Here is a 60,948-nt window from a genome sequence, read left to right as displayed (position 1 = left end):
CGTATACTTCACCTACTCAAGTAATATCTTACCCCCTATTCTCCTTATTCTCATGAACACATTGCTGAGATCCACATGATAAATTAAAAATACTGCGCTAACAAATGCAATTCATGATCACTCATGCTTTAAATTTTAATTTAATAACGCATGAAATTTTCACAAACAATAAACTGATCACAACTGATCATTAATTCACCAAATACTAGTAAGCGAAATATGTTTTAATCCTTAACATAGAGATATATTACTAGTATATCTCTATGCTCCCAACTTTTTATTTCCTTTCCTTTGCTCCAATACGGTATGCGGATTATTCCCGGAATATTAGGCCAATCAGCGTTCGTAAAACTGGGGGAACTACCTACATTACATGTACCTGTATTTTTATACGTATATACGGTTGGGCTTGCGCTTGCTACGCTCACACAGTCGCAGAGTAAGCTATATGGACTGGCAAAGGATCAATGTAAGTAAAATTGTGTCTACGTCTGTATTTACTTTGATGTATGAAAATCGAAAAATGAGTTCTTCTCTGGGATGTGTGTTTGAAATGCCAAATATAATTGTTTTTTCTTGTGGTAGTCCATATCGATGAGTTTCCCGGAACTTCAATCATTCGACACAGGCAGGCGACAGTGTGCCCCACATGATGAGTTTAATGTAACGTTGTCGTTGGACCAAAAGCTTCGGAAGTTCGGTCTCTGTAATATTTTGGCTGTTCCGCTGAACTCCGTTGGCCTTTGGCTCCACTCACCTAATACAGAGACCGAAGTTGTAGCTCGATCTGTACAGGGGACTCAATGCCAATTGAATGACCATATGTTTATAAGTTCGGATTAAACAGAGAAGTAAAGTTGCGCGACAGCCGAAGTATACTATCATGACTATAGACTATAGTGAGTGATTGTTTTACACTCTTACCACTCATTCAATGAACAAGGTTATAATATAACCTTGTTCTCAGTTATATTTCCATGTGTGGTAAAATAATTAAGGGTGGCAATGTTTGGCTTATTTTCTCTTTTTCTTTGGGGCAAATGCTTGATTTTTTACACTGACAGTTTCCATTACACCTATTATTCATAAAACTTGGCTCTTACCGTAAGTAACGGTGTATTAACCGCACCCGTGTATTAACCGCACCCCCAACTTTGGACAAAAAAAAAAAAAAAAAAAAAAAAAAAATTCTCACATTTACATGCATATTTGAGGTACATGTACGAAGAAACAAAATCTAAGTTTTTAAGATTTCAAAGTATCCAAAGAGATTACCGGTATGCGGAAATATGCTGTTCTTGATCAATTCATCTACAAATGTTAGAAAGAACGGTCCCGGCCGACAATATTGGCAACTTATACACTCACTCACCTCACAGTCACAGTGTACACACACAGCACTGCCATTACATTGCAAACTACGATACAGTACCAGTCATGCCAGTACATCTTATCAAATTATGATCTGTGTCTTTCCCAGCGTAGGAGGAAGAAACATTCACATTTCTTGCATCACAATCTCACAATCACTTTCAGAAATTTGATGTCTTAGCATGAATTTTGGATACGGGATTACAGGAAGGTTCAAGAAACAAAGAAATTGACATTTTTTCCAGTTGTTTTTTACGGCTTCGTGCCGTCTCTCTCGTGCGTGGTTTACATGGTATCTTATGAAAAGCAAACAGGAAGGAAAAAAACAAGCTGGCGCGAAAAGGGACTTTGAATAGCGCCAGCTTAAGTCGCACTACAACCACATTACAACGCAATAATTAAGCTCACTCAACTCTCGCTCAGCAGTGACAAAATATTACCGAGTATGCTTGGCGTCTCTTTTAAATTAGCCAGGGAACTTCACTACTTTGAATCAAGAATAAAGTCAAAATTAGTGTCATGAAGGTGGGTGCGTTTGTTATGGACAATATTTGATTAAGATCATAATAATTGCTTCCCATTACCCTCGGCTCATACCCCTCTAAACAACATTGCCTGGGCGGCTACGCCCGGCCACTCGATGTGTTGTGATCTGGCAGACATCGTACATGTACGGGAGGGGTTACGGCGGGCTGGCTCAGACCCGTCACCGTGTATAAACCGCACCCGGACTTTTGCTTCTATCCCGCCGAGAAAAAGGTGCGGTTAATACACCGTTACTTACGGTATTTAAATTTGATTCTTTAAATCATTTTTTTCTTAATTAAAAATAGAGATCAAAAAATGAAAATTTTCTTGCCATATTTCCACCAATAGAGGGCGTACACAAAAATATGCCCAAAATTCAAGTTTTTGAGCGCTCTGGTGAATACAAAAATTATTCCCAAGTTACTAATGAAAAGTAAATTGCAACTGTGTGGAAATTAGTAATTTTGGTCATGAAAGTGATATTTTAATGATTTTTTAAAGTGTGTGCTCTGTACAACATTGGCATGCCATAGTCCTACCTGTATATTCACCACTGCACAGGCAGGGTGGTAGCAGTGAACAAGTGCGTATTACCGAACGGGCGCATGGTACGCGTCAGAAAATAATTTCATACGCTCAAACTTATGCTCAAGAGACGATAAAAAATGGCCAAAAACACATTTTCAAAGTCTTGATGTTCTAAAAATAATAAAATATGGTCAGAATAGCTCATCGGTGATTTTGTTGTTTTCTCTATTTTCCCATATAAAAAACACACGTTCGGTATTACGATTCCTTTTTCAAGTGACTAAAATATTTCAGATGCGAAGAGGGGTCCGATTGGAAGCTACATGTAATATCGTAAAAAATAAAATCGATTTTGGCAAAATTTTTACATATTCATATTTTGTAGATAATTGTTTATTTATGGTGAAAGTTTGATGAATTTTATGAGAATAATGTGTTTGATATGATTGAATTCATGAAAAGTGTTCGGTAATACGATCCACTACCATAAGTCACTGTTTTTTTTCCCTTTTAAGTTTATTTTTTCCCGTGTTGGTGAGTTTCAGGCCAAAGCAGAATAATAATATTGGCTATATTTTAATTTGGTACAGTTTGTTTGATTTTTTTTCAAGTAAAGACAAAAATTGATGAGCCTTGTCGAGGGGAGGGGGGGTTGATTTTGCATTGTTAACCCTCTAATGGTGGCTGCACGATAGCGAGCCGTCTGTGTACGAGGAGAAATTTAAAATGTTAAAAAACTCCTCGAAACAGACGGATGCCAGCTGTCTAAGTTTAATGTAACTAGACCAAAAGCTTTGGCAGGGCTCCACACTAACCCATTTTTTCTACTGGTCCAACCTATTCATGTCGGACCAGTAGATACCCAGTTTTTCAAATTTTTACTGGTCCGAACCTAAAATCTACTGGTCCCAAAAAATAAAGAAAACATTAAGAAAAGGCGCAAGTTTATTTTTCTAGCCTTTCGTTACCCTCCCCCCCCAAAAAAATGAAGGAAATGGAGGACAAAAAGAAAGCAAGACAGAAACGAAGAAAGAAAGAAAGGAAGGAAGGAAGGAAGGAAGGAAAAGAAAGAAAGAATAAAAGAAAGGAAGAAAAAAGGTAAAGAAAGGATAGATGTGAAGGAAAAAAAAAGAAAGAACTAAAGATGGAAAGGAAGGAATAAAGAAGGAACAAATATAAGAAAGAAATAAAAAAAGAAAGAAAGAAAAGAAATGAAGGAAGGAAATGAAGCAAGCAATACAGAAAGAAAGAACAAATCCAGAAAGAAGTAAAGGAAAGAAAGAAGCAATAAAAAAGAAAGGGTAAAAGGAGAGATGGAAAGATGGACAAAAGAAAGAAAGGAAGGATTGAAAGAAGATTTTAAGGAAGAAATGAAGGAAAGGTAAAATCATAGAAGGAAATAAATAAAGGAAGGAAGGGAAGGAAAGAAGCAAGCAATTATAAAAAAAGAAAAGGTAAAAGAATAGATGGAAGGAAGAAAAAAAAAGAAAGACCGAGAGACAAAGAAAGGAAGGAATGAAAGAATAAAGGAGAGAAAGGAAGCAAGCAGTCAAAAGAAAGAAAGGAAAGGTAAAAGGATATAATTAACAAAGGGAAAAAGGAAAGAACAAGACAGACAGAAGAAAGGAAGGAATGACTGTAAGAAAGAAAGGGCTGAGAAAAGAAATAAAAAAAGAAAGGGTAAATAAATGATGGATGGAAGAAAGTAACAAAGAATGAAGAAAGGGGTAAAAAGAAGGAAGGAAAGAAAGGAAGAAGAGAAGAGATGAATGGATGGATGGACTCAAAAACTAAAGAAAGAAAATATCAGAAAGAAAGAAAGAAAAAGGAAATAGAGAAAATATTTTATAAAAGGATAGAAAGAAAAAATGAATTAAAGAAAAAAAGGGAAAGTAAAAAAGAAAGACAGTAACAAAAAAAATCGAGGGACGAAACAAAGAAAGATTAAAAAGGAAAGAAAGATAGGAAGAAAGCTAAAACTATTATAAATAATTTATCAGTTTCTTTTTGGCTCAATTAAAATAGCTACGAAAGAAAGTCAGATACCATTAGTGTATCAACACACACATAAATGCATATGTGGGGCTATTATGTATTCAGACATATCACCCGAAACCCAATCTGTTTGAACCAAAACAGAAGTGAAAATTTCTCCTTTTACTGCAAACAAATGACAGAGTTGCTCCAATTTTTAGGAAATATAGACATTATAAGAGCCTTTCATGAGTATGAACCTTGAATTTTGAGAATTCTGTGAGAGATTTCTGCCAGAGTTTAGCCAGGCTTCGTTCGTGCGGCCAGTGGAGAATTTACCATGTGAGTTGTGTGGCTGACTACATGTACACTGTATGCATGCTGTATAGTACTCTAGTAACACTTACATGCGATTCATTCTGTGTGTATTCTGTGTGTGAATGGCAGAATTTAACGCGGGAAATGGTTTGCTGTGAATTTGACCATTTCTGGAAGTTATTGGCCCAACAATGGTTTTTATTACTGGTCATGTCAGACCCTTAAATCTTGCTATTTTTGGAAAAATTACTGGCCCGACAATGATATTTTTACTGGTCATGTCAGACCAGTTAGTCTTCCAATTTCTGAAAATCTACTGGCCCGACAGCGATTTTTACCGGTCTGTGACCGTCGGACCGCCGTTAGTGTCGAGCCCTGGCTTTGGTGTCTGTTATATTGGTTGTTCGCTGGACTCAATGGCCATATGTTATTAAAATCGGATAAACCAGGGAGTGGGAGTTGTGCGACAGCCCGAAGAAAGTCATTGTTTTTTTCCTTTTAAGTTTATTTTTTCCTGTTCAGGTGCATTTCACAATTGCAGCCTTCAGGCCAAAACAGAATTTTAGGCCTAATATTTTGGTCCAGTTCTTTATAAAATAAAGACGAAAATCAATGAGCCCCGTCGGGGGGAGGGGGGGGGATTTAACATTGCCATTTTTAACCCGCTAATGGCGGCTGCACGATCACCATCCGTTTGTGTACGAGGAGATATAAAAAAAAATGTTTAAAAACTCCTCGAAACAGACAGCTGCCAGCTGTCCAAGTTTAATGTTGCATTTTGGGGACTCTCTGGAGCTGGACTAGCCATGAGGCTCCTAGAGAGTAAAAATCATTTACGTAGGTATATTTACTCTCCACGGAGCCAGGGATTTTGTCCCATTTATGTGCTTGTACTGCAAAAAAACTGAAACTTTCGCCCCCGAGATTTCTACTTCTTTCTACTAGCCATTGTTAACCCGCTAATGGCGGCTGCACGATCACGATCCGTCTGTGTTCGAGGAGAAATAAAAAAAAGATGTTTAAAAACTTGAAACAGAAGCTGCCAGTTGTCCAAGTTTAATGTTGCATTTTGGGGACTCTCTGGAGCTGGACTAGCCATGAGGCTCCTAGAGAGTAAAAATCATATACTTAGGTATGCTTACTCTCCACGGAGCCAGGGATTGTGTCCCATTTATATGCTTGTACTGCAAAAAACTGAAACTTTCGCCCCCGAGATTTCTACTTCTAAAAGAATTTAGCCCTGTAGATTAAATGGGATCCAGCTTCATTTCTGATATTTATACGATATTGAATCAATATCTAAACAAAGAATTCTTTAAAAAACAAAAAAAAATATGTTGAAAAAATGGGGAAGACTTGCCGCGATGTTTACATTGCCATCTTGTTTTCTTTTGTCTTTCGCCAGTTACAAGACGCAACTTGATTAAAATATCATGTTGTGACCAAAATTACTGATTTCTATAAAGTTGCAATTTATTTTCATTTGTAACTTGGGAATAATTTTTGTATTCACCTGAGCGCTCAAAAACTTGAATTTGGGGCATATTTTTGTGTATGCCCTCTATTGGTGGAAGGTAATAGGGCAAGAGCTTTTTCATTTTTTAATCTCTATTTTTAATTTAGTAAAAAATAAAAGAATCAAATTTACTCAAGAGGCAAGTTATATGATGATTAGCTGTACATGGAATCTGTCAACAGTCAACCATTTGTTCCAAAGAAAAAGACAAAATAAGCCAAACATCAATTGCCTACCCTATTTTGCGACACATGGAGTACTAACAGAGAACAAGGTTATATCATAACCTTGTTCATTGAATGAGTGCCCTTAACAAGTATTGGAAACAAAACGGTAGATCTTAGGTAGGACCCCCCCCAAAAAAAGAAAAAGAAACGGCATTTCTACTAAAAAGCATTACCTTAATATATTCTTTATTAGCATTATTATCACAGACATTGCTCAAAACTATTGCTCAATACTGAAAGATAAGGCTTACATACTTGGTCCATCCCCATATGCTATCCTGTGTTGGCTAGTGGCTAAAAATAGGCAATTTAAAGTCTTTATGCTGACCTAGGGCTGTTTGAGCCTTTGAGAGGAGATGTGGAAATATGTCACATCAATAGATAATCAACTTGGCTGCCAGAAAATGTGAAGATGTCGCTGATTTTAACTACAGTGTTTACTCAAAATAAAGAAATAACATTTGAGGCCAACTCATCTATTGACTTTTTGGACACATGTCTACAGCACAAATCTAGTGCCATTGCCTAGCCTACCCTTGACAAACATTTCCTGAATTGACCTCCTAAACAAGCACGATGTTATTATGTCATGGACGTGATCACGGATGTTGGCTTATACCGTTTACTTTACCGTATTTTGTTCCCAAGACCCCATATTTTACCCTTGTGGTCAGTTTCTTAGACCCCCATTTCAGGATTTTGTGAGGCACACCCCCATCAAAATGTAATTTGAGCGCCCCCCAGTCAGTTATACATCATAGAAGTAAGAGCTGTAAAAATAATATTTTTTTTACAAAATGAGTATCATAATCTGACTTTCCTTCACAAAGTTAGAGACCAGAATTTGTTTCAGGAACTATGAAAGAAAAATTGGTGATAGTTACGCCACCATCGTGGCTTTTGTCACAGACAGTAGTTGTACAATCTCAGTGGGCCGATTACTCAGTCAGACATTCGAAACACTGCATGGTTTCGATTTTGGTTGAGAATAAAATGTTAGATTATTTGTAAGTCTTGTTGCACAATTTGGTAGTTGAAAAATTTATTTTTGAATGTGATACACTGCCCCAGACTAGAATACACACAAAAAAGGAGAAAGAAGCAACATTGACACTGATTCTACTTTGCCATGTTTTTTTTATATCATATACAGATTCTTCATGATGGATGTTTACTTGGTGGTTGTTGGATTCATCCTTCATCTAATCCTATTTGCTTCCATCTTTGACATCTATTTCACTTCTCCCCTTGTTCATGGTATGTCTCCTCACTCCACTCCACATGAACCTCCAGCCAAACGTCTTGTTCTCTTTGTCGGTGATGGTCTCAGAGCTGATAAGTTTTATGAACTCAAAGAAGATGGAACCAGCAGGGCCCCATATCTCAGGTGCCATTTTGCTTACATTGTTTGCATAAAAGTGATTAATAATGCCATCTTGGACTGGGTCTACATGTATACTTGTGCAAAAAATAATTACAGTATTTTCAGAATCATATACTAATACACATTCTCAACTGATAGCATATTCACTTATGATTTTCAAATTGGACTAAACAGAGAAATTGTCCTCCACACTTGTAAAAAATTATTCAGAAAAAGCTTAGTATTGATTTTATAATTGAGCCAGTCATAACTTGTTTGTTTACATAGAAGGGAATAACTTGTTTTTCATTTTAGATATTACAAATGTGATGAGCTTTTGATTTCAGGTTGCATTATGTTTGAAGGATAGAAATATTACTAAAGAAAGAAGTATCACCATTAATGATTGAAAAAAATGAAAGATCAGTCTCATTCTTCTGTCAACCACCAAATCCAGTAAACCAGGTGGGTGTTTCATAGAGCTGTTCATAAGATATGAATGACTTTACGTACGACTGGTGACCCCTTCTTGTGCTAGATGATACATCCCTGTGTCATTCATTTCGGACATGAGAACATATTCCAGTCGTTCGTAAAGTTGTGCATAACTTTACGAGCAGCTTTATGAAACACCCACCAGGACTAAAGGCAGTATTATAGGAAATGTGTCAACGTACTGTTTTCATTATTTGAATGTAATCCACATTTAAAAACAAATCTTATAGCATTTTCCTGTTATTTCTTTTCTTGATGGTTTTGTATTTCACAGGAGTATTTTGCGGAGTAAAGGAGCATGGGGTGTCTCTCATACACGCGTTCCGACCGAGTCTCGGCCGGGTCATGTTGCTATCATAGCAGGCTTTTATGAAGATGTCAGTGCTGTTACTAAAGGTGAGTTTTTTAATGGGTTCTTTATAATTTGTTACTTGATCATTTAAGTAAAATCCTGAAAAGTTAGTAACCATATTGCATTTTATTAAATACTGCATTTTCAAGCTTGATTGTTAGATGCGTCTCTGACCTAATTTGAAAAAAATTGCTTCATAAGTAGTTTGCCATGTTAAAAAAAACACCAGTGAGGTGATTTGATTAAATAAAAGCAATGAAAAAATAATGATTTAGGTTAAAAATGATTTATCATTTGTAAGTGAACATTCTTAGATATGTTTTAGTTAAAAGACTGTAGTTTAATTTCTAGGAATTGAAGAAAAAATAATGGGATTTTGTCAAGCGTACTATGTGGTATTTTGTGTTGTAAGATATTAGACTTGATTTTTTTTCAGGTTGGCAAGAAAATCCAGTTGAGTTTGATTCTGTCTTCAATGAAAGTAGATTTACCTGGTCATGGGGAAGTCCAGATATACTGCCAATGTTTGCTAAAGGTATGTACATGTATGCATGCTATTAAAGAATATGTCATATTTCAGAGTAAGTAAAAATTTAACTCTTTTTGTCTTACATGGTTACACCCTTGAAAAATAATCTTTCATGTACTATTATGAGTGAGTTTTGAATTATTACCATTGATTCGTCAAGTTTCAAATGTTTTTTGCATGTTCAAATATTCTACCAAATCATGGACCATGCCGTTTAAGCGTCAAATGCTTGTAAATAGTCACTCCCAAATTGATATATTGTACCAAAAAGTTTCAAGAAAATTTATTACCATTTCAAACAATACCTAAAGTTCTTACTTTATCATATTTTCATGAAAATCACTGTGAAATAGAATTGAGCTTGGACATGACCATTTATATTTGTATTTCTCTTGTAATTGCTCTTGTTTGTACTAACATCTGAATTAAACTTTGTACTGTTCATACAAATATATTCTGGTAAACTTCAATAAAAAGTAATTTGAATTTATTAACTGAGTTTGAAAAACAGGAAGTTCAATAGGTTAATATATATTGGTATTAGACAAACCATTTATAAACTCGCCCTTTAATAGGTGCCTCTGGAGATCATGTTTTCATCCATACCTACCCACCTGAGAGTGAAGATTTTGCTGATTCTGATGCTTCCAAATTAGATACATGGGTCTTTGATAAAGTTAAGGTAAGACTTTCTAATAGTTGTTTCTAGGCCTGGGAGTAAACATCAATTGATCGAATGGCTTACCACTGATCGCCAATCGATTAACAAAATTTACACTAATCGAATATTCGGCAGATCCCGATTATGATGTTGGGATAACTCGAATACCCAAGTAATAATAACAAAATGACAAGATAACAATGATGACAATGGTTTTTGAATACTTGATACAGGTTTAAAAATGATGTTACCAAGGTAATTTGACAAAAATGATCAGTGATTGTATCACATTCACAATTAAACATCGACCTGAAAGAGCTCCAAAAATGTTAACCCTACCCGATCTTGCCCTCGATACACAATACATGTCTGCGTGCTCAAAACAGAAAGTAAACACACAACCAGCTCACTTGAGCTGATTGGACCTTCGATAGCCAATGAAACTTTTTGAGAAACAGAAGAAAAAGCCATGTGTGTTCCCTTATCAGGAAAGGTCACAACTTAAGCAATAAATTGACCCCTCCCCATCTGTGTGTGTGTGTGAGGGAGAGAGAGAGAAAGAAAGGGTGGGAGCCGGAGAAATCCTTTCATGTTCAAAACAATGCAACCTTTTTTATATCCCCTAACACAATCAAAACAACATTCCAACACGCGCTCGCCGTCACCAGTACTTTCTTGACTAGTCTCCAAAAATAGACCCAGTTATACATGAAGGTTCAAATGATAAAAATTTGTAATTTTGAAAGGTATTTAAAATGAAAAATATTTTGCAAAATATTTTTTTGAAATACATATGTAGCATCGTGGGCAGTGCCACAAGTGGGGATGGGGATATGGTGTGGGCAAGGGATGAAATTGTTCAAGAAGTGAAATGCACCACCTGCGTGTCAGTCTCAAAGAATACTTTATGAATGAGTTGTATACTACGACGTCTTTGGGCTTTGGACTCGGCTGATCTGGGCTGATTCATTCATATGCAGGGTTGTGGCACTTAGAGGGAGGCATGCATATTACCAGGGTACCAGCATTGATTTAGGAAAGATTTTCATTGGAACAATAAACTGAAAGATTTAATCTCATTTCATGTACTTTCTTTTGATATAAAAATCATGGAGAAGGGAGAAAAGGGCCCACTTCATTTATGATAAACATGTGACTTTGATGGAGATTTCTTCATTCGGGAGGTAACCATAAAGTAGGTCAATTATTGTGACTTAAAAGACATGATTCCCGACGAACAATCGAATCATTCAATTATTTTTTTAAAGAAATAATCAAATGGTAAAAATGGCATTTGTCCCAGGCCTAGTTGTTTCACAAATGAAAGGAAGACAGGTATTGTCCTTGTTTCTCTAAGCACAAAAATATTTTATTGCTTTCTTTTTCTGCAAATAATAATGATTTATAATAAAGCTAATCATGATGATCCTTGACACAAATAATGGAATCAGTATCTCTGAATAAGGATGCATGGGTTTGGTGAAAAAATGAAGCAAGGATATTGAATCATGTTTACTAATTATTATTGATGATTATTTTGATGATGATGATGCAGGATATAATGCTTTAAAAATATTGTGACATTGAATCTTCAATGAAAATTTAGAAGACAGTATATCATCTTCCACAATATTTTTTCAGATGTTATAATTTGTAGTGAAATTTGATAAGTTTACAAATGCACACACTGGCTTATCAATATTCCTTTAAAGTTTATTGTCAACAAGTGAATGTTATTTGAGCATACAGGTGTGTTGGCTCAGTTGGTAGAGTGTCCTTGTCATGACAGTGAGGTCGGGAGTTCAAGCTCCACACGCGTCAGACCAAAAGACCTTAGAAGATGTGAGTTGCTGTTACCGTGTTTGTCGTTACAATTTAAAAGATAGAGCAATCTTGATCTTTGGCTGCTCAGTGACTGCCAGGCCCACGATCAATTGGGAAGAATGAATTTCAGAGGATTTCTATTTTTTAATTTCTATTTGAAACAATAAATTATGGATTATCATCATCGTCGTCATCATCATCATCACCATCATCATCATCATCATCAACAACATCAGCATCATCGTCACCATCATCGTCGTCATCATCATCATCGTCATCATCATCATTATATTCTCAAGTTTATTTTCATAGATGACGGACCTCTAAGTTGAGATTCCTATGTTATGTTTTAACCACTGACCAGGAATTCCTCACCGAATCCAAAGGAGACCTTTCTCTGAGATCCAAACTCAACTCCAATCGTGTCATTCTCTTCCTTCATCTGCTTGGTATTGATACCAATGGCCACGCCCACAAACCATACTCAACAGAATACCTAGAGAACATTGCCTTAGTAGATTCAGGGATAAAGGAGATCGTAGGTCTGCTTGAAGATACCTTTGATCATGATGGAAAGACGGCATACCTCTTAACATCTGATCATGGCATGACCGATTGGGGTAGGTATTTGCATTGTTTGTTTTCTATCTATACATTGATTCTTTTACTTCAACAGTGAATATCATTAGTCTCTGTTCTGATATAGTTTTTTTTATTTTTTTATTTTTTTACAATTTTTGTTTGATTATGAAACTCGTATTGTTATACAGAGAAACTCCTAGGCAGACTGTCACTACCCTTATTCTTGGTGCAAAGAAGCAGTAGAAGAAAGCATTATTAGTGTACATACTTTCAAAGACAATGATTGTGTCAGAGTTAGATTCATTGAATAAATCACTGGGAAACAAGCCATTGAATATATAAGAAAATCAAGAATATATTATACTGATTCCATCAAATCAACAAAACTGGATTGATAACTTGAATATCCATTCCACTGTTTTCAAGACCTTCATTAAAATGAAACACAAAACAGAAAATTACCGCTCGGATCTACGAGATCAAGGTCATTACATGATTATAATGTGGAAACTTTTATCCGGATCTACAAAGTGTCAGTAAAGAACCTGAGATTAGGACTATGGTAGATTTAGAAAACAAACCACTTACCTCAAGCAGTTGTTTAAAACATTCTATGAATAATTGATCACTTCTGCTTAAAAATTATAAAGAATTTGAACAAATAATTTGATCAACAACATATGTCCTCTACGCTACAGCACAGGGAAAACGACCTTTGATCACTTATCAAAGACCTTTGTCATACAAGTATCATCTCGTTTTACACAAGTTCTCATAATTAAAAATAAATTTTTCACACAGACAACTATTTAGTCATTTAAAAATGCAGCTTTGAACTTAGACTATATCAAATATGGAAATGGAGGTATTGATCACCAAGATCATCACTGCATCACACTGACTCCTAGTAATTTCACACATTCTCAATTACAAACAAAATGATCACCATGATCAATTATAGTTCAAAGAATTGTACTTCCTTTAGTTTCTGTCAAATCCTTCATTCCGCACACTGGGAGAATTGGATCCACATTATTCAGGCTGCATGTCCTTCCTGATGCATATTCCAACACAGAATCATGTATCAGGTACTTTGTAAATTTGAATAGCATAAAGGTCAAAAGTCAAATCCCTTTTTAACAAAATTACTTTGGAGTACTTACTATTCCTCAAAGGATGAGTATGTCCAGGCCATACAGGGGTTCACCCGTCCAAATCATATATCTGTTGAACTCGAAATCTTCTGAGTAAAACTCATTAATCCTAAAAATGAAGATGAACAGAACACTCCAATGTTCTCCATACATTCCTAGAAGTAAAAGAGATATGAACTTGGGCGTGGCTCTCTCATTGCATGCCACTGCTCATGTAACCCACTTCACACATGATACATACTTCCATTCATCCCTTTACTCCCAATCCAACCTCACACTCAATTCTGGGTATTTGCTCATTCAGTTAACATACATGTCAAGAAAAAAGCAACTGCTGGATGTCCTTCAAAGCACCTAGAAAAGCATTCAATCATGCTGGTTAACCTATGACAGATTTCAAACTGGTGGGTATTTCTTAAGGCTGTTCCTATGTTAAGAGCAACTTTAAAGGAAACCAAAACTCAAGAAGAGAAGTAATCTTATTGGAAAGAGTAAAATGAGAGGAACAATTTAAAAAAGGGGTCTATGGGCATCCTCGAATTGGCAAACATGCTTCAAAATGGCTGATTTTGTGGACAACTCTCCATTTGTTTTGTACACAAATTTTCAGATTTTCCTCATTATCTTTCAAATTGCATCTTGCCTCCTTCTGAGCACAACATATGTCATGGGAAAATATAATCCACACCATATATGTCAAGGTCAGGAGGAGATAATGTGAAATATGTAAAATAAAGGGGAAAATCTGAAAATATGTGTACAAAACAAATGGAGAGTTGTCCACAAAATCAGCCATTTTGAAGCACGTTTGCCAATTTGAGGATCCACATAGTAAGTACAACAAGACTTTTTAATCGTCCATAACTTGCTTATTTCATAACCGATTTTGATGAAACTTTTTTTAAATTGTTCCTCTCATTTTACTCTTTCCAATAAAGTTGCTTCTCTTCTTGGGTTTTGGTTTCCTTTAAGAACGACTGGTGATCCTTTCTTGTAGTAAATGGTATATTCATTGGTGATTGTTTAGCGCATAAGAAAGGTTCACCAGTCGTTCTTAAAGTTGCTCTTAACTTACGAACAGCTTTATGAAATGGCCCCTGGGTAGATTGAGTTTTAGAAGGATCTATAATGAGCCCTATATGGCTTACATGAATTTTTATGTATAATCTGAGCCTAATTACACTTGATCTTACACTTGATCTGAGCCTAATTATACTTGAAGAAATCGCAACCATCTAAATGGCATCGACAATTACGCGATATTGTTGGTATGAACAAAACGAAGAATAGCTCTATTCTCCCACCTGAGTTAGGTCTTAATCCACGCCAACAAGCGATTAATATCAACGATTTCTTTGCTGATATTTGCAACTCTCTTCCTCCTCTTGATTATTCATCATTTCCAGCATACTTACCAGCACGCTCCCCATTTGAAATACGGAGGGACCAGGTATATTCTCTTTTAAAGAAGCTTGATCCAAAGAAAGCAATACATCCTGATGATTTGCCCATTAAGTTAATTCGCGAGTTCGCGGTGGAGTTAGCGTGCCCTCTTACTGACATCTTTAACGCTGTGTTGACTTCCTGTGTATATCCTACCTCCTGGAAATCTTCAGTCATCACTCCGATTCCAAAGAAGTATCCCGTAGCCGATTTTTCTGATCTTAGACCGATTTCAATCACTCCGATTTTCTCTCGCGTGTTTGAAACTTTCTTAACAAAACGTATGATGTCCGACCTTACTCCTCATCTTGATCGTCGGCAATTCGGTAACATTCTTATCAGCCTCTTGGATGCTATTCTGAAAGGCCTCGATAAGCCTCGCCAGTCAGCCACCTTATGTACTATCGATTTCTCTAAGGCCTTTGATCGAGTGAATCATGGCACCGTTGTTCGCAAACTTATCACTTACGGGATCGATGCCTCAATTATTCCAACTGTGTGCAGTTTTCTGACCGGTCGGTCCCAGTCCGTCAAAGTTGGTGATTTAATCTCGGAAGCTAGAACCTTAACCTGCGGGGTGCCCCAAGGGACCCGGTTGGGTCCCCTCCTCTTTCTAACACTAGTCAATGATGCCTTAGCAAACTACCCAGATCGTTGGAAGTATGTTGATGACATGAGCCTGTTGGATATCCATTGTAACGCTGACCCCTCCTCGTTACAACCTGTTCTTGATCATCTTGAAGAGTGGTGCAAATTAAATGATGTGAAACCGAATCCAAGCAAATGTTTGTCAATGCTTGTATCCTTCAAGCGCACTCAGTCAGCCCAGCAAACCCTGTTCCTTGACCACAGGGCTATCCCCAATTGCACCTCTCAGAAAATCCTCGGAGTTATAGTACAATCAGATTTAAAATGGAATTCACAAGTGTCAGACATGATTTCACGTGCCGGTAAGCGACTGTACATATTGTGTCGGCTACGTCGTTTGGGTGTTTCATGTGATGATCTGGCTCATATCTATTCGATTTATATCCGACCTCTACTAGAATATGCTTCTCCAGCTTGGTCCACATCAATCTCTCAACAGTTGGCTTCCAGTCTGGAGAAAGTGCAGAAACGCGTGTGCCATATCATCCTTGGATACCAGTACTCGTATGAAAGCGCTCTTACTCACCTCAATCTCCAGAGTCTTTCTTCTCGCCGTCTCACCCTTCTTGAATCTTTTTCTCTTAAACTGGTTCAATCAGCACGACATTGTGATCTTCTACCTCCAACGCGTCGCCAAACCTCTTGCCGTGAGCTTAGGAACTCACAACACATCACTGTGCCTCGGTGTAGAACTGAAAGATACCGCTCCTCAACTATCCCCTCTGTAGTGCGTCTTCTTAACCAGTTATACATGTAGTTATAATTATTTTTATCATGCTTATGTGCAATATGTAGACTGTAATGTCAATTTTTATATGGATGTAATATGTATGCACGTCTGTATTTATACATTTATTATCAATGAATGCTGCTTATTCTTATCTTTCCCATACTTCCCTTTTCTATATTCTTTTCTTTCCTGTCCCTTATTCTCCTCCCTTCTCCTTAACACAACAACTAAATTTTTAATTTTGTAACTTTTTAAGTAATGTGTCATTTAATTGTGCTGTATTATATTATGATTCAGTTTCTGTATGACATGCTGATTTTGTTACTTGTAAAGCAAGCAGTATCAGCCTTGGGGCTGCATGTCTTGTTTTGTTTTTTAATAAACCAGTTCATTTCAATCTTAAAGTAGTGTCATGTGCAAATTATTTCTGATCTGCTATTATGTCATTGGTAGAGAATGTGATACCATTACCAACACATTACAGTATTAAGTAACTATTATCTAAAATGCAGATGTAAAGACAAATCTACTCAAATGCTGAGAATTTCAGTAATTGCTCTCCCTGATACATTTTTGGGATGTTAAAGGTACTGTTTAACTTTGTGAGGAGCTGATTTAAAAAATTCTCAAACCAAGATAAAACATGTGTACAAGTGCATGTATTAGAACTAATAAACCCTGAAAACAACCATTATTGAGAATGAAAAGCCAAAACTACAAGGCAAACCTCGATTTTGTAAATAGGCGTCTTATAGACACCTAAATAGTACACATAAGTGTATGGGATGAAATTAAGATGGTGTTTCCGGTCACTTTATATTTCAATTTTTGAAGCACTAAATAATCATTTTCAAATGCAATTTTTTCTGGGCTTCATTTTTGGAACATATCACAGACCAGGTGACAAGTGTGACCTTCTAGCTCAGATTTTTTAAAAGTCAAACCAATGTTAACCAATCACTTTAAAACCTCATTTCAACATTTTAACATTTTGACGATAGCTCAGAAAACAGAATTTTGGCAATATTGACAACCTCATTCTGTCTACAAAGAGTCTCTTATTAATTTATCTAGAGAGGTATTTCTAGGCAAAAGAATGTTGCCACATTATGTCATAATACTATATACATGTAGCTGTCCTCAAGATTGTCAAATTTTGAGATACAGAGCTTTTACAGGAGACAGACAAGTTACATTTCCCATATGCTTGTAATGATTATTGTTGTTATTTGATTACTTTTATCAGGGTCTCATGGAGCAAGTCACCCAGATGAGACCCTTACACCTCTCCTAGCCTGGGGTGCTGGTATCAGAGAGGCAAGATATGCTACAAATCAACATTTTGAAGACACTTTCTTACAAGGTATTTCATTTCAAATCTCTTTCAAGTATTTGCACTCATGGACCTAACTTTTGTGCCACATTCAGTTTATTGCAGTTCTCTTATTGTAGTTAAGAGTTATGGATGACCCAATAGTTGGCTATTGCTGTTCAGTGGATTAGAAGGAAGAACTCAGTTAAGTCATGTGACTCGAAAAGCAAGGGTTTTAGACGTCAGGTGACCTTTTAAAAATGTCATTTTGGATATATTCAGTCGATAAATTCAGTTTAAAATTTCATCAATAAATGGTTTTCATTTGTAAGGTTTTAGCATGAAATATTGCCAAAATTTACTACCCTACCAAGGAGGCTCGTGCGATAATACATGGCGAGATTTTACTTCTGTCAAAGCATTGATTTTGAGACAAAATTTTAGATTATCATTAGTACGGGATGCTACAGAACATTCAGCTGGGCCAGGCCGTTAACCAGCGATGTAAGTGGCCGCTGGCATGGCTGGGCCCAAATCATGACCCTAGGAGATCATTTATTTCAAACATAATGTATTCCTTCATTTTGCCGGTAAGCTTGATATCTGCAAATAATTCGTGGTGAGGGTCACGACCGTCCCAAATAATTCAAGGTTCAAAGGGTTAAATGTGATAATCTTATTTCACTTTCCTTTTTGATGGTGATACAGATTGGGATCTTGAAGATATAGAACGTCATGATGTCAACCAAGCCGACATAGCCCCTCTGATGTCATCTTTGATAGGTGTACCATTTCCTCTCAACTCAGTAGGTGTACTACCGTTAGGCTACCTCGATGGAACACAGGAATATAAGGCTAGATCACTACTCACCAACGCTAAACAGATTATAGCGCAGTATGAGGTATGATGTTAAGTTTTCCGTACGGTAATTACATTTTTCAATACAATTTCCCAAATGAAGCAATTTTATTTCTTTATGTGGCAACATTTTCCATTTATTCATCCAAAGGGAGGGATGATTTTTTTTACTGCAGTAACATGTAACACATTGTTATGCAATATAATATGTTTATTTGTTGGTATATTGTCATATAGCTTTAATATAGTTGAATTGGGATGATCACTCCATAGGCTTGCAGAATTTCGTTCATTTTCTTGGAGATTTTAGTCTACTGTAATGTTTAATAGGTTTTGGACTATATTATGTTTAAAAATGTATTAAAATCCTTCAAAGACATTTCTTACTGAGTGAACATCTCCTTCTTGAGGGGGTGTTGTGGTCTAGTGGGCTAAATGCATAAAGGTATGGGTTCAAATCTCTGCTCCAGCACTATTGTCCTTTGATGAGACATTGGCAAGTCCCTCCATTCATTTCTTGTTTCTTTTCATTGATAAAATTACTGCAACAAATTGTAGTTTTGTTTAATTTATATTCAACATTTGTTACGAAATGTCATTGATTTGTCTGTAATATCTATTATATTGAATATGTATTGTTACTTTGATTGTATTTTGAAAAAAAAATTGTTGAACGGAAATAAATCTAAATCTAAATCTGCATATGCTAAACTCAACCCAGATGAAGTAGATAGATGTCTGGCACTCAAATAGTCATATTCCTTGAAATGCTTGTGTGCTGCATAGGGCTTCCGGGCTAAAGCCATAATTCCTTTAGAGGTGCAAACAGATGTTAGATATATGATACTCACTATACAAGACTTTTTATAACCTATTTTTATTGTTATTATTACTACTATTGTTTTAAATTTGCTTAAAGCTAATTAAGTTCGAGTTCTGTTTTAGAAATCTAATATAAATGGTAAATAGAAGAAATCCTTTAGTTTTTATCATATGCTTATTCAGAACATCAGAGTTTAATAAAATAATTCAGGCTTGCTTGAAATTATGTTCATTTCATTACCACACACTTTTCCTCGTTTAGCCAACACAGGAAGCAATGAGTGGAACCAGTGAACAGGCATTTTTTCAGTAATTTTTCTGATCGTCTTTCGCTCATTACTCTATAATTATAAAATTTTCTGAAAATTGTGTGGTAGACATCATTTATTTATAGTTGTGCTCCATTCTGTGAACATTTTATATTCTGTTGCTACCATTACCAGAGTTTAACCATAATCATATGTTATTTTCTAATTCAGGTAAAGGAGAATCAGAAGTTTGATACTACCTTGAGAGCTCTCTTCAGGCCCTTCAAGCCTCTTAGCTCAGGTCAAAAAGAGCTTCTATTCAAGAATATTAATAGCCTCATGATGAGGTCTCAATTCAAACAAGCAGTAAGTCACAAGAACTGTGAAATCAGAAAATATACAAACTAAAGCAATTTCATTTATGTTCTACCTATATACACGGGACAATCCTGAAATTATGTTTCTCTGTTTTCCAGTTCATATTAGAGTAGTAGTGCCTTTAACCCTCATAGAGCCAGGTTATTTAGACCCATCTCACAGCCGATGGGGGGCAGATCTCATCTCCCCTGAAATCTTAGCCGCCGATCAAGTGAGCATCGCAAAAATTTGCAAAGGGGTAGTGTGTGATGAAATCTACAAGCCTGTATGGTTAATTTTTCTAAAATAGTAAGCTTTTTTTTTAAATATTAATAATGCTAATTTACGCTTGAAATAAAAAACTGGCTCTAATTAACAAAGTATGGCCACAAAACTTCTCTTTGTAGGATTTAGAACAAATGCGCTTCTAAAAAAATTCAGTATCGCAACTTTTTTCTTATGTAATATGTATTTTATTGTTTGAATTTTTTTTTTTTACTTTGGTTATTTTATTGCTTTTTTTGGATTGAAATTGTTGCCGACCTATTTCTGATCACAACAAGAAAAAAATTAATTGAGTTTAGCAGTAAAGGTAGAAGTAATGATATATTTATGAATTTTGGCCAAAAACACAATTTGCATTGGATTTTTACATGAACTCACGTTTTTGAACAATATTTGTTCTGATATGCACTTACGTAATGTTAAACAATTTCGTAACCTCATACCCGAGCGTTGCAAATTTGGTCTCAAAAGTTGCATTGATGCAATAAAAGTGTCACAGAGTTCTGGAATGAAATATTTGCTGGATGATGACGAGGACCAATGTAGTTTTGTATAAATATAAAGAGTCACCACTCTCTTGTACTTGTTCATCACAGAACAGGCCTTCAAAGCTCTTACGAAAAGATACCCTTTCTTTCGTAAAATAATGAAAAAGCTTTGACTGTAACAGACAAATTTGACTTTCATGATATCCACCTACACATCAGTAAATCTTGAAAGAGTGGGGTTTTATGATTACCTTCAACTGTGTTGGTAAAACTTGATTATATAAACAGCTGCATGTAGCAATTAATTTACTGGAGGAGTTTGCTATATATGTATATATATTATACCTCCATGAAATGGGCCAAAGTTTGTAAAAAATTAAAGCGATACTCAATTTCATTTCCACTACAGATAACCGAGACAGAGAAGCTGATATCATTAGGGCTAGATGGCTTGGGGTATTACCAGACCTATGATAGATTCTTCCTGGGGTAAGGAGTGTGTATATGGGTAATGTAGATGACTTGGGGTATTACCAGACCTATGATAGATTCTTCTTGGGATAAGGAGTGTGTATATGGGTAATGTAGATGACTGGGGGTATTACCAGACCTATGATAGATTCTTCTTGGGATAAGGAGTGTGTATATGGGTAATGTAGATGACTGGGGGTATTACCAGACCTATGATAGATTCTTCCTTGGGTAAGGAGTGTGTATATGGGTAATGTAGATGACTTGGGGGGGGGGTATTACCAGACCTATGATAGATTCTTCCTGGGGTAAGGAGTGTGTATATGGGTAATGTAGATGACTTTGGGGTATTACCAGACCTATGATAGATTCTTCTTGGGGTAAGGAGTGTGTATATGGGTAATGTAGATGACTTGGGGTATTACCAGACCTATGATAGATTCTTCTTGGGGTAAGGAGTGTGTATATGGGTAATCTAGATGACTGGGGGTATTACCAGACCTATGATAGATTCTTCTTGGGGTAAGGAGTGTGTATATGGGTAATGTAGATGACTTTGGGGGTATTACCAGACCTATGATAGATTCTTCTTGGGGTAAGGAGTGTGTATATGGGTAATGTAGATGACTGGGGGTATTACCAGACCTATGATAGATTCTTCTTGGGGTAAGGAGTGTGTATATGGGTAATGTAGATGACTGGGGGTATTACCAGACCTATGATAGATTCTTCTTGGGGTAAGGAGTGTGTATATGGGTAATCTAGATGACTTTTGTGGTATTACCAGACCTATGATAGATTCTTCTTGGGGTAAGGAGTGTGTATATGGGTAATGTAGATGACTTGGGGTATTACCAGACCTATGATAGATTCTTCTTGGGGTAAGGAGTGTGTATATGGGTAATGTAGATGACTGGGGGTATTACCAGACCTATGATAGATTCTTCTTGGGGTAAGGAGTGTGTATATGGGTAATGTAGATGACTTGGGGTATTACCAGACCTATGATAGATTCTTCCTGGGGTAAGGAGTGTGTATATGGGTAATCTAGATGACTTTTGGGGTATTACCAGACCTATGATAGATTCTTCTTGGGGTAAGGAGTGTGTATATGGGTAATCTAGATGACTTTTGGGTATTACCAGACCTATGATAGATTCTTCTTGGGGTAAGGAGTGTGTATATGGGTAATGTAGATGACTTGGGGTATTACCAGACCTATGATAGATTCTTCTTGGGGTAAGGAGTGTGTATATGGGTAATGTAGATGACTGGGGGGTATTACCAGACCTATGATAGATTCTTCTTGGGGTAAGGAGTGTGTATATGGGTAATGTAGATGACTTGGGGTATTACCAGACCTATGATAGATTCTTCTTGGGGTAAGGAGTGTGTATATGGGTAATGTAGATGACTGGGGGTATTACCAGACCTATGATAGATTCTTCTTGGGGTAAGGAGTGTGTATATGGGTAATCTAGATGACTGGGGGTATTACCAGACCTATGATAGATTCTTCTTGGGGTAAGGAGTGTGTATATGGGTAATGTAGATGACTTGGGGTATTGCCAGAAGGATGATAGATTCTTCTTGGGGTAAGGAGTGTGTATATGGGTAATGTAGATGACTGGGGGTATTACCAGACCTATGATAGATTCTTCTTGGGATAAGGAGTGTGTATATGGGTAATGTAGATGACTGGGGGTATTGCCAGATGGATGATAGATTCTTCTTGGGGTAAGGAGTGTGTATATGGGTAATGTAGATGACTTGGGGTATTACCAGACCTATGATAGATTCTTCTTGGGGTAAGGAGTGTGTATATGGGTAATGTAGATGACTGGGGTATTGCCAGACCTATGATAGATTCTTCTTGGGGTAAGGAGTGTGTATATGGGTAATGTAGATGACTGGGGGTATTACCAGACCTATGATAGATTCTTCTTGGGGTAAGGAGTGTGTATATGGGTAATGTAGATGACTGGGGGTATTACCAGACCTATGATAGATTTTCTTCTTGGGGTAAGGAGTGTGTATATGGGTAATGTAGATGACTGGGGGTATTACCAGACCTATGATTGATTCTTATTGGGATAAGGAGTGTGTATATGGGTAATGTAGATGACTGGGGGTATTACCAGACCTATGATAGATTCTTCTTGGGGTAAGGAGTGTGTATATGGGTAATCTAGATGACTTTGGGGGTATTACCAGACCTATGATAGATTCTTCTTGGGGTAAGGAGTGTGTATATGGGTAATGTAGATGACTGGGGGTATTACCAGACCTATGATAGATTCTTCTTGGGGTAAGGAGTGTGTATGTAACTAAAGTAGATGACTGGGGGTATTACCAGACCTATGATAGATTCTTCTTGGGGTAATTAGTGTGTATATGGGTAATGTAGATGACTGGGGGTATTACCAGACCTATGATAGATTCTTCTTGGGGTAAGGAGTGTGTATATGGGTAATGTAGATGACTGGGGGTATTACCAGACCTATGATAGATTCTTCTTGGGGTAAGGAGTGTGTATGTAGGTAATGTAGATGACTGGGGGTATTACCAGACCTATGATAGATTCTTCTTGGGGTAAGGAGTGTGTATGAAGGTAATCTAGATGACTGGGGGGGGGGGGTATTACCAGACCTATGATAGATTCTTCTTGGGGTAAGGAGTGTGTATATGGGTAATGTAGATGACTGGGGGTATTACCAGACCTATGATAGATTCTTCTTGGGGTAAGGAGTGTGTATGTGGGTAATGTAGATGACTTGGGGTATTACCAGGCCTATGATAGATTCTTCTTGGGATAAGGAGTGTGTATATGGGTAATCTAGATGACTGGGGGTATTACCAGACCTATGATAGATTCTTCTTGGGGTAAGGAGTGTGTATATGGGTAATGTAGATGACTGGGGGTATTACCAGACCTATGATAGATTCTTCTTGGGGTAAGGAGTGTGTATATGGGTAATCTAGATGACTTTAGTAGTATCACCAGACCTATGATAGATTCTTCTTGGGATAAGGAGTGTGTATATGGGTAATGTAGATGACTTGGGGTATTACCAGACCTATGATAGATTCTTCTTGGGGTAAGGAGTGTGTATATGGGTAATGTAGATGACTGGGGGTATTGCCAGAAGGATGATAGATTCTTCTTGGGGTAAGGAGTGTGTATATGGGTAATCTAGATGACTTGGGGTATTACCAGACCTATGATAGATTCTTCTTGGGGTAAGGAGTGTGTATATGGGTAATGTAGATGACTGGGGTATTGCCAGACCTATGATAGATTCTTCTTGGGGTAAGGAGTGTGTATATGGGTAATGTAGATGACTGGGGGTATTACCAGACCTATGATAGATTTTCTTCTTGGAGTAAGGAGTGTGTATATGGGTAATGTAGATGACTGGGGGTATTACCAGACCGATGATTGATTCTTATTGGGATAAGGAGTGTGTATATGGGTAATGTAGATGACTGGGGGTATTACCAGACCTATGATAGATTCTTCTTGGGGTAAGGAGTGTGTATATGGGTAATCTAGATGACTTTGGGGGTATTACCAGACCTATGATAGATTCTTCTTGGGGTAAGGAGTGTGTATATGGGTAATGTAGATGACTGGGGGTATTACCAGACCTATGATAGATTCTTCTTGGGGTAAGGAGTGTGTATGTAGGTAAAGTAGATGACTGGGGGTATTACCAGACCTATGATAGATTCTTCTTGGGGTAAGGAGTGTGTATATGGGTAATGTAGATGACTGGGGGTATTACCAGACCTATGATAGATTCTTCTTGGGGTAAGGAGTGTGTATATGGGTAATGTAGATGACTGGGGGTATTACCAGACCTATGATAGATTCTTCTTGGGGTAAGGAGTGTGTATGTAGGTAATGTAGATGACTGGGGGTATTACCAGACCTATGATAGATTCTTCTTGGGGTAAGGAGTGTGTATGAAGGTAATCTAGATGACTGGGGGGGGGGGGGTATTACCAGACCTATGATAGATTCTTCTTGGGGTAAGGAGTGTGTATGTAGGTAATGTAGATGACTGGGGGTATTACCAGACCTATGATATATTCTTCTTGGGGTAAGGAGTGTGTATGTAGGTAATGTAGATGACAGGGGGTATTACCAGACCTATGATAGATTCTTCTTGGGGTAAGGAGTGTGTATGAAGGTAATCTAGATGACGGGGGGGGGGGGTATTACCAGACCTATGATAGATTCTTCTTGGGGTAAGGAGTGTGTATATGGGTAATGTAGATGACTGGGGGTATTACCAGACCTATGATAGATTCTTCTTGGGATAAGGAGTGTGTATATGGGTAATGTAGATGACTGGGGGTATTACCAGACCTATGATAGATTCTTCTTGGGGTAAGGAGTGTGTATATGGGTAATGTAGATGACTGGGGGTATTACCAGACCTATGATAGATTCTTCTTGGGGTAAGGAGTGTGTATATGGGTAATGTAGATGACTTGGGGTATTACCAGACCTATGATAGATTCTTCTTGGGGTAAGGAGTGTGTATATGGGTAATGTAGATGACTGGGGATATTACCAGACCTACGATAGATTCTTCTTGGGATAAGGAGTGTGTATATGGGTAATGTAGATGACTTGGGGTATTACCAGACCTATGATAGATTCTTCTTGGGGTAAGGAGTGTGTATATGGGTAATGTAGATGACTGGGGGTATTACCAGACCTATGATAGATTCTTCTTGGGGTAAGGAGTGTGTATATGGGTAATGTAGATTACTGGGGGTATTACCAGACCTATGATAGATTCTTCTTGGGGTAAGGAGTGTGTATGTGGGTAATCTAGATGACTGGGGGGGGGGTATTACCAGACCTATGATAGATTCTTCTTGGGGTAAGGAGTGTGTATATGGGTAATGTAGATGACTTGGGGTATTACCAGACCTATGATAGATTCTTCTTGGGATAAGGAGTGTGTATATGGGTAATGTAGATGACTGGGGGTATTACCAGACCTATGATAGATTCTTCTTGGGGTAAGGAGTGTGTATATGGGTAATGTAGATGACTGGGGGTATTACCAGACCTATGATAGATTCTTCTTGGGGTAAGGAGTGTGTATATGGGTAATGTAGATGACTTGGGGTATTACCAGACCTATGATAGATTCTTCTTGGGGTAAGGAGTGTGTATATGGGTAATGTAGATGACTGGGGATATTACCAGACCTATGATAGATTCTTCTTGGGATAAGGAGTGTGTATATGGGTAATGTAGATGACTTGGGGTATTACCAGACCTATGATAGATTCTTCTTGGGGTAAGGAGTGTGTATATGGGTAATGTAGATGACTGGGGGTATTACCAGACCTATGATAGATTCTTCTTGGGGTAAGGAGTGTGTATATGGGTAATGTAGATTACTGGGGGTATTACCAGACCTATGATAGATTCTTCTTGGGGTAAGGAGTGTGTATGTGGGTAATCTAGATGACTGGGGGGGGGGGGTATTACCAGACCTATGATAGATTCTTCTTGGGGTAAGGAGTGTGTATATGGGTAATCTAGATGACTTGGGGTATTACCAGACCTATGATAGATTCTTCTTGGGATGAGGAGTGTGTATATGGGTAATGTAGATGACTGGGGGTATTACCAGACCTATGATAGATTCTTCTTGGGTTAAGGAGTGTGTATATGGGTAATCTAGATGACTTGGGGGGGGGGGGTATTACCAGACCTATGGTAGATTCTTCTTGGGGTAAGGAGTGTGTATATGGGTAATCTAGATGACTGGGGGGGGGGGGTATTACCAGACCTATGATAGATTCTTCTTGGGGTAAGGAGTGTGTATATGGGTAATGTAGATGACTGGGGGTATTACCAGACCTATGATAGATTCTTCTTGGGGTAAGGAGTGTGTATATGGGTAATGTAGATGACTGGGGGTATTACCAGACCTATGATAGATTCTTCTTGGGGTAAGGAGTGTGTATATGGGTAATGTAGATGACTGGGGGTATTACCAGACCTATGATAGATTCTTCCTGGGGTAAGGAGTGTGTATGTGGGTAATCTAGGTGATGTAAGAAGATTAGTGTAATATTGATTAATTTATCCATCTATTCAGGTAAAATGTATATTGTGACACAATCAGAGGCTTTAGGTTTTGGTATTTCTGTGAAAGACCTGATGATGGAAATAAATTCCTAATAAGTGGTGTAAATGATACAGTGACATTATGTGGCATATATGATTCACAATCAAGACTATACTATTTAAATATAACATCCCTTATGATCGCTACTCAACATCCAAGTTATCACAAACCTTGCTCAGTGTTATTGAAGGGTTGTTTCTATGTTGGTTTATTAATGGGCATCTCCATAAAATAATCCTTTTTGTACATCCAACCCCCATTTTCCTCAAGTTTTACTTCACTTCCTAAACGGACCAAGTCATGATCATTTGAGAGCATAACAGACTGTCAAAAGAACTAGAAATCAGGGTCTGAAAATGTCACGAAAGTCTCACATACATGGGGTTGGACGTACATATTTTATGGAATTTTGTTTTAACAGTTTGTGTAAGAAATGATAGTTACACCATTCACATCATTCTGCAGAGAAATTTGCTGAAGATCATCAAGCTGTGACTCCTAATGTTCTTTATTCTGCAATGTCCAGATCTAGCGTGACTTTGAGCTACCTTGGATGGATGGCCTACATTCTTCATATCCTTCTCATGTACCACACCAACCTCACCATGCCCACCAAGCCTTGTAACCATGGTAACACTCATCATGCTCTCTTGCCTGCATTCTGTATGATAGCTGGATTGATTGTCGTCCTGCTAGCTTTACAATCATCCCCTGTTAATTACTACATCTATGCTCTAACACCGGTCCCTCTTTGGTATGCAGTCATCAACAGGTGAGTCGTCTAGGCAGTGTTTTGGTTTTACTCATGAAAACTGTCAATAAACGAGACACAAGGTCATTCTCTGAATACATTACAATTCATTATCTAAACGATCTTTTGGCTTGTAACTTTGCACCCTTGCTTGGTTTCATTGAAATTTTGTTGGGATGGATGGGCTGCACACTGCATTAGTGCTTTGATGGCCAGCAATGAATGAATACACAAATTAGTTTGTTAATATCCACACATTTCATGACTCACATTTTGTATTAAATATTAAGTTTCAAGTAGTACAATTATTTTTTTTGAAGATTGGCAATATGCTGCAATACTTAAATCAGAATTCAGCATTGCTGTGGGAGTGGGAGTAAAGTCTAAGTCTGCTTCAAGTCACAGCTGATAATGACACCATTACGGGTTGGAATTTATTTTGCTTTCATCCTACAGGGAGGGGGCAAATTGACTGGGGTTCAACTTTAGTATTCATACCACATTTCAGATCATTGATTCTGAATGAAGTTTTGTAGGTTGGAATGTTCATATCATAATGCTGTTACGATGTCTTGGAAAATCGGAGGGCATGGATGGTGGATTGTGTGCCAGGCTTTATGCATTTGTTTATATCTGGGTCGTTAAATTGCTAGCCACCTAGAGTGGATACACTGTAAATAGAATGTCATGGAGACCATGCACCGGTGTGCGGTTGTGGGCCAAAAAATTGTTTGAATTTTAAATCTAATGAATTGTGATGTTTTAAAAACAGCCTCCATCCATCATCAAGTTGCAAAACTACAATATTTCTTTGAAATTCTGTAAGGGACATTAAATCTGTAATTATACTTTTGTTGCCTTTATTCCACCCTCAAACTCATAGTTTTCAGGTACTTCTTAAATTGTAAGATTGACAATTAAATTTTGAATCATGGAAGTGGTTTGTGGTATACCATGTTTTAAGTCCTGCAAATGATTGAGATAAAGGTGGATAGGGGTAGAAGTACAATGGAAATGAGAAAGTGAGGAAGAGTATCTTTTGGAAATTAATGTAGTCATTAAAAGGACTGTAAACCAGTACCGGCTGCACAGAAACGTTAGCTTAACAGATTGCTAACAGTAAGCCCGGTCATATTTTTTCGGATTTGAAGTCAAAACATTTATTTCGATGGGTAAGTAATGCATTATTGGTACAGTAGGCATCGCTGCCACAGTACTGGTTGTAACAGGGCCTCTGTAAGTACATTCTTAGTGTTAACAATGTTTCTGTGCAGTCAGTACAGATGGAGTGGAAAGCTTGGGTAGAAGGCAGGATGAAAGGCTTGAGCAGAAGGAGAGAGATGAATCTCCTTTGTAACATTGCAAAACAAACCCTCCTAAGAATGTTTCATCCCCATCTTCTCCAATCTACTCAAGCCTCTCTCTAACTCAACCAGCCTTCTACTCAAGCATCTCATCCTCTCCTTCTGGTTTACAGTCTTTTAAACCTTTGATCCCTAAATTATTAGGGGCGGTGAATTATTTGCACATATTGACCACATTCACAAATTCCCATGATATGAGACCCAACGTCATCTTCCCCCCCGCTAGTACCTGGACCGAGCCGACTGGAGTTGTTTACCTTCCCGTAGACCTAGTCTACAAACAGAAATATCAACTTTAGTGTCTGTTTTGGGCTCAAAATCACTGTTTTTACCAAAGTCAGATATCAGTTGCTTCCCCATAGTAAGCACTTGACTCGCCGCGTATTACACCATGTGTTACGAAACATACGACACGAGCAACTACAAAAAAGTGGCATGTTTTGGCCATTTTTGATGCGAAACCATTGTCGCCCTTGACTGAAATTATCGACTAAATATTCCTACACATTTTGCTACGTACACGTACTAGAGAGATGCATCATTGTAAAAGATCACCTGACATTTTGAAGTCACGTGGCTGTAGGCCGGTATTCCGGCCTATTGGGTATATGCGCATTCACTGGTAGGCCGGTATTCTGGCCTATCGGGTTCAAAGGGTTAAGGAATACATTTATTTTCGAAAGATACTCTACTTTCTAACCTCCACTTTCTTGCCTCTCCATTTCACTTCTACCTCTATCCTCTTTAATCTCAGTGCCTCCAGGAGTTGTACACATGGTGTATAATAAATCACTCCATGATTATTCATATTACCATGCAAACCTTTAAATATTATCTTAGTTTAGAATCAATCATATTGTTTATTCTCTTTTTTTCATTTGTTTTTAGCATTCTATTCAATATCCTTTGAATTATGCCATCAATGCCAGACCCTGCTATGAAGGTCTCATCCCCAAACACCTCTGAAATCTGACAGAAATGGGTCAAAGAGTTGGAAACCTTTTTTGCAACCTTTTCTTCTTTTGATTGAACTTCCCTGATTTAGTTTGTCTGATTTGCAATGTCACGAAGGAGATTCATCTCTTCACTTGAGAGAGATTTATTTGATCGAGTTGAGGTAATTGTTGATTGCTCATTTTGCTATGAGGATCGTTAATGTTCCACCAGAAAGTGTTCCAGATCCATGCATCATCTCTTGTACTTTCAACCTTAGTAATCATTAAAATCTACCCTACTTCTCTAATCAGTTGACCCCAATAGACTGTCAATCTTGATTGTTTATATTTTGGCTGCTATATTCAGTGAATTATAAAGAAGAGAACTTCATCTGGATTAAATTGACATTACATATGGTGTAGAGTTAGGGATTTTGAGCAACAGATGAAGTATGTGAGGTATCGTGACACTTCTGTTTTTAAATCCGGACAAATGCTACAAAGCTATTATTATATAAGGCAATTGCGAGTGGTAACTTTCAAACCAATTGAGATTTAGTCAGTAAAGAGTATCATATCCCTTACATCCTGACCAGTTATATTTTTTGTTGAAAGAGAGTGTGATTTCAGATTTATTGGTAGTGGTAAAATTACGTTGTAGGGAAAGTGATGATAAATTGTTCAAAATTCAGGGTATTTTCAGGCCTTTTGAAGAGAGTATGCTGGATAAGCTAATCAATATGCCAAGGAAAAAAATAATGCAATGAACTAAAACTGATTGGGAAAATAGGGTTAATAAATGTTCTAATTCATCACTATATTTCAACATGCTAGAAAAATTGCAACCCCTTATGATTTATTTATTTATTTTTAATTTTTTAAAATCTATTTATTTTTATTTATTTATTGTTTTTTATTCATTTTTTATTCATTCATTATTTTTATTTATTTATTTATTATTACTTTGGTTTGTTGAGAGTTAGAGTTGATATTTTATCAGGACATCTCATTTATGTTACATGAATAGACGACACCACTTTCTTTTTAAAATATCAAACCAAACAACCCATCATGGTTTTAGTAGAGCAGTTTTAATTGTGGTAGATGTATCCTCTGATAAAAACCAATGACATTTCAATTTGCAGTAAGTGAATTTGCTCCCTATTCTCATGTTGGAATGCTTCCCAGTCATTACTCATTATGTACAAAGATGAAATCATACACTTTCATAATAGATAGAACACAGAAAGAAGGCTTGTTTATGTATTTCATGACTTTTTGTATTGTCTGTGTAACAATATTTACTTTGATTTTTTATTATTCTTATTAAATTTTGAAGTATAATTCCATATTTAGAGATGAGTAATTCATGTTGACAATCTTCATTCCTTGAAATTAATTAATTAATTGATTGATTTTATGTTGCAATGAATATTTCTCATTATGATATGAGACAATGGGGTAAACCCCTCCAAATTGTTTTATGGTGTTGCTAATTGGACCCAATATAAAAAAAAGAATAGGGAGAAGTGTTTAGATACCCCAATAATACTTGCATGCCCTGTTGTTCATCACATTTTGAACATGCCATTAATATTATTTCCGGTGACGCACAAACAGGATTCTAGCCAAAATGTTCCCTTAATTGGGGAAATCTTGATTTCTCTTTCACTTTAATGGTCAGTTCAAATCCTGTGTTGATACAGATTAAGATTTTATGTATCCTGCATCGTGATATGATAACTGAAATATGCATTTGATTGATCAGTGCCACATGTGCTGATTTGTGTATCCTGTAGTCCAAATAGCGGAATATATATCAAAATCACTTGGTCAAGCCATTAAACATTTGTTTTTGCATGGTTTGAAACCAGTGTGTCTTGCCTATTAAGAAAACTCAATGGGGCTCCTATATTGGTCATACAAGTTGGCAGTTTCTTGCTTAACTCCAGTGAAAATGCAGTTTTTGTCATTTTCATTCCTTTTGCAGGGATCTGTGAGAAATGCTGAGGTTTGAAGAGAGATCAGATCTATTGTGAAGACATCAGAGACAAGAGTAAAATGGGGAATGATCTGTGCGACTTGTATGAAACAATCAAAGTGGTATCAGGTTGCCTAAAGCCTGATGATGTTGGCTTGGTGATAATCATGCTAACACAGATTGACAGTTATCTCATTGAATGTAACACATGTGTTGTGCTTCCGTTGATATTTACCAAGCTTTATTCATCCTCGCCCACCTCATACCACCGAGAGATGCACTTTTTATCACTCCGGGTCGTTATCCGATACTCGCTTGATGTCGCACCATATATGGTCATGATATTTCAAGTGCGTTATTCAGTTGCGATGCTGACCTTGCATTATGATGTACTTTGCATACCTGCATTAGCAACTGTCTGCACGCAAGCGGAATCTGAAATGAAGGCATCATGGCTGGCGGTGGATTTGGGGCGGGGATGAGGGGATGTATGTTTTCTCGTCATACTGTTCATGATATTCTCCATACCTCTACATTATGAAAGAAAATCATTTGACTATCTTGAAGTGTACTCATATACTTGTATTGATGGTTTCCAGGTAAATGTAGGACAAACATTTTAAGCTTCCAAGATAATATGATGCCCTCCCCCCAGGCGAGAAAATGTTATTGTCAATGTGAGAGATTAGTCATGATGTGGAACGAGTGTAAAAGCTATTCGGTAGCTGTGCCAAGAAGCATTAGATCTGGTTTTAGGGGATTTTGGTGAAGAAAAGATATTGGATTTTTCACTGCTAAGAGATTAAAAAGAAATTAGAAGCGTGACATTTCATTATAATGTTTTTCAAGGATGCATTATGTTTCATCGGTTGTGCAAATTGTGTTTGTTTGTGGGCATTTAGCTCCATGATACAAATAAAATCATTTTCAACATATCTTTCACAATTTTGGTCTGTGATATCAGGGACAATACCATAAAAGAGGGAAGTTTCTTACAATCAACCTCCTGAATGTTTTGTCTGCCTGTCAGCCTGTGAATATATGTTTGCTCAGGTATTTCTCACCTTAGCTTGATATATCTGCCTTCATCTTATTCATCCTTTCTAATTTTCTTTCTTGATTTCTACCTCTACCTTTTTGTCATCATATATTCCTGTTAAAGTTTCATCTTTCACTGTGTATCATTTCTGATCAACTTCTGCCCATTTGTTCTTTCTCTTGACTCCTTGAAACAATTTTCACTTACTCTGTTGAGTCTGACAAATACATTTCATTTTATCTTTCTCCTCTTTCTCTCTTTTACTCTGTTTCTCCCTCTTTCCCTTTCTAGTTGGCCCTCTCTCTTTCTCTCTGTCATAGTCCATCTCTCTCTTTTTCTCATTCTTTCTCATTTTATTGATGTTTATCAATCCTAAATAGATCAGTCTGGTTGTATAATGCATGAATCTCCATAGTGATAACCACAACTGAACCTTTTATTTAGGCTTTTAGCCAAGCGATGGTCATTGTCTCATTCGCCATGTTCAGATTACCCCTGCTTACCAGATCTCCCAGAAAACGAGTGGTCTGAACGCTCAAGAAAAAAAATTGCCTGTCTCTCTTTTTCTTCCTCCTGTTTTTTTGGGGGAAGAATAGGCGACATTCCTCAGAACATTAACCATCCAGTGTGACATTCCAAGCTGTTTTCATCATTAGTGCACATGCACAAAATGTGAGATCAGGGGATGTGTGGACACTTCATTGTAAAAAAGATTATCCGTCCCCGGTAAGCGGGAGACAGTGTGAATCTCATATTAATGGAAGAGTGTTGTCTCTCTCTCTTTCTCTCTCTCTGTCTCTCTTTATGAATTGATTGGCAGGTGGGAAGTATTCTATAGGTCTCTCATCAACATCACCACCAGGCATTCCTCGCTGGAGATTGCAGGATATGGGATACTGGGTGTGGTTGCCATAGAAACACTGGTACTGAGTCTCTTCTACCGGATGGTGATCTCTGTTGGGCTGATGGGCGTGGCTCTTTGGCCCCTGTGCAGTGGAGTCAAACATAAGAACAAGGTAAGTTTGATAGCACTTATCACACCAACCATTGGTACACAGTCACTATGTCGGTGTATGTATCCGGTGTTTTATACCACTTTCAACTATCTTTTATTAGTTTTGGAAAGAGCAAAGACAGTGCTTTAAAGGACAAATGGTGTTCTATAAAGAGTATCATTTTCTCACTACAACCTGTAATGGATTTACAAAAGAGCATCAGTAGAGTTCTCAAGGTCAGTGATAGGTGCTGTCTTGCTGAAGTGATTCTGGTAGACTTCCAACCATGCATATGACCAGCATTGGATGCTCTGACATCACTTTTGAGTTTTATATATCTATTATTCTCTATAAATGTTTCGGATGAGTGGGATCATATGTAGGTAAGATGGACATGGACAACTGTGTTTGAATGAGTCATTTGAATTTAGATGATATTTGACTACATGCCAGGACATTGCCTCTATGGACCAACCCCCGGTGGTAATTAAGAGTGGCACTTTTGGCCAACATCTACCACCATCAATTTGTCCAAATTGAGAGGGGTTTTCTCCCTCTAAGATTGTCCCATCGAGGAACCTGAATGTCTTTGTATCTTGCTTTCATGCCATTTTCTTTTATTTCACTCCTCATGTTCTCTTCTTCTGGCTCCTCTTCTTTCTTCCTCTCTTCTCTCCTTTCCTCCTCTGTCTCTGTCTGTCCCCATATCTCATTTTAAATGTTTGCCCCCTCCCTGTTGTCATATTTTTCTCTTTACCTTTCTCTTTCCTCCACTCTAATCTAATTGAACAGGGTACTTGATATACATGTACATCATATTCACAAAGAATTTTGTTTTTGCATTTCTACGATATATATACCTTATGAATTATGAAACATCATTGTATTTTTTTGTGTGGCATTTGTTTTGAGTTGAAATTAAAAGATCAGTTGCCACTAGGTCTAATGATGTTTGGTCTAAACTCATTTAGTCTATAATCAACAAGCAGCTGAATAAGTTTGGATAGAGCTTTGCTTCAGGTGGATGACTGGTATCTATGAGAAACTGCAAGAAACATGCAATTCCACATGGATGCAAAGCAGAGCACTTCTAATTGAATATTGATGTTAAGTTGTTAACTGATTGGTTTAAGTGAGTTTAACAGCTATTTGGACTTATTAACCTCTTCATCCAGTTTACAATTTGATCTAATATCCAGTTAGGCTATGCTGATTTCATCTACATTAAACAGATTCTTGCATCAATCTTCCTTACCACAGGCCACACCTTTTTCTTTATTTGTTAATTATGTTAACATAAATAAATGACCTGTTAATTTTTCATATATTTTTTTGTTTTGGTACTCCCATGGAATATTTGGGGATACACAATTAAAGAGTCATTTCTTATGCAATATTTTAAGATATGAACCATCACAATAAATATTGGTTAAAACTTAATCAGTTCACATCAATATTCAATTAGAAGTGCTCTGCTTTGCATCCATGTGGAATTGTGTGTATCTTGCAGTTTCTCATAGATATCAGTCATCCACCTGAAGCAAAGCTCTATCCAAATTTATCCAGCTGCTGTACAAGCGTGAGAAGATTCAGCACTTTCTGTGTTAAATTATTCCCAGATAATCGTGTTCAGTGACTGTAATCAGGACATTTTCTATTATACTCCTCAATGGTCAATTGACCTTCACCCACCTGTGGCATACATATCCATGCCAAAATACACTTTCTGTATTATTTAGCTTCTGTTTAGCCAAACTTATCCATGGTATGCATCATATAAAAACATGCGTCCTATGAGTAATTTGACCTTCAGACAAACAGTTCAGCTCAAGGTCACAGACTGACCACTGAAATATAAGTAGGTCAGTCTTTTCCATGCAGGTTTTATCCAATCTGACTTATTTAATGAGTTAGTGAGACGTGTGCATAGTTTGATACCCCTCCACTTTAATACTGATCCACTTGATTTATATTGCTAGCTGAGAGTGTGCAGAGAGTATGTGGATGATATAGATTGACCTATGTAAAAACTGTTGTAGAGGAAATTTTTTACTGCATTTTTTTTAATACTTAAAATCGTAATGGAGTACCAGGAGTGCCATGAGTATTGTCATTTTTTTTTCTCACTAGCAATGAAGGATCGTGTAGTGATTTCTTTGTTAGAAAAGTCAAGTTGTTTATTGCAATAGGAGAGGGTTTTCATTGAATTGAATGTTTCACATGATACTTTGAGCTAATATGTTGTAATTATCAATGAGAAGAAACAATTGACTACAAGTAATTTTGGGGGGATATCAAACATAAGGGAAAGTACCATTTAGGGACATTATCCTCAGTTGAATTATGATGAACTCATAGTGTTGGCAGGAAGTAGTTGTATGAAATGATTATGAACATACTTGTAATTCTTAGAAAGAATACTTTGATGAAGTACAATAGAAGTTTATGATTAGCTTTTCAAGGCAATACATCCTTGTATCTTTTGGGTTTACAAATCATACGCAACCCAACAAAGTCCTCTCAGATTAAAGTGAAATTGAAAAGAAAAATCTGTTTCACCAGAAGTGATGCATTAGGCAAAACTAGGTATTATTTGGTTCAAATAAATTCAATTTCAATTCAATTCAATGTCAAATGTCAAGTGCTGGTTTAAAACAAATTCAATTTCAATTCAATTCAGTGTCAAATGTCAAGTGCTGGTTTAAGAAAAAAAATAATTATGAACAAAACGGCATATTTATTGGCACACGTTATTAGAACTAAAATGTGAATGGTCTGATAAGTTGCATCAGTTCATAGGTCAAATGTCATAGAGATAGTGTACATTGAAATTAGTTGATTATGCACTTATGTATAATTGACATTTTTCAGATAATGTTTGATTATGATTATTCTAAATATAATCTTGTCAGATGAAATTGCACATAGATCTGCATTCTTGATTGGCCACGCATACAACATTTTGAAATAATTCTTGACTTGGAGATGTTTCATCAACATTTTTTGTCTGAGAAGTTGTCAGATTCGACAGATATCCATGATTTTGATTGACTGAGAATGGTAATTGTAATGATGGTGATTTTCTTACCTGACTGCTAAGAAAGCATGAATGCTTGTAAGCAAGCAACTAGAGGACTGATGGTTTAAGGTCCTCTCCGAGGGATCTGGTAATGAGGATGAATGCCATACCAAAGGGCACTTGCGCACAAAGTGGGAATCAAACCCGGGTTATCAAAATCTGAAACCCTAGCTCTGCCGACTCGGCTATTGCGCCCCAACGAGAAGCATAGGTGACTGAATGTTACCATAGTAATTGTTGATAATACATATTTTCTTTTTTTGATGAAAAAAACATATTTCACTAAACACTCCCCTGATTGACCATGTGGATTCTACTGCAGCAACAATTATTTTAATTCACTTTACATGATGGAATAAAAGAAAACAAGTATTTACTCTGTTTATTTTGTTCTTGTTTATTCATAAAGCTGTATGGTGCTGGTTGGTTGGTGTCCTGTCTTGTTTTAGCTATCTTTCCAATGTTACCTGTCGTTGGGAGAGATCCAAACATACCTCTTGTGTAAGTATTCAAAAAAATCTTACTGTCATTGAATTTGGACACAATAAAACAAGGATTTACAGTCCATTGTAAATATTGTAAAGAAATTCTTACGGGTAATTAATGTTGAGTTAAACGTATGAACAACTTCAAATTTCTTTGGCTGCAGCACTATTGCAGAACTATTTCCAAGTTAATTAGTTGTAATTAGGCTGTGGAGCATTTCTTAGGTTTTTTTTTAAAATATGTTTTAACGGAAGTTGTTTAGAAGTGTTTGAATGTTCAATTGCATTGAAGTGTTTGAAACTAGAATGAAAGAATCACATGAATGAGGATGAGGATGTGTTTGAATTGCATTGACCATGATATAAACACTAAACAGGATTAGGTTATGAATGGTGTCTGTTGAAAAGTGAAACTAGACACATTATAAGATGGTTGAGATTGTTAAAGTACATCATTCATCTTCTTGTCATTTTAATTTAATCCTAGGTCCAGAATGAAGGTTTGTCAAAGAAAAAAAAATGCAAACTTTAAATGAATATTATCTGTCAACACTGGGATTAAAATGACAAACACCAAAACCACTATTTCAGCTTAGTGTTTGATTCAGCAGCACAGACAATGCATTAAGAAAAGCTTAGTATTCTGAAGACTGACATTCACTGATATCCAGATTATTGAATGTGCCATATTTGTAAATACTTTCTATTAATACATGGATGTTACATAGCTCTATTTCAACATCCTATTTTCTTATTTTACTTCAAATTTTCAAGTTTTGTTTAGGGAAATCCTTGAATCTTCCATAAGTGAAAGACATCTATTGCAACTTGCATAAATAGCCTTTAAAGTTGAAGCGAATGACTTATGAAGCATTAATGATGCTTCAATGTGAAATCATAAATCAGTTTATGACCTTCTATGTGGTACTGAACCAGTGGAGTTCCTTGTATTAATGATTAATAACCTCTCTCTAAAATGTTAACGGTGCCAAGCAGCTGTTTGAATTTATGTATCAGTTCTTTATCACAACTATTTTAAAAAAGACAGTCGTATTTCATGGAAATGATTCAGCTTATGAAGTAATTTATTAGAATTGCAAGGTATGTTAAAACAGGGACTACATCAATCAGGCCTTTAGGGAAGAATGATTGTCTAGATAAAAATAGCAGTATGTTATTTGTCTGACTGGTATTATCTTGAAAGCAATGAGGAAGATGCCTCTAAATTCTTCTCAAGATAATAATAGTGGCTAATTATATAGCGCACAGGTCCACCGTTTGGTGCTCATGGCCCTTCAAGAAAAATAAACACACACGCAATAATATAGAACGAAAAAGAATGGAATTTTAAATTCTTTTGAATAAACACACTATTAAACTGTTATGGGAGAACAAATAAGTTTTCAGTTGGGACTTGAATGTTTCTGTTGATGAAATTTGGCGTAACTGGATGGGCAAATGATTCCATAGCTTTGGTCCTATAACAGAGAATGCATGGTCAACCCGTTTGTATTTTGTTCTGGGTGTCTGGAGCAATAGAGCATCAGATAATGATGGTTTGGGATCAGTGGCTTTCCAATATTACTTGCATGCTGACATACTGTTGAATTGAATTCTGAATTAAGAGACATCAAAATTAATACTTGAATTATACATAAGTTATATTTGATATATTTTGATTTATACCAAAGTCATGCTTAAATTACACTTCTTCCTCCAGTCAATAATCACTCCATAAGAGCAATACTGAGCAATACTAGTAAAATCTTAACCCTTCTTCAAACAAACCTCTCTTACTGCAGTTCTTAGAATTTATTTCCATGCAACCAATTTTGCTTATTTTCATTATCCTTAAGGCCACAACCAATAGATAGGGCATTGATGTAATGAATGATTATTCCTAGTTTTGAGGGGTTTGTTGTTACAGATGTACCGTACATAATTTTATCTGAAAAGGGGTATTTCTTCCTCAAATTTCCATTGTGAAGAGTGAAAGTAATTGTATGGTTTGCCCAATATCCTGAAAGTTTGAATCCTTTTTTCTTTTAAGCAGCAGTGGTTAGGTCTTCATAGAATTTGCTAATTGAGTTTGGGTTGACATATTGGGGTGACATTTTGCAAAATAGTGTAGTTTGTGTCTGATTGAAAGATAGAGATTGAATATCATGAATGGCATTTTGATACAGTTATTTTATGCCAGCTTATTGATATAGACACACTTGTATGAAATACGACCTGTGTATTTATTTATTTATTCATTTATTTACCAACCCCGTCAGTGGACTAAGCACTGTTTTTCCTGGAGGCCCTGCAAACAAGTAAAAATACATACATGTATAAATACAAACAATGAGCACATAAAAAAGAAGTTAAAAATATATATTCATAGAGACAAGCAACCTGCCGGGTATATCCATACACACAGACGTATTGAAATATCTGTATGTACATGTATGGAGAACAAAAGTTAACTTACATATTGTGTGTATACATTCTTATGATCATATATGTACATTGAATAATTTTGTATTCACGTGCTAGTCCCTGGAAGCAGCCAAATAGGGTTTGATGTTTTAAGTTAGTGGTTTCTCACTCTCCAGTAGGACGTAGCCTATGTTTGCCTTGAAACTGCACTATGGGTACCACTAACTCTGTTATAACAAGGGCTGTATTGAACTATCAGAATGATTTGCAATATTCAGGTTTTTCCAGGTGATAGATAGGGAAATGTGTTGCTTTTTTACAAATAGAGATGAACCTTGGTTGATTCACCAAAATATTGGCAATGAACTTGTGAACGTTGTGATTCAATGATGAATTCCAAGTAATGAAGGGTCATGTCCGGTTTATGGTCGTTATATGATCCAACCATTTCTTGGAATATTGTATCTTTTCTAATTTTTTTCTTGGTAATAGTTGGCTTATGAAAAGTGCATCAGAGTTTAGGGCTTACTTTTACAGTCTTGCATCTTTACCAGAACTATAGACAATTGAATTTGTTGTTTGAATTACCGGTATTAAATAAATGTTGAACGTATGTTAAATATTTATTATCACTGCTTTTGCCGATTTTTTGTAAATATACTCCTAAAGGAATAATTGACACAGCCAATCACTCTTGTGCAATGCTTTATATTTACCAGTAGATAGCTTTAATTCTATTTTTCAAAAAATATTTAACAGGGTGCTAGCTTACTGTCGGTAAGCATTTTGATTAAGAAGTTGACACAGCTATAACTGCTGTGAAATGCTTATTATTTTTATTCATATTACAGCTTTATTTTGAATTTCAATTTTGTTTTAATTTATTTTATTTTCAGGGTACTAGCTGGAATACTGTCAGCCATCAGTGGATATATCTTATTCAGACATCTCTTAAGACAGCAGTCATCAACATCAATTAATCCTCTCTTAACATGGCTACAGATTACTTTCCTTCTAATATCAGTCATGGTGGTCTACATCACATGGATATGTATCACCAACAAAGAGGGTGTCCCACTTCCAAACAAGATATTTAGCTGGACAATGCTATTGGCTGCGTTTGTTTTACCATCGTTTAGCAGTGTGATGATTTGTCATCGTTTATTGGGTGTGGCCCTCTCGCTGTCGACAGTTTATATGCTCCTCAGTACCTCGTATCCTTTCCAGATTTGGTAGTTTTTGATATGCTCTGATATGGATAGTGAAATAAAGTACATACAGCAGAAGTGTTAACAATCAAATAATTCAATCAAAATCCAACAAAATTACCAATCTGGTGTTTTTGTGTATAAATTATTATTTTCTTTTTAATTATTCTGATTAGAAAATGAGCAATTGCTTGTTGATGAGCACATCAAGTATATACATCATTTCATCAGTATTTATGTTATTTTTTTCTCAAGGCAATAAGGATACATGTTTCCATCTAGGTATCTCTGTTGGTGAATTTTGGCATGCATGGTTTTTATCCTAGATTTAATTATGGCAAAAAGAAGCTGCTGAAAAATGCTTATCTAAAAAAAGAGCCAATGGAGTAAATTAGAGAGTCAAAAGGGGCCTAAGCTTTCGATCCTAGCAGAATCTTCGTCGGAGGCAAAATGATTTAATTATATCACATTGTTTGGTTTATTTGTAGACTTAGTCAGAACTTACAAGATTTAGAGACTCATGATGATATGGTGACAAGAAATATTGATTTTCTGCTTGTTTAATTTAATGAATTTCAAAATGAATAATATTAATGATGAATATGAATATTACTCACTCTCATTACCAGATTTGTGCTTTAAGTGAAGCCTGTATTGATACATACATAAAGAAAATAGAGAAGGGCAAATCGGCAAGATGTGTGGAAATTATTGAATGAAGAATGGTGAATTCTTTATCAAAAGGCTTTGTGACAAGGCCAAATACTAAGAAAACAAATGATATGACATGATTAGTATGAAGAGGTGTTGTGTTTGCAAACTGTGTATTAATCAATGGTAAATGTGGGAATGGTTTTTCTTAACGACGTCTTCCAGACATGAAGGTTTGTTTTGTTTATGTTTGTGTTATGTAATGTTTTTCTGGATCCTATGTGAATCTAATCTCAATCAACAGGTGACTCATAAGGTAGGACACTATACTGTTATTTTTAATTATTTTTAGTTATATACATTTCAATTATTCATTTATTATTCTAGTTATTGGTAGGTTGTGTAGAGAGAGGTGGGGGGGGTGATTGTATTTCTTTTTTACCCATTTGAAAATGATTTAACATATTCCATAATATTTTTTTACACACAGAAACCACTGTATGAAATGCATTCTATGTTAAGATTGCATATTGTGTAATTTTGAGCTCGAAACCTGATTTCCATAGACCTAACCTCATAGGAGCAGGCCAAATCTCTTTATTTTCTACAGAAGTTATATATTCACTGGGGATGGCGACATCTGAGTGCAAAGAATATTCAGCCTTAGTTCTCTGATATTGTATTGTATTAATTTATCTTTTTATAGATCCACCAAGTATCTTTCAATGAAGAGGCAAACCTTGAGAAGTCTCCACCTAGAAAGCTAGCTATGACTGATCTACGCTGTGCCTGGATCTTTGTCTTCTTCATTCTTACTGCTTTCTTTGGAACAGGCAACATAGCCAGTATAAATAGGTAATGGCTTCCTCAAAGTCTTGTTCAGTGATATCGAAATGCTGTCAGAATAATTTATACAGGCTAGCATAATGGGACGACCATGTATATCTGACAACACTTATCTTTGGAGTGGTGGTATTGCTTGCATCATCAACCGGGCGTATTTGCTCGATTGGTTGACCGTCTGCCTCATGAATGAGAAGCTGTGAGTTCTATCTCTGGCAGAGTCATACCTCTCAATTTAGGAATGGCATCCCCAGCTGTCACATGGGAACAACAAAATAAAAACAATATTCACATCAGCCATGTCTTTAACTCAGATTCTTTATTTCTAAAGGATAACACCTCCTATCTCTCTCCAAGTAACAATAATTGTCAAATAATATTTCCACGTTTCACAACCATACCTGCCTCTAGGGCTAACATGTACAAATCAGATCCTGTACTGACCTGATCGCAACCTCTCCAAATCTTAAACCTACGGTATACCAACTCGTTTACTTAATATCTATGAGCCTCTTACATTGGTTTTCCCTCTACTATCCACTCTCTAATTCTGAACCATTTCTTTGCTAAATTAAATGTACTCTCTCTACGATAATCACTGGAAAATAAGCGCATATATATGCAACTGTTCTTAGAATCCAATCACGCTCATTGTTTTAGTTCCATACATCACCATTCTGTTCATTCTTTGATGAATAGTTCATTCTCCGAAGAATCAATGCTTTAACGACAAAGTTCCAAAGTCCCGCTGTCGCAGATCTTGCTAAACAGCACTCCAACGGTGTCTAAGTGGCATACATCGGAGTTAAGGATGGGACGGGGGTGCATCCTGCCCCAGACTACGTGCCATCGGTGGTGCTGAATTAACTACGCATATACAGAATTGATGAAATACCCTGTCAAAACAGGTTCTTCTCCTGTTCTCAAACTAGGAGGATTAGAAGACTAGACCAGAAATTATTGAAGAAATCATAAAATGAAAAAATCTTCTGAGGATCCATGCCCAGGCTCGGCATGTCCTCCTCTAACTGGCTGAGTGTGTGCCCCAACTGTACTTTTCTACATGTTCATTACAAGGAACATGTCCAAAGTTTATTTGCACCTGAAAATTCTTAAACACAAAGGCCTATCCTGGGCTGAATAAACTAAGGCATGCAGTTCAATTATCTATTGCATTGAAGACTCTACAGACTAGACCATTTCACACTAAGAAATTAAAACTCTTTCAGCAAATCTACTCACAGACATTTCAATGGCCTATTAGGGCCTCTTTCACCTTAGAAAATTAATCCTCAATTTCATGACTAATCTCATCTCTAATTTCATTTAATCATCTTTCTCTATCATTCACAATTCACCACCAATGGCACAAGAAGCACATTCTTACTCTCTCTATCTATCTCACGGTCACCTCTCTCTTAATCTGTATCATCTTAAGATACACACAAGTAAATGCAATTCTAATTCCACTGTGACACCAGCCTTCTAGCCAGGTGCTCTGCATTTTAGATAGCGAAGGGTTATGATAACATATGATTCTGTGCTGGTAGAACAGTTGATAAGTAGTGAAGTGACTACCCTGGGTAAATAAGACATTATTAGTTGTATAATTATTGTTATTATAAATAGATAGAGATTCTACTTTGATTAAGTTTTATTTTGAGGTTTCAAGTCTTTCAAATAGTATGCTTGTACCATTCAGTTGTAGAATCCACTTTCCTTCAGCTACCATTCCCACTTCTAATAATGAGAAATTGAGGCTATACATTCCATTCCAATTACCTGTCAAATTATAGTTCAGAGTTTCAGAGAACATTGTGATTTACAATCCCTGCCAATGTTCAAACAACAAGCAATCAAAGTGTGAAAGGTATACATTCTAACATGACTGATCAGTTGTCATTCTGAGATTACAGATGACAATATGATAGACCTGTATCAATCAGACAACAAATTGCCCCTTTACAGCTGTCATTCAAATGTTTGACAATCAAAATTTAAAAAATACATTTCTTCACCATGACTGATCATTTATAATTCAGGGACTATTTTAAACTATGACACCTTTCTCACTACCATCCTTAAACTAGTTTAGTGGAAATTAGTTTATGAAAATGGTTGAAGTGGTCTTGGAAGTGATCTTCCAAACCGGTTCAGAAAACCACCTCGCAATGTGGTTTTGATGATCACTTTGCCCTCTTAAACTGGTTTTAGTGTAAGTGAGGCCACAACCGTTCTTCAGGAAGCAATCATCGCACAGTTTGAGCGGTTTCGAATTTCATGCAAAACATGCGGGGGATATATGTGTATTTTTTAAAATGTGAGGATTCTTATTCAAGTATTGGAGAATAAAATATGGTATTCTAAGGCACTTGTACAGCTTGAATTTGGTGTTTGTGACAGCACTTACTATTTACAAAATTACAATGTTTTTTTTTCATTTTACCAACCAAAAAATATCGGGTGGGGGGTGGTGCTGCCTCCACTGCCTATTCAAGAAGTCCATGTTATACTACCTACCATCCAAATTATCAGCAATCAAAGTTCGGAAGTACATGTTCTAACATGACCGATCAAATATCATTCTAAAGACTATGGAGAACATTTCAATATACTTTTGTAGAGCGCTTTGTAACTTTAGAAAAAGCGCTTAATAAGAAGGAATTATTATTATTACTTATACCACCCAGACAACAGAATAACAGATTCCTCTTTATTAAGGCTACATTTCCTGAGACCATGGGAAACACTGCAATCATTTCATGGAATTTGACCAAAATCCACTTTATCATAATCCACTGATTTTAGTTACGGAATTTCATCAGAAGGTATATATCCTACCATGACCAGTAAAATGCTACTTTTTACAGCTTCAATTCGTCAATCAAAGTTTAGAAGGTATCCATGTTATAGCTATCAATTATTGTTAGTTCTTCAAGGAATGGGAAATTAAAATGAAATTTTGCTCAGGATGGGGCATGTCCTTACGACAATGGGGGGAGTCATGTTTTGTTTTATCATCTTTCAATGAGATGGTTGTTGGCCCTAGCCATGAAATATTTTCCGTCAGCAATAAATTTACATGTATTATGCAGTGCTCAACCTGGGCGAGGTGCATGGGTATTTGGATGCCATTTCATAAAACTAATTGTAAGGTACAAAAGACTACAAAAATGACCAGTGACCATTTTCTTGTTGTAAATGAAAAACCCACAATTTACCTTGAGTTGGCTCAAATAGAAAACAAATCACTAGGGCCAGTATTCTGAAGTCAAGTTTAACTTAGACCATGGTCTAAGTCTGTGCTAAAATTATGGAGAGCCAATATTTAAAAAATTCTGTTTATGTTGTATATTTCATATGTTTACTATTTTGTTTCCTTTTGCTTTCATAGTGAGGAAAGATACTTCAGGTGTCATTCCCAGACAATTATGAACAATTTGGGTGTCATATGAGTTAATAAATGGAATGTGTACTGTCAGGGATTTGTGCTCCAATCGGCTCTCCATAGTTAAACCAGAGTTTGATTTAAACCTGAGTTCAGAATACGGGGCCTAGGCGTGCGTAAAGTTGTTCGTAACTTACAGACAGCTTTATGAAACATGCATCTGTTAGGCTTATTTTCTTGAATGCACCAAGCGCTGGCAACATTAGCTGGGTTGAAGCTTGGTGATATGTAGTGCATCTTTGAATAAAAAATTAGATAGATATTGCTTCATGAATATTATTATTATAATTGTTATTGCTATGATAATGATGATGATGATTACTTAGACATTTAGATATTGGAAATTAATTTGTTATCTAGTTAATTATATTGTATCATTCAAACTTACAGCTTTGATCCATCAGCAGTGTATTGTTTCCTGACAGTTTTCAATCCATTCATCATGGGATCATTACTTCTTATGAAGGTAACTATATACAATGCTTTGTCTAGGAATTTTCCGTTTTGATTTTCACATAATTGAAATTACACTTTTGTCTCTCTTTAGTCTTTCTTGCATCGTCCCACAACCATGCTGCAAAAATCAAATATATCATTATTTCAATGCAGTTTCATTTACAACAAATTTGAATATCCACACACTTTAGATATGGGTAGTGTATCATAATGGCTGGTAGAAAGTCACACACAAGATTATGCATGAATTCTTAATGATATGTAGTCCGTTCAACTTCATTCGAACCAGATTTTTTTATATTTAAATTTTCATTGTTAACCAGCATTTGAATACAATATTTGTGATTTGTCAAGATTTCAAGTGAATAATAGACAGTTCACTCCCATTATGTTTAAACATAATATTTGGAGTATCTGATTTAAGAAATGAAGTGTAATCACTAATCAGTCTTGAATTAAGTCATGTGTGAACTTACTAACAGCTATGTGAAACGCCCCCCCCCCCTCGTTTTTTTTTTTCAATTAACAAAAAACAGAATTGGAAGAAAAAATAAAAGAATATAAAGTTTATGAAATAATAACATGCTATGAATTAGAGTTAATCACTTCTGATGACAATTTATTCTGATTCAACAATTTATATCATACTTAAAATGACATCGTTCCTGCTCTTGACTTAAATGCTTATATATCCTCACTTGTAATCTTCTAACCCTCTGTACCAAATGTAATTAAACCATTTCTTTTCACCTCCACAATTGATTTTTTCACTTGACAGAATGTGGTCTTGTTCCTGCTAGTAGCATGTGCCTTCCAAGCTATACATATACTACTAAGGCTACCTACATCCTCACTCTATCTAGTCGTTCTGCTCCTCTCTGATGCGATGGCATTACATTTCTTCTTTCTGGTCAGGGATTCGGGCAGCTGGTTGGAGATAGGGACAAGGTAGGTTGTATCAAAGATACTACAAGGGGGAGATCGGACAGTACGTAGACCGTGTAATGAAACACTCGGGAAGAGCGCCCCACAGCGTTGAGTAAGTAACGACCTTTTTACCTTTTACGTATCGCGAGATGGTTGTGTACAAAACATATGAGAGAAATGGGAAGGGTTGAAGGAATGGATGATTTTTACATTTTAAAAATTGTTTTCATTCAAGCTATTTTTCTTAAATTAAAGATGAATATATTTCAGAGGTTTTTGGGTAATAAAAGTTGAAATAATTTCCATGCACCACCCTTGAGCCCTCTCTAAACTCCCCTCTCTCATTTTCTCCATATGTTTTATACACAGTCGCATTCCGATGTGCGAAGGTTTGCTTACTCAACGCTGTTGGGCACCCTTCCCCAGGAGCATTTTTGGGGCATTTTGAAGTGTTTCAAAAAATTGCCGAAGTGTCCGATCTTCCCCTTGTATCTTTGGTTATATGCTTTGTAAAAACTGGCTTGTCAGCTAGGTACACTGTCCAGTTTGATTTATCTGTTCTTGACATTGGAGACCAAAGCATTCTATTTATTGCTACCGTATATGTGGCAAGCCGTCCAAAAACCAACAATAAATCACCAGGGAAGATTCTCTGCAAAAAGCCGAAATAGTCATTTGGCCTTCAAAAGAAATAATTAATTGTTAGCTTATCTGAAAGAGTAATTCTTCTTCATATTGTCAAAATTTAAAGTTGTTAAATTCAATAAATGATGAGATACAAGAGTTTTCTGTCACAACATTTCTCTTCTGGACTGCTTGGAATTTTCACTGATATGGCACAGTGTACACATGTCATGCCTGAGTGAATCCCAAACTTCAAACCTTGTTTTTCTTTAAGCTCTCACTGAATTTTTTCTGCATTCAATCAAATACTTTAGTGGGTTATTGTTGATCAATTATGAAAAAAAATTATTCGTCATTTTAAAGCTTAGCATGTGCAATTTCATTTCCAATAAAAATCTCACAGGTGGTTGGTCACAAATTGCAATCATTGAACCTACAATAGAAATCCTCAAGCAGCTCCTCAGCTTTCCCGAGATGGTAGTTTTGTTGTTGATCAGATTGGGGTACTTTACGAGGGGGTTGTGTATTAATACAATGAAATGTTAGTGTAAACTGTGCAAGCAAAAGGATAGATTAATTTGTATTGACTGTTAACCGGAATTACTAGTGTATTGCATTACAATCTTTGTCAATGAAGCAAATCATCATGCATGCACACGTGTCAAATTGTTGCTCCACCAGTCTTTGTGACACGTCTGCATGCATGATGATTTGCTTCATTGACAAAGATTCCAATGCGATATACTATTAATTCCAGTATACAGTCAACACAAGTTAATCTATCCTTGTATTAGTAGTCTAAAATAAGGGTCAGCATGTTGTCTTATAAAGATTACTGTCAAATCAATCTCAAATATGGTATTCAGTTGGTCATGTAGACTACCTAGGCATGACATTCTGCTCATAGAGATGATGGTGCTTGTAACTATATCATCTTTATCAATTTCTGTTTGGTTTCACATGTTGCCTTATTTAAAATTGATTTTAAGTCATTTATAACTCTTTATGAGATGGGGTCCAGGAAAGGAACATGTTCAATGATGCCAGGCTTAATTTACCTAATAATAATGATAACGGTATATTTACCCAGGGTAGCCACTCCGAAAACTGTTCTCCCAGCGGGCCCTGCTATTATTACCCGGCTAAGCTAGGCTACCTATTCAGGTGCACACAGCTTTTTGAGGAATTACTTCCTACCAGTACCCATTTACCTCACCTGGGTTGAGTGCAGCACACTGGATGAATTCCTTGCTGAAGGAAATTACGCCATGGCTGGGATTTGAATCCACGACCCTCTGTTTCAAAGTCCAGAGACTAATCCAATGGGCCACGATGCTCTACGTCATCAAGGCCATGAAGTATTTATCCATGATGTCTCAGATACTAGTCATTAATTCTCAAAGATGAAAAACAAAGCTTTAGGTAACCAACTACCCAGGCATGATTCCAGGGCTTGGGGGAGGGGCAAATGGGGCCCATTCCCCCTTTTAAAATTCTCCCATTGAGTGTTTATAATTTTTTCAAAGTCAGCTGACCTTTTTTGGTGAATTCTGGATTGGCTACTGCTTTTACCATCGTATGATTTCACTTGGGTTTCAAAATCAAGTGATATGACCTGTGAAAGGTATCAGCTTCCAAGGAACCTATTATTTATTTTATTACAGTATTATCTAGAAGGTGCCTTTGGTTGGGTTTCTTGTTACATAAACACCGGATGTTATTCAGCAAAGTTTGATTGGATGAATGTGAAGCCATGTGGTATGGAGTATGATAATGTTGATCAGCTGTTTATTGATTGTTATAGCATTTTAGCCTGGAGGTGTAGACACTCAGCTGTTTGATCCGCCTCCACCATCCGTCCGCCCCTCTCATTGTCTCACATATTAAATACCTGTTAAATTCAGTCATATTGTTTGACAAGATAATCCAGCCCAGCCAACTCGTCCTCATTTATTGTGTTCTTGGCACCTTATATTCAAGTTGAACTGTGCCTATAGGTGTGATGATAGCTGATAGAACCCTGGGATGGATGGATTCGGATGGATGCGTGATTCAGCATTTGCTGATTTGATTTTTTGAATACTGTTGAAGAAGGCACCCCTTAGTCTCGCCCTCACCGATGGGGATCATGATCACACGCCATGCCAAGATGTCTTTTTGATATTTTATTGGTGTATGTATATTCCCATGTCATTTTTCTGATGGGATTACACAGATCATTTGAACCTGCATGTAGATATAAAGAGCACTGCGAAGCATTGCAAGATTGTTCACTCTCTGAAGTACGTGTATTGGGCAAATAAAGAATTCCGTGGGCAACTTTTCACAACCAATATTGGATGAGCTTTAACATTGCAGTGAATGGGGAGTTAGGGGGGCATTTTTTTTAATTCCCAGGTTTTTTTTTAACATCTCGGGGGGGGGGGGGATCACCCCCAGCCTGTGTGTATTCCCCCCCCCACGACGTGTTATGTGATTCAGCATAGCCCACTCTCATTCAGACCATGCTGAGTCCGAGTGCACAAACTTGAAGTGATATGTACAAGAGTGCTTTACATGAATGCCATCATTGCAATGGATTCCTGTTTTAGCAAAAAATGTTTGAACCGTCAATGTAAGTGGCTTGATCTCTCTTTCTTCAAATTCCCATATACAAAAAGATAAATACTAACATAAGAATATTGTAATAGTGCTATGAGGTAAAACACTATGCGGCTTGCCATCACAAAGAAGGTACATTGTGTCTTCTATTATGACGGTTGTTGTGACCAAGTTATAGGCCAATGAGCTCTTCACATCATTGGTTTTGAATAAAAACAAACATTTCCATATGAGATTAATGTTCCTTTATATAAATGTGATGAATATGACTTCAATGATATTACATTCAACAATGACATATAGAATAATATATCATATAGATCACATAAAAAGTAGAAAAAATGCAAAAAATAGTGAAATATTCACATTTTGACATCTTTTAGTGGAAGTGAGCAGCTCCAATGGTATCTGTTGCTAGGAAATGATCATTTACCAAACATGATGTTTTCATGGTTGAGCAGCATGTTTTGTTTACATGTGATGCGTGTGTATGAAACAGATGCAAGCCTTTACTAGCCAAGATGCCTTAGGCTACAACCTGCTTGGCTCTGTCTCCCAGGTATATGTTTTATAACACCTGTCAATAATATCAACATTACATAAATGGACGTTTTGATACCAGCAGGTTTGGCAGTTATGGGAAATTGGGTTTATTGTTTGTTTTATCTGCGTGTGTGGTATGAAGTCTTTCCTTGTCATCAGATCGTTATCTTATAAATGAAATATGTGCCGTCAACTGTCAAGTAAGATATATTTGTCTAATTCTTGCTTTTGTTTCGGACATTAATATTGAAACAGGAACTGATGCAATGCCTCATTATTTGATTAAGTTTTGTTTATTCTTTTTATCCTCCTTCTCTCCATCCCCTTCTTTCGTCCTTTTTCCTCCTCCTTCTCCTCCTCCTCCCCCCTCCTTCTCTCCTTCCTTCCTCTCTTTCTTCTTCTCTTCCTCTTCCTCCCCCTACTTTCTTCTTTTTCCTCCTCCTTCTCCTCCTCCTCCATCTTCTTTTTCTTCTTCTTCCTCTTCTTCTTCCTCCTCCTTCTCCGTCTCCATCTCCTCCTTCCTTCTTCCTTCTTCCTTCTTCTTCTGCTCCTCTTTGTCCTCCTCCTTTCTTCCTTCTCTTTTTCATTGTCTCCTCTCTTTCTCTACCTTCCTCCCTTTCTCTTTTTGTCTTCTCCATTCTCCTACTAGTATAAGTCACTATGTAATAGTGATGTCTATGATTCTCTTCATCATGCTACTCCTGCTCCTAGCCAGGCTCATCACTACGTTGTCATGGAAACGATCTTCCAAGAAACATCACACCAGGTGAATGAGAAACATCCTCAATGAAATGTATTCCAATTCAGAAACATTGGATGCTGCAAGAGTGCTGCTGTAAATCATGGAAATCCATATCATTCAGACTAAGGTGCTATGATTGTTTAATTCCAAGCTTAGAGTTAAGTTTTGGTGTATTGCCGAGTCAAAGTTTGACTCGAAGCTTGAAACATCTGCTATTACAAACTAGAAATTTTGCAATTTTCCTTATTTGTGTGTGTTACTTTCACAATCACTGAAATTACACTTCGGGTATAATGCAATATCACAAGCAAGTGAAATGTGTGTAGTCACAAGATATTGTGTACTTTATGTTCCTACCTGAAAGTAATTTGATTGTTTTCACGTATAATATTATTTATGTTTTGTCCTTTCAGAAGTGCCAATAATAACTTCCAATATTTTTTCTTGATATGTGATGCTAAGCTCTGGATTAGTGGTACCTCATGCTCAGTATATGGACAGTCTAGTATTTAAGTTATTCTGATGGCAATTCTGTTTTGTTGATGCAGGAAAAGTTTCAAACTGGTTTTGGAACTTCTGGAAATATCTGCTGGAAATTATTTTAGTATAAGGAATACTACTTGATAAAGACAAAAAAGCCTTAAGGAAAATATATTTCAATTATTTAGTTATAGAAAATAGTTACTTGCCAACAAAGATGTATTCTAATGTATCATATGTATGTATGTGCCTATATGTTTTTTTCAGTCAAGAGGTCTTGTAAAATTTATGGTACAAGAGCTTATATACATGATACATCATTTACAACACATTCCAGCCAAAACTCTTTCAGCATTGTACCGTGATTAACCAAAGCACAATGTAATGTTTATTAAAACAAAAAGACTCTGAATCCCAGAGTAATGGAGAATATTTACTAAAATGAGTCTTTCGTTTGTATTGATGTGGCTTACAACAGTATTTATACCAAGCATATGTGCAGTGGTTAAAAAGTTATGCTCTAGGTGTTTTTATCGCTTTCTTATTTGTTTAGTAATTTATCCACCCAACCATTATTATATCACTTTTCATGTAATTCAGTGTCAAGTCTACTAGTAATAGAGTGCTACTTGTATTGCATTTAGTAATTAAATCTAATAAGTCAATTCAGTATGGTAGTATGGGGGTGATCATGTTATATTTTTAATGTTAATTCAATGCTAATGAATAGAAAAAAGTATAATTGTGTGTACTTGATAAATATTTTTCAAGAATTAGGCCTTTAATTACCATGCTAGCTTACATTAAAGAATGTTAGCCTATCATAAAGTTTAGGATAAGGAATATGGAAGCATTTAGGGGCGTTCACAATTACTCATGCAATCGTTTGCTATCATTTGACTTGGTCACAATATACGTTGCACACAATCCCAACGGTTGTACGCAGTCATACCACCAATTGTGAAAGGGGCTTTAGTGAAATAGTATCTTTATTTATTTCTAGTATTTCTAATTATGATCTATGTACCTCAAGTTTATTGACACCTCAAGAAGTCCAGATCTCTTAAGAGATTCATTGTCAGTAAGTAAGGGGGGGGGATTAAAATAAAAGAGAGAACAACGTATGCGTCATCTATCAATAATAAAGTGAATTCTCCTGTTTGTGTTCAAAATAACGTGGGTTTGTTTTTTTAATGCAGAAAGAAATAAGGATTATTCCTCGATGTATTCAAAATATTGTTTATATGCAAAGAGATACAGTATATCCTGGATTCAATTGAAATGTGAGTAAAGGAATATTTTTAGGTCTTGTAAAGACAGGTTTCCAAGAAATAAAGTTTCTCTTTGTCATCTTGAACCTCATTGTGTAGTTGATTGATTAGAGGTTTTTAAAGACTTTGGGGTTTTATATGATTTTAGTCAATTGAAAGACTGAAAACATGTAACAATTGGCTATTGTCACTGTGGTGCAGATTGTCTTATGTATTGGGGATTGTTACAACGGCTAGAACCATTAGAATAACCACAAATCACTTTGAATTGTTCATTTGTTTTTTGTTGACAAGGAGGGAGAAGACTCTCAACGACAATAAAAGCTTGTTTGTCAGCAAATAATTTCTCCTAAGTATCATTCAGTGGTGTATATTTTCCACATGAAGTCGAAATTATCGTCAATTTATACAAGATTTCTTTAAAAAAGTTTACTTTTGAAATTGACTGAATGATAAATTGGACATTGGGTAATGAGAAAGTAATTCCATCACGTGACCAGCTATTATATTCTCATCACCATGGGGAGAGAATGCCTTTACATATTTCTATGAACCTTACCTAAGGTGTCTTATATCATGAATCGCTTCTGTCAGTTTAAGTTATGACCAAGAATTATAAGTGTGATGAAATTCTTCGCATTGTGTTGTACGATTAAATAGCATTTTTTACATTTCAGACATTGTCTTTGCTTGGGTTCGTAACTTCGTATTTGGTTTCATGGATTTCTGCTTAATCTGTTCAGTTCCCTACACTGGAGAAATATGTAAAGAGCTCCATCTTGTGTTCAAACTAGATTAGTTTGGTGAAATTCATGAATCTCAAATGACGCTTGTGGATACAACAACTAAACACAGTGTGGAAGACAGTAAAAAGTGTGAGATGTGGGGGAGGGGGAAGAGAGATAGACAGGGATAGAATAGATAGATAGGGGGGGGGGGTAATTACGTATCAGAATTAACTTTTATATGTAATGGTAGTAATTTTCAAAGAAAGGTTTAATAGAAACAGCATAGGCAATACCCTTGAACTCCATGGGATGATTGACTTAAGTATTGGACATTCGGGACTAGAACTATCTTGAAATCAATTTATATTTTGTTTTCTGTAGCTGAGTGACTCTATACAGGGAATACAATTATCCTCTCGTGTACATGCAGTTCTTTTCATTAATATAGCATTTTAAAACCAGGATAAAGAACAGTTATCTATGTGTGATTAATTAAAAAATCACGGTTTGTGAAGATATTGCTGGAGAATAGTTCCCCCAAAATATGTTGATTATAATCATTATTTTGGCTTATAATCAGAAAGCTTTACAAGCTCTAATGAATATTTGAAATTTCCAAAAAGTAGTTGTGATGTAGCAAACGTGCTCTACTGTCCAAATGACTTGGATGTCAGTGGCGTACCTAGGATTTTCCACAGTGGGGGGGGGGGCAAATTCTTCCGACAAAAAAATTGAGAAGCAAAAAACAAAAGGATTTTCAACCACAAATAAAGGATTTCGTACCAGAAAAAAAAACAAGGTCTTCAAGTTCAAAGGAGCGGGCCAGGGATGAGTTGTGACTCGTCAGGGGGGGGGGGGGCAGGGATACGTCCCTTGCATGGGTTGTGAATTGTCAGGGGGGGACAGTGCCCCTGCGCCCCCCCCGTAGGTATACTAATGATGGGTGTCTTATGTTCTTCAAATTAGTTTAGGTTTGTATTTTAGATGATGTTTTCTATAATTTTCTTCCGCACAATACACTGCCATTGTTACTCCTCGTTTTTTTTTATAAGGTTTGGAAGTCTCCTTCCCTTAAAGACCCAATCCGGAGCTAAAAGTGAAATTTGGAAATAGGAAAAATATAAGATACATAGTCCACAAATGTGCATATTCACTGCTTAACAACCGAGTATTTTGCTTAAGAAAAACCCAAATTTTAACGGGTCTCAGCATTAGGATTTCTTGTTCGTTTCACCGGCCTCAAGACCATGACGCCATGTTGTGTTAGAAGCATTCTGTTTCCATACGTTTGTATACAGAAAAATTTTCTGCTTTTCAGATTATGAATTCGAAAAAAAAATTGCAGACGAATGTGGTATTTACAATTATTCATTGCTCTAATGGATGGAAACCTACAATTCTTCACGAATTTATTGTGATTTCTGTGTTTGGTTCTTATTGGGCCCAAATTGCTATGTCAGGGAAAGTTGTTACACTTAATCTGAATGCTAATACAATTGGAAAGCTACGCCAAATAAGCGAGAAATAAAATATGCCAAAAAAGTAGTCCAAATGTGTAGATTTCATCAATTGAAGCTTACAGGAAAATATATTTATGATATATGTATGTGATAGAATTAAAGAAAATAAATGCCTAATCTGAAACGCAGAAAAATCACCCAGTTTTTCTGTAAACAAACTTATGGAATCACAACGTTTTTAACACAAAATGACGTCTCGATCTTGAGGCCGGTAAAAAAACACAAACAGCAAGCCTATTTTTGAGCCTGATAATTGGAGCTTTTCTTCAGCAAGGTACTAAGCGGTGAAAATGCATAAAGCTTGCATTCTGTTTTAAGAAGTTTATAAGTTTGTGATTGGTATATAATTTGTCTATTTCACTTTTGGGTCCGGTCTGTCTCTTTCAAGGGGAAATTCACCTTGACGAAAAGTCATTTTTAAAATAGCAGAAAAAATAATTTGAAAAATATAGCCGAAGGTTTAAGGAAATCCACCAAAGAATGAAAAAGAAGTTTTTTTTAGAATTTTAATCGTTTGATTTGTGATGTCATATGCGAGCAGATTTTCTAAATATCGTATCGTAAAAAAATATAAATGATACGTCATTTTCTCGGAAAATTGAAAATGTTTTTTTACTGTAGCTTTAGTATATCAATAGAGAAACCATTTCACACCCGTTCCGAAAAAAAGTAAACAAAAATAAGTCACCACGAACCATTTAAAATCAAAATTTGTGCATTTTACATTGCATAACATATGGGGCAGTTGCTCATAACTTTTTTAATCTTTAATGTTTTTTTCTAAAACCTTCACCAATTTTTTTTATTATTTTTTCTGCCATTTTACGATTTTTTTTTATTCAGGGTGAACTTACCCTTTAAGTTATGACCCATTCGGACTGTGGGTTATTATAATTTCCCCCAGACGCTATTTTTTTTTACTTTCCTTTTCGAACGATCTGATTTCTTTATTTTGGGGTCAGTGGATAATAATATATCGCGTCCATAGAAGGACGAATCTGTTCTCTTATCTCCATTTTAAGATATCACCGAGCTTACTTTCACTTTCTCTTTTACTTGAGTGGTGCAGGTTGAAATAACATAAATTCAATCCACTCCCTACCCCTCTAAAAAGTAATTATATATGTTATTAGTTTGTTTTTATTTTAAATACAAAAAAAGAATCTCATTTTTTTTAAAGTTTATTTTTATTTTCATTTACTATCATTACTATTTCTTTAATTGTTATCATTATAGTGGGTTTCTTTTTTTTGGGGGGGGAGGGGTGAAATAAATGTCCTGGCATTCGATACAATTTACCGAGACACCTGATATTTCCGAGAGTAATAGTTGTGAACCAGACAACTAGAATTTAACCAGCTTTAGTGAGTAATTATTTATTGTCTAAGCTAACACTCTGATCTTTCACGTCCACCGGTAAACCACATTGGTTTCTCAACTGTTATTCCCAGCATCGTTTTAGACAGAGAGGGGGGGGGGGGGGGCTAATAGGATCTAGGATCAGACGGGATAGTGGCGGTATATCGGAGACGATTCCAGACAAACAAGCAAATAGTGACGAAAAAAATTGCAAAATAGATGAGGGTCAGCACAAAATGATATTGAATTTTCTTATTGAATTGGGTATTCTTTATGAGGTGGCCCTTTTGAGGGATCCGATGCGATGATAATAAGATGAGAGAAAAATAAAAACTAAAGAAGGGCAGGCAGATGCCCCCCCTGCCCCAGCCAGCCCCGCCACTGGCGAGGGGTTTTTCCCTTACCCTGGGAAAAAGATTAAAAGGATTTGTCATGGGGAGACAGAAATATTCAGGTTGCTTGTAATACAGGGTGGCTTTTTGATCTTGGTGGAGCCGTGAGTGGTTTAGATTTTTTGATGATTAATTAATACCAGCTCAGAGATGTACGTCTAAAGGCTCGCAAGTGTCGCCATTCATTCTTTCGAACTTCCATTAAATAGGAGAACATGTTCTTGGCTCCTGTACAAGTCAATGAGTAGTGCATGGGCGTTGGCAGTGAGGGGAGGGGGCTATAACATGCCCCCTTTTCGTATATTCAGGTTTCAATGCCACTCATTCATAATTATCTTGCGATGATTTGAACATCCGTATAAATGTAATTGTTATTTCATAGTTGGTTTAATTTAGTAGTAAATACTTTAAGCCGTGTAATAATGATCACTATAATATTCAAATTAACGAGACAGTAAACCGTTTAGATATTCTAACGTCTCTACTCCAAGTCGGTTTGAACTATATCCCATAGACTCATTCTTTACTGATTGCTCATACCTACGATGATTGGTGTTAGTATTACTGACTGACGAGACAAAATGAAGTCTGATCAGTTCTACCTATTTCTATATATGGAACACAAGTTTCAAATATACCAACGAAAAATAGTATACATGTATAATGATATAAGACGATATGAAGGATGGTAATCTATGCATCCAACTGTAACTGCAGTTCTGTAGATCGGTTTTATTTATTTCAGTCGATGAACTGCAATTACTGAATCAGTGTGGCTCTGATATTGATATAACCCTTAAAGGACAAGTCCACTCCAACAAAAACTTGATTTGAATAAAAAGAGAAAAATTCAACAAGCATAACACTGAAAATTTCATCAAAATCGGATGTAAAATAAGAAAGTTATGGCATTTTAAAGTTTCGCTTATTTTCAACAAAATAGTTTTATGAACGAGCCAGTTACATCCAAATGAGAGAGTTGATGACATCACTCACTATTTTTTTTTTGTATTTTATTATATGAAATATTTTTATTTTCTCGTCATTGTCATGTGAAATGAAGTTTCATTCCTCCCTGAACACGTGGAATTCCATTATTTTAACATTTTGTGCTTCAGGCAAGGAGGTCCTAATCGTCAAATTCGTAAAAATTGAAATATTGTATAATTCAAACAATAAAAAACAAAAGAAATAGTGAGTGAGTGACATCATCGACTCTCTCATTTGGATGTAACTGGCTCGTTCATACAACTATTTTGTTAAAAATAAGTGAAATGTCATAACTTTCTTATTTTACATCCGATTTTGATGAAATTTTCAGCATTGTGCTTGTCTGATTTTTCTCTATTGATTCAAATCAACATTTTTCTGAGGTGGACTTGACCTTTAAGTCAAACATAATTGAAGAAAATTCGGTTTAGACAATTTCCTATTTTTGAAACCCAACTGAATCTGAAACATATTCAGTTGAGACACATAAACCAGTGACCATTGTGACTTTTTCACGGTTTAATTTATAGTTACGAATGGACGTATATTTATATGTTAAAGTAAACAAATTTCAACCAACGAACAATTTATAAAAACCTATGATCATGATGGTAGTAATGATTTCCAAGTCTTTGGTTTTGCTGTTTGCTCAAAATACCGATCAATGCATTCATTTTTCATATCGGATAAATTTCCAGATGCAATAAGCGTATGATCAGATAAAAGTCACTTGAGCAAAAACTACATCTACAATGAGCGAAAATAAAACAACTGGTTTGTATTGCTTGCATTCTTCACCAGTCCATCACAAACAAACAAACAATAAATAAATAGATAAATAAATAAATAAATTATCTTGTAAACAAAACAACTGTGTATGAACTCTTCGGAAACTCTCGTCCAAAGTGGTTTCTATTAACAGATCAATAAGAAGAGTATGGGGCCTCGATAACGGTATATTCTTTTCTAGTGCTGTGACCGTTTCAAGGTAATTAATTTGTTATTTGTAGATAATCTCTCATTACCACCGATCATTATTAGAATGACCAGTGTCTCTGGCTGTATTTAACCTTTATTATGATAGCCCACGTGCTGCTTGTTGCTCCCCCCATACACCTGTCATATATAGTTAGCACCCAATCGGATCAGAATAGATCACTTGCCCTCCTGTATCTATTTTCTACTTCCCTTGTCTATTTTAGATTTCTTTCTCGGGAACTCTGTCACCATCCCTTAATACAATCTGGGGAATAACATTCCCAGTGTGGTTTCATTCATTTAACTTTAGTACCGTGCTTTAAAAAAAAATTAGAGTCTTTAAGATGTCAATGCCAAATTCTGTCTCAAATAATTCCACATGTTATCAGTTTCTCAATCAACTTTGGAAAATAAATGACATCTATCTTTGTTTATAAAGCAAATGATATTCCTAAGGATGAAGGTTTAAAAATAATCACAAAGAACGAATTGTTATCTACAATTTCACCTCAGACATAAAAATCATTACATTCATCTCACTGATTCAGCTTATTTCACCATCAGTATATGAACATAAACGTCGTTATTGAGCGTGACGGGGGGGGGGGGGGGGTCAGAATAAAATATAAAAAAAACACGTCGAGCAATTACAATGACTATTAGAACAAGTTTAAAGGTCAAGTCCACCCTAAACCATGTTCATTTAAACATTTCAGAGAAGTAGAGAAAATTTAGTCAAGCCTATAGTATTGAAAATTTCAACCAAATCAGATATGAAATGAGAAATTTATGGCTATATTTTAAATTTTGCTTATTTTTATGAAATAGTTACAGTATAGGCCTATGCATATTCAGGTCAGTATGGAAATGAGGTAGCCGACGGTGCCA

At 36.3% G+C, this 60,948-nt stretch overlaps 1 protein-coding gene across 3 annotated transcripts; it reads left to right on the top strand.

Moving 5' to 3' along the window:
- The first annotated feature begins 409 nt into the window (after positions 1–409).
- Positions 410–54,769, top strand: LOC121408056 (GPI ethanolamine phosphate transferase 1-like). Of its 3 annotated transcripts, none has more exons than XM_041599378.1 (19): positions 410–469; positions 7,616–7,849; positions 8,595–8,716; positions 9,109–9,207; positions 9,777–9,883; positions 12,051–12,306; positions 17,490–17,606; positions 18,264–18,457; positions 19,716–19,850; positions 21,024–21,103; positions 27,773–28,018; positions 34,137–34,332; positions 37,800–37,891; positions 41,196–41,513; positions 42,384–42,474; positions 42,865–43,013; positions 46,840–46,915; positions 47,684–47,853; positions 52,250–54,769. In XM_041599378.1, exons 2-19 carry the CDS (start codon positions 7,623–7,625, stop codon positions 52,368–52,370), a joined length of 2,796 nt encoding a protein of 931 aa, XP_041455312.1. In that variant the 5' UTR covers positions 410–469; positions 7,616–7,622; the 3' UTR covers positions 52,371–54,769. The 3 variants fall into 3 exon arrangements, with proteins under 3 accessions (XP_041455312.1, XP_041455313.1, XP_041455311.1); XM_041599379.1 differs by lacking the exon at positions 410–469 and adding an exon at positions 638–663 and having other exon boundaries at positions 47,821–47,853; XM_041599377.1 differs by lacking the exon at positions 410–469 and adding an exon at positions 638–663.
- Positions 54,770–60,948: the final 6,179 nt, after the last annotated feature.

This window comes from Lytechinus variegatus, chromosome 2 (genome assembly GCF_018143015.1).
Source record: "Lytechinus variegatus isolate NC3 chromosome 2, Lvar_3.0, whole genome shotgun sequence".
Lineage (NCBI taxonomy): Eukaryota > Metazoa > Echinodermata > Echinoidea > Temnopleuroida > Toxopneustidae > Lytechinus > Lytechinus variegatus.
This window is presented reverse-complemented; position numbering and strand designations above follow the sequence as displayed.

Bases quoted from the DNA above. Each gene is read 5' to 3' on its own strand.
- LOC121408056 (XM_041599377.1), top strand. The intron at 18,458-19,715 runs GTATGATGTTAA...TTTCTAATTCAG, and splicing joins AGATTATAGCGCAGTATGAG to GTAAAGGAGAATCAGAAGTT. The intron at 34,333-37,799 runs GTAAGTTTGATA...TTATTCATAAAG, and splicing joins GAGTCAAACATAAGAACAAG to CTGTATGGTGCTGGTTGGTT.